Below are 72,089 nucleotides of genomic sequence, written 5' to 3' on the forward strand. Positions count from 1 at the left end.
TATATATATTTATACAAATACACATTCTTTTATTGGTATTTTGTTTATTTATTTTGATACTAGTTTACATTATTTTATCTGTATTTTGTATACATTTTTTATACGTATTTACTTCATTTTATGTGTATTTTGTATATATATTTTTATAGAAATCTACCTTATTTCATGTGTATTCGTACATATATTTTGAAACAAATTTACATTGTTTATATGTATTTTGCATATCTATTTTTGTGTATTCTGTATTTATTTTTGTTATACATATAATAATGTAAAATCGTATCAAAATCAGTACTCAGAATATCATTAAAATAATTTAAATTTGTATGAAAATAAAGATGCAAAATACCCATAAAATAAAGCATATTTTTTTTAAAAATACATTTACAAAAATACACATAGAATAATTAAATTTGTATTAAAATTAATATACAAAATGCACATACAATAAGGTAAGTTTGTATTGAAAAAAAAAAAACGTAAAATACACAGAAAACAGTGTAAATTTGTTTCAAAATATATATACGAATACACATAAAATAACGTTGATTTCTATAGGAATATATATACAAAATACACATGAAATGATGTAAATACGTATAAAAATATATATACAAAATACACATTAAATACTGTAAATTCGCGTCAAAATAAATAAACAAAATATCAATAAAAGAATGTGTATTTGTATGAAAATAGATATACAAATTACTTATAAAATAACCTAAATTTGTATCAAACTATATACAAAAATACACAAAAATATTTTAAATTTGTATGAAAATAAATATACAAAATACACATAAAATTAGGTAAATTTATATTGAAATATATATAAAAAATACACATAAAATTATGTAAATTTGAATGAAAAGACATAAACAAATACACTTAAAATAACGTAAATTTGTATAAAAAAAATATATACAAAACACAAATAGAATAATGTAAAATCGTATCAAAATAAATACACAGAATATTAATAAAATAATTTAAATTTGTATGAAAATAAAGAGGCAAAATACCCATAAAATAACGCATTTTTTTTATTTATAAAAATATATATACCAAAATACACTTAAAAGAATTAAATTTGAATTAGAATAAATATAAAAAAAACACATACAATAAGGTAAATTTGTATTGAAATAGATATGCAAAATACATATAAAACAATGTAAATTTGTTTCAAAATATATATACGAATACACATAAAATAAGGTAGATTTCTATAAAAATATATATACAAAATACACATAAAATGAAGTAAATACGTATAAAAAAATGTATACAAAATACACATAAAATAATGAAAATTCGTATCAAAATAAATATACAAAATACCAATAAAAGAATGTGTATTTGAATAAATATAAATATACAAAATACACATAAAATAACGTAAATTTATATAAAACTATATACAAAAATACACAGAAGTATTTTAATTTGTATGAAAATAGATATACAAAATAAGGTAAATTCGTTTCAAATTCAATAAACAAAATTCAGATAAAAGAACGTATATTTGTAGAAAAAATAAATATAAAAAATGCACATAAAATAACGAAAATTTGTATAAAAATATATAAAAAAATAAACAAAAATAATTTCAGTTTGTATGAAAATAAATATACAAAATACACATGTATTTTGTATGTGTATTTTCACAGAAATTTAATTACTTTTGTGTATTTTTGCATATAGTTTTATATAAATTTACGTTATTTTATTTGTATTTTGTATATTTATATTTTTAGAATACACATTCTTTTATTAGTATTTTGTTTATTTATTTTGATACGAGTTTACATTATTTTATGTATTTTGTATACATTTTTTTATACGTATTTACTTCATTTTATGTGTATTTTGTATATTTATTTTCATAGAAATCTACGTTATTTTAAGTGTATTCGTATATATATTTTGAAAAAAATTTACATGGTTTTATATGTATTTTGCATATCTATTTCAATACAAATTTACCTTATTGTATGTGCATTTTGTATATTTATTTTAATACAAATTCAAATATTTTATGTGTGTCTTGGTATAAATATTTTTATAAAAAATGCGTTATTTTATGGGTATTTTGCATCTTAATTTTCATAGAAATTTACATTATTTTATTAATATTCTGTGTATTTATTTTGATACGATTTTATATTATTCTATTTGTTTTGTATATATTTTTATATACATATTTACATTATTTAATGTGTATTTTTTAAATATATTTTATACAAATTTACGTTATTTTAAGTGTATTTGTTTATATATTTTCATTCAAATTTACATTATTTTATGTGTATTTTGTAAATGTATCTCCATACAAATTTACCTAATTTTATGTGTATTTTGTATATTTATTTTCATACAAATTAAAATTATTCTTGTGTATTTTTGTATATAGTTTAATACAAATTTAGGTGATTTTATGTGTATATTGTATATCTATTTTCATACAAATACACATTCTTTTATTGATATTTTGTTTATTTATTTTGATGCGAATTTACATTATTTAATGTGTATTTTATATATATATTTTTATACGTGTTTACGTCATTTGATGTGTATTTTGTATATATATATTTCTATAGAAATCTACGTTGATTTATGAGTATTCGTATATAGATTTTGAAATAAATTTACACTGTTTTATGTGTATTTTGCTTATTTTTTCAACACAAATTTACCTTATTGTATATGCATTTTGTATATTAATTTTAATACAAATTTAATTATGCTATGTGTATTTTTGTATATGTATTTTGATAAAAATATGCTTTATTTTATGGGTATTTTGCATTTTTATTTTCATACAAATTTACATTATTTTATTTATATTCAGTTTATTTTTTTTAAACAACTTTACATTATTCTATGTGTATTTTGTATATCTATTTTTATACGTATTTACTTAATTTTATGCGTATTTTGTATATATATTTTTATAGAAATCTACGTTATTTTATGTGTATTCGTATATATATTTTGAAACAAATTTACATTGTTTTATATGTATTTTTGCATATCTCTTTCAATACAAATTTACCTTATTGTATGTGCATTTTGTATATTTATTTCAATACAAATTTAAATATTTTATGTGTATTTTGGTATATATATTTTTATAAGAAATGCGCTATTTGAAGGGAATTTTGCATCATTATTTTCATACAAATTTACATTATTTTATTAATATTCGGTGTATTTATTTTGATACGATTTCACATTATTCTTTTTGTTTTTTGTATATATTTTTTTTATACATATTTACATTATTTAGTGTGTATCTTGCATATATATTTCATACAAATTTATTATCTATTATTTATTTTCATGCAAATACACATTCTTTTCATGATATTTTGTTTATTTATTTTGACACGAATTTACCTAGATATGTATTTTGTATATATATTTTTATACGTATTTACATAATTTCATGTGTATTTTGTATATATATTTCTATAGAAATCTACGTTATTTTATGTGTATTCGTATATATATTTTGAAACAAATTTACTTTGTTTTATATGTATTTTTGAATATCTCTTTCAATGCATATTTACCTTACTGTATATGCATTTTGTATATTTATTTCAATACAAATTTAAAATTTTTATGTGTATTTTGGTATATATATTTTTATAAAAAATGCGCTATTTTATGGGAATTTTGCATCTTTCTTTTAATCCAAATTTACATTATTTTATTGATATTCTGTGTATTTATATTGATAGGATTTTACATTATTCTATTTCTTTTTATTATATATTTTTTTATACACATTTACATTATTCAATGTGTATCTTGCATATATATTTTATACAAATTTACGTTATTTTAAGTGTATTTGTTTATATATTCTCATTCAAATTTAATTTATTCTATGCGTATTTTGTATATGTATTTCAATACAAATTTACCTAATTTTATGTGTATTTTGTATATTTCTTTTCATACAAATTTTAAATATTTTTGTTTATTTTTGTATATAGATTTATACAAATTTAGGTTATTTTATGTACGCATTTACATTATTTAATGTGTGTTTTGTATATATATTTTTATGCAAATTTACTTTATATTATGTGCATTTTTGTACATATATTTTTTTAGAAATTTGCGTTATTTTATGTGTACTTTGAATATATTTTTTTCATACAAATTTACATTATTTTATTGCTATTTTGTTTATTTATTTTGATACGAATGAAAATAGATATACAAAATATACATAAAATAAACTAAATTTGTATTGAAATATATATACAAAATACATAAAATAATGTAAATTTGTATCAAAATATTTTAACAGATGCGCATAAAATAACGTAAATTTGTTTTAAAATATACAAAATGCACATTAAATAATGTAAATATGTATAAAAAAATATATACAAAACACAATTAGAATAATGTAAAATCGTATCAAAATAAATACACAGAATATTAATAAAACAATTTAAATTTGTATGAAAATAAAGATGCAAAATACCCATTCAATAACGCTTTTTTTAATAAAAATATATATACCAAAATACACATGAAAAAATTAATTTGTATTAAAATAAATATACAAAATACACATACAATAAGGTAAATCTGTTTTGAAATAGATATGCAAAATACATATAAAACCATGTAAATTTTTTTCAAAATATATATACGAATACACATAAAATAACGTAGATTTGTATAAAAATATATATACAAAATACACATAAAATGAAGTAAATACGTATAAGAAAATGTATACAAAATACACATTAAATAATGTAAACTCGAATCAAAATAAATAAACAAAATACCAATAAAAGAATGTGTATTTGTATAAATATAAAGATACAAAATACACATAAAATAACGTAAATTTGTATAAAACTATATACAAAAATACACAGAAGTAATTAAATTCGTATGAAAATAGATATACAAAATACAGATAAAAATAAGCTAAATTTGAATTGAAATGTATATACAAAATACTTAAAATAATGTAGATTTGTATCAAAATATTTATAAAAATAAACATAAAATAACGCATTTTTTTTATTTATAAAAATATATATACCAAAATACACATCAAAAAATTAAATTTGTATTAAAATAAATATAGAAAAAACACATACAATAAGGTAAATTTGTATTGAAATAGATATGCAAAATACATATAAAACAATGTAAATTTGTTTCAAAATATATATACGAATACACATAAAATAACGTAGATTTCTAAAAAAAAATATATATATATATATATATATATACAAAATACACATAAAATGAAGTAAATATGTATAAAAAATGTATACAAAACACACATAAAATAATGTAAATTCGTATCAAAATAAATAAACAAAATACCAATAAAAGAATGTGTATTTGTATAAATATAAATATACAAAATACACATAAAATAACGTAAATTTAAATAAAACTATATACAAAAATACAAAGAAGTAATTAAATTCGTATGAAAATAGATATACAAAATACAGATAAAATAAGCTAAATTTGAATTGAAATGTATATACAAAATACATAAAATAATGTAGATTTGTATCAAAATATTTATAAAAATACATATAATAACGTAAATTTTGATACGATTTTACATTATTCTATTTGTGTTTTGTATATATTTTTTTATACATATTTACATTATTTAATGTGTATTTTGTATATATATTTCATACAAATTTACGTTATTATATGTGTATTTGTTTATATATTTTCTTTCAAATTTACATTACTTTATGTGTATTTTGTATATGTATTTCAATACAAATTAACATAATTTTATGTGTATTTTGTATATTTCTTTTCATACAAATTTAAATTATTTTTGTGTATTTTTGTATATAGTTTTATACAAATTTAGGTTATTTTATGTACGCATTTACATTATTTATTGTGTGTTTTGTATATATATTTTTATCATTTTTGGACATATATTTATATAGAAATTAGCGTTATTTTATATGTATTTGTATATGTTTTCTCATACAAATTTACATTATTTTATTGATATTTTGTTTATTTAGTTTGATACGAATTAAATGATTATATGTGTATTTTGTACAAATTTTTTGTACGTATTTACATTACTTAATGTGTATTTTGTTTATATATTTTTAAACAAATTTACGTTATTATATGTATTTTTATAAATATTTTGATACAAATTTACATTATTTTATGTATTTTGTATATACATTTCAATTCAAATTTAGCTTATTTTATCTGTATTTTGTATATATATTTTCATACGAATTTAATTACTTTTGTGTATTTTTGTATATAGTTTTATATAAATTTACGTTATTTTATGTGTATTTTGTATATTTATATTTATACAAATACACATTCTTTTATTTTATTTTGTTTATTTATTTTGATACGAATTTACATTATTTTATGTGTATTTTGTATACATTTTTTTATACGTATTTACTTCATTTTATGTGTATTTTGTATATATATTTTTATAGAAATCTACGTTATTTTATGTGTATTCGTATATATATTTTGAAACAAATTTACATTGTTTTATATGTATTTTGCATATCTATTTCAATACAAATTTACCTTATTGTATGTGTTTTTTGTATATTTATTTTGATACAAATTAAATTTTTTGATGTGTATTTTGGTATATATATTTTTATAAATAAAAAAAATGCGTTATTTTATGGGTATTTTGCTTCTTTATTTTCATACAAATTTACATTATTTTATTAATATTCTGTGTATTTATTTTGATACGATTTTACATTATTCTATTTGTGTTTTGTACATATTTTTTTATTAATATTCTGTGTATTTATTTTGATACGATTTTATATTATTCTATTTGTGTTTTGTATATATATTTTTTATACATATTTACATTATTTAATGTGTATTTTTTATATATATTTTATACAAAGTTACGTTATTTTAGGTGTATTTGTTTATATATTTTCATTCAAATTTACATTATTTTATGTGTATTTTGTAAATGTATTTCAAGACAAATTTACCTAATTTTAAGTGTGTTTTGTATATTTATTTTCATACAAATTAAAATTATTTTTGTGTATTTTTGTATATAGTTTTATACAAATTTTGGTGATTTTATGTGTATATTGTATATCTATTTTCATACAAATACACATTCTTTTATTGATATTTTGTTTATTTATTTTGACGCGAAATTACATTATTTAATGTGTATTTTATATATATATATTTTTATACGTGTTTACATCATTTGATGTGTATTTTGTATATGTATTTCTATAGAAATCTACGTTGATTTATGAGTATTCGTATATAGATTTTGAAATAAATTTACACTGTTTTCTGTGTATTTTGCATATTTTTCAATACAAATTTACCTTATTATATGCATTTTGTATATAATATAATGTAAATTTGTATCAAAATATTTTAACAGATGCGCATAAAATAACGTAAATTTGTTTTAAAATATACAAAATACACATTAAATAATGTAAATATGTATAAAAAAATATATACAAAACACAAATAGAATAATGTAGGTCGTATCAAAATAAATACACAGAATATTAATAAAACAATGTAAATTTGTATGAAAATAAAGATGCAAAATACCCATTAAATAACGCATTTTTTTAAAAAATATATATACCAAAATACACATGAAAAATTAATTTGTATTAAAATAAATATACAAAATGCACATACAATTAAATCTATATTGAAATATATATGCAAAATACATATAAATCAATGTAAATTTGTTTCAAAATATATACGAATACACATAAAATAACGTAGATTTGTATAAAATATATATACAAAATACATGTGCATTTTGTATATCAATTTTAACACAAATTTGATTAATCTTGATGTATATGTATTTTTATAAAAATATGCTTTATTTTATGGGTATTTTGCATCTTTATTTTCATACAAATTTACATTATTTTATTGATATTCTGTGTATTTATTTTGATATGATTTTACATTATTCTATGTGTATTTTGTATATATATTTTATATATAATGTATTTGTTTTCATTTCATACAAATCTACATTATTTTATGTGTTTTTTGTACATGTATTTAAATACAAATTTAACTAGTTATATGTGTATTTTATATATCTATTTTGTATGTATATTTTCATAAAAATTTACTCTATTTTATGAGTATTCGTATATATATTTTGATACAAATTTACATTAAAATGTGTATTTTGCATATCTATTTCAATACAAATTTACTTTATTGTACGTGCATTTTGTATATTTATTTTAATACAAATTTAATTATTTTATATGTATTTTGTATATATATTTTTATGCAAATATGTGTTATTATATGGATATTTTGCATCTTTATTTTCATACAAATTTACATTATTTTATTGATATACTCTTTATTTATTTTGATACGATTTAACATTATTCTATGTGTTTTTTGTATATATTTTTTTATATATATATTTACATTATTTAATGTTCATTTTGTATTTATATTTTATCCAAATTTTCATTATTTTATGTGTATTTGTTTATATATTTTCATACATATTTACATTATTTTATGTGTTTTTTGTATAGATATTTTTCTACGTATTTAAATTATTTTAGGTGTATTTTGTATATACATATTCATAAAAAAAATTACGTTATCTTATTGTGTGTATAAGTATATATTTTGATACAAATTTTATACAAATTCATGTTATTTAATGTGTATTTGTATATATATTTTCATACAAATTTATATTATTTTATGTGTATTTTTTCATATATTTCATTACAAATTTACCTTATTTTATGTTTATTTTGTATATTTATTTCATTCAATTTTAAATTATTTTATGTGTATATTTGTATTTGTATTTAAGTTATTTTATGTGTTTTTTGTATATATATTTTCATCCAAAATTACATTATTTTATTGGTATTTCTTAATTTAATTCGATACGAATTTAGATTATTTCATAGGTATTTTGTATACACATTTTTATACTCATTTACATTATCTAATGTGTGTTTTGTATATATTTTTATGCAAATTTATTTAAAGTTCAATTTTGTACATATATTTTTATAGTAATTTGCGTTATTTTATGTATATAGTTTTATAAAAATTTACGCTATTTTATGTGCATTTTGTAGATTTATATTTATACAAATACACATTCTTTTATTGGTATATTGTTTATTTACATTTATACGAATTTACATTATTTTATGTGTATTTTGTATACATTTTTTATACGTATTTATTTAATTTTATGTGTATTTAGTATATGTATTTTATTGAAATCTACGTTATTTTATGTGTATTCGTATATATATTTTGAAACAAATTTACATTATTTTATATGTATTTTGCATATCTATTTCAATACAAATTTACCTTATTGTATGTGCATTTTGTATATTTATTTTAAAACAAGTTCAAATATTTTATATGTATTTTGGTATCAATAATTTTATAAAATATGCGTTATTTTATAGATATTTTGCATCTTAATTTTCATTTTATATGTACTTTGTATATATATTTTTATAATCTATTACATTATTTAATATTTATTTTGAATATATATTTTATACAAATTCATGGTATTTTATGTGTATTGTATATATATTTTCATATAAATTTACATTATTTTATGTGTATTTTGTACATATATTTTATTACAAATCTACCTTATTTTATGTTTATTTTGTATGTGTATTTTGTATATTTATATTTATCCAAATACACATTCTTTTATTGGTATTTTGTTTATTTATTTTAATTCGAATTTACATTATTTTATGTGTATTTTGTATACATTTTTTTATACGTATTTACTTAATTTTATGTGTATTTTGTATATATATTTTTATAGAAATGCGATAATTTTTGGGAATTTTCCATCTTTATTTTCATACAAATTTACATTATTTTATTGATATTTTTTTATACACATTTACATTATTTAATGTGTATCTTGCATATATATTTTATACAAATTTACGTTATTTTAAGTGTATTTGTTTATATATTTTCATTCATATTTACATTTATTTTAATTAGAAATTACATTATTTTATGTGTATTTTGTATACATTTTTTTATACGTATTTACTTAATTTTATGTGTATTTTGTATATATATTTTTATAGAAATCTACGTTTTTTCATTTGTATTCGTATATATATTTTGAAACAAATTTACATTGTTTTATATGTATTTTTGCATATCTCTTTCAATACAAATTTACCTTATTGTATGTGCATTTTGTATATTTATTTCAATGCAAATTTAAATATTTTATGTGTATGTTGGTATATATATTTTTATAAGAAATGCGCTATTTTATGGGAATTTTGCATCTTTATTTTCATACAAATTTACATTATTTTATTAATATTCGGTGTATTTATTTTGATACGATGTTACATTATTCTTTTTTTTTGTATATACTTTTTTATACATATTTACATTATTTAATGTGTATCTTGCATATATATTTTATACAAATTTATTATCTATTATCTATTTTCATACAAATACACATTTTTTTTCATGATATTTTGTTTATTTATTTTGACACGAATTTACATTATTTGATATGTATTTTGTATATATATTTTTATACGTATTTACATAATTTCATATGTATTTTGTAAATATATTTCTATAGAAATCTACTTTATTTTATGTGTATTCGTATATATATTTTGAAACAAATTTACATTGTTTTATATGTATTTTTGAATATCTCTTTCAATACAAATTTACCTTACTGTATATGCATTTTGTATATTTATTTTAATACAAATTTAAATATTTTATGTGTATTTTGGTAAATATATTTTTATAAAAAATGCGATAATTTTTGGGAATTTTGCATCTTTATTTTCATACAAATTTACATTATTTTATTGATATTCTGTGTATTTATTTTGATACGATTTTACATTATTCTATTTGTTTTTTGTATATATTTTTTATTCACATTTACATTATTTAATGTGTATCTTGCATATATATTTTATAGAAATTTACGTTATTATAAGTGTATTTGTTTATATATTTTTATTCAAATTTACATTACTTGATGTGTATTTTGTATATGTATTTCAATACAAATTTACCTAATTTTATGAGTATTTTGTATATTTCTTTTCAAACAAATTTAAATTATTTTTGTGTATTTTTGTATATATTTTTATACAAATTTAGGTTATTTTATGTACGCATTTACATTATTTAGTGTCTGTTTTGTATGTATATTTTTTATGCAAATTTACTTTATTTTATGTGCATATTTGTACATATATTTTTATGTACATATTTTTTATACATATTTACATTACTTAATGTGTATTTTGTTTATATATTTTTAAACAAATCTATGTTATTATATGTATTTGTATAAATATTTTGATACAGATTTACATTATGTATTTTGTATGTACATTTCAATTCAAATTTAGCTTATTTTAGCTGTATTTTGTATATATATTTTCATACAAATTTAATTACTTCTGTGTATTTTTGTATATAGTTTTATACAAATTTACGATATTTTTTGTGTATTTTGTATATTTATATTTATACAAATACACATTCTTTTACTGGTATTTTGTTTATTTATTTTGATACGATTTTTATGTGTATTTTGTATTAATTTTTTTATACGTATTTACTTCATTTTATGTGTATTTTGTAAATATTTTTATAGAAATCTACGTTATTTTATGTGTATTCGTATATATATTTTGAAACAAATTTATATTGTTTTATATGTATTTTTGAATATCTCTTTCAATACAAGTTTACCTTACCATATATACCAAAATACACATAAAAAAATTAAATTTGTATTAAAATAAATATATTTAAAACACATACAATAAGGTAAATTTGTATTGAAATAGATATGCAAAATACATATAAAACAATGTAAATTTATTTCAAAATATATATACGAATACACATAAAGTAACGTAGATTTCCATAAAAATATATATACAAAATACACATAAAATTAAGTAAATACGTATAAAAAAATGTATACAAAATACACATAAAATAATGTAAATTCGCATCAAAATAAATATACAAAATTCCAATAAAAGAATGTGTATTTGTATAAATATAAATATACAAAATACACATAAAATAACTAAAATTTATAAAAACTATATACAAAAATACACAGAAGTATTTTAATTTGTATGAAAATAGATGTACAAAATAAGGTAAATTCGTTTCAAATTCAATAAACAAAATTCAGATAAAAGAACGTGTATTTGTAGAAAAAAATATATACAAAATACACATAAAATAACGAAAATTTGTATGAAAATATATAAAAAAATAAACAAAAATGATTTCAATTCGTATGAAAATAAATAAAATTAGGTTAATTTGTATTGAAATACATATACAAAATACACATAAAATAATGTAAATTTGAAAGAAAATATATAAACAAATACACATATAATAACGTAAATTTGTATGAAATATATGTACAAAATACACATTAAATAATGTAAATATGTATAAAAAAATATATACAAAACACAAATAGAATAATGTAAAATCATATCAAAATATATACACAGAATATTAATAAAATAATGCAACTTTGTATGAAAATTAAGATGCAAAATTCCTATAAAATAACGCATTTTTTATAAAATTATTGATACCAAAATACACTTTGTATGCTTATACAGTAAGGTAAATTTGTATTGAAAGAGATATTAAAAAATACATATAAAACAATGTAAATTTGTTTCAAAATATATATACGAATACACATAAAATAAAGTAGATTTCTATAGAAATATATTTACAAAATACATATGAAATCATGTAAATACGTATAAAAATATATATACAAAATACATATCAAATAATGTAAATTCGTGTCAAAATAAATAAACAAAATATCATGAAAAAAATGTGTATTTGTATGAAAATAGATAATAGATAATAAATTTGTATAAAATATATATGCAAGATACACATTAAATAATGTAAATATGTATAAAAAAGTATATACAAAAAAAAAAGAATAATGTAACATCGTATCAAAATAAATACACCGAATATTAATAAAATAATGTAAATTTGTATGAAAATAAAGATGCAAAATTCCCATAAAATAGCGCATTTCTTATAAAAATATATATATACCAACATACACATAAAATATTTAAATTTGCATTGAAATAAATATACAAAATGCACATACAATAAGGTAAATTTGTATTGAAAGAGATATGCAAAAATACATATAAAACAATGTAAATTTGTTTCAAAATAAATATACGAATACAAATAAAAAAACTTAGATTTCTATAAAATATATATACAAAATACACATAAAATTAAGTAAATACGTATAAAAAAATGTATACAAAATACACATAAAATAATGTAAATTCGAATTAAAATAAATAAACAAAATACCAATAAAAGAATGTGTATTTGGATAAATATCAATATACAAAATACATATACAAAATAAACATAAAATAAGGTAGATTTGTAATAAAATATATGTACAAAATACACATAAAATAATGTAAATTTATATGAAAAAATATATACAAATACACATAAAATACCATGAATTTGTATAAAAATATATTCAAAATAAATATTAAATAATGTAAGCGTATAAAATATATATACAAAGTACATATAAAATGAAAATTAAGATGCAAAATACTCATAAAATAACGCATTTTTATAAAATTATTGATACCAAAATACACATAAAATATTTGAACTTGTATTAAAATAAATATACAAAATGCACATATAATAAGGTAAATTTGTATTGAAATAGATATGCAAAATACATATAAAATAATGTAAATTTGTTTCAAAATATATATACGAATACACATAAAATAACGTAGATTTCTATAAAAATACATATACAAAATACACATACAATTAAGTAAATACGTATAAAATAATGTATACAAAATACACATAAAATAATATAAATTCGTATAAATGTAAAAAAACAATATACCAATAAAAGAAAGTGTATTTGTATAAATATAAATATACAAAATGCACATAAAATAACGTAAATTTATATAAAACTATATACATAAAATAACGCAAATTTCTATAAAAATATATGTACAAAAATTAACATTAAATAAATTTGCATAAAATATATATACAAAACACATTAGATAATGTAAATGAGTATAAAAATATGTATACAAAATACCTATGAAATAATCAAAATTCGTATCGAATTAAATTAAGAAATACCAATAAAATAATGTAATTTTGGATGAAAATATATATACAAAATACACATAAAATAACCTAAATACAAATACAAATATACACATAATATAATTTAAAATTGAATGAAATAAATATACAAAATAAACATAAAATAAGGTAAATTTGTAATGAAATATATGAAAAAATACACATAAAATAATAAAATTTGTATGAAAATATATACAAATACACATTAAATAACATGAATCTGTATAAAATTTGTATCAAAATATATACTTATACACACAATAAAATAACGTAATTTTTTTTATGAAAATGTATATACAAAATACACATAAAATAATTTAAATACGTAGAAAAACATATATACAAAAAACACATAAAATAATGTAAATATGTATGAAAATATATAAACACACTTAAAATAATGTAAATTTGGATAAAATATATATACAAAATGAACATTAACTAATGTAAATATGTATAAAAAAATATATACAAAAAACACATAGAATAATGTTAAATCGTATCAAAATAAATAAAGAGAATATCAATAAAATAATGTAAATTTGTATGAAAATTATTTTATGGGTATTTTGCATCTTTATTTTCATACAAATTTACGTTATTTTATTCATATTCTGCTCATTCATTTTGATACGATTTGACATTATTCTATGTGTATTTTGTATATATTTTTCATACAAATTTACGTTATTTATGTGTATTTGTTTATATATTTTAACACAAATTTACAATATTTTATGGGTACTTTGTATATATATTTCTAAAGAAATTTACCTAGTTTTATGTGTATTTTGAATATCTATTTTCATACAAACTCAAATTATTTATATGTATTTTTGTATATATTTCAATACAAATTTTAGATAGGTTATATGTATTTTGTAAATCTATTTTCATTCAAATATATATTATTTTATTGGTATTTTGTTGATTTATATTAATACGAATTTACATTATTTTATATGTACTTTTTATATATATTTTTATACGCATTGACATTATTTAATATTTATTTTGAATATATAATTTTATACAAATTCATGGTTTTTTATGTGTATTTGTATATATATTTTCATATAAATTTACATTGTTTTATGTATATATTGTACATATATTTCACTACAAATTTACCTTATTTTATGTTTATTTTGTATGTGTATTTTGTACATTTATATTTATACACGTTTACTCATACAAATTTATATTATTTTATTAATATTTTGTTTATTTATTTTGATACGAATTACATGATTATGACCTGAATCACCTCGCACGGACTGACTGACCGGCCCACGGAAAGCTGGGCACCACATTCCCTCACAGAATACGCTACAGTCAAAACAAAAAAAAAAAAAAAATAACAGGAAAAAAAACGTCTTTTGCTCAACGTTTTTTTTTTTTTATATATATATAAATTTGAAGGTAAAGCAAAAACGGATCATAACAACTGTGTATGAATATAAAGATGCAAAATACCCATAAGATAAAGCATATTTTTTTTCTAAAAATACATATACAAAAATACACATAGAATAATTAAATTTGTATTAAAATTAATATACAAAATGCACACATACAATAAGGTAAATTTGTATTGAAAAAAAACGCAAAAAACAAATAAAACTGTGTAAATTTGTTTCAAAATATATATACGAATACACATAAAATAACGTAGATTTCTATAGAAATATATATACAAAATACACATGAAATTATGTAAATACGTATAAAAAAATATATATAAAATACATATTAAGTAATGTAAATTCGTGTCAAAATAAATAAACAAAATATCATGAAAAGAATGTGTATTTGTATGAAAATAAATAATAGATAATAAATTTGTATGAAATATATATGCAAGATACACATTAATAATGTAACTATGTATAAAAAAAATATATATATACATAAAACAAATAAAATAATGTAAAATCGTATCAAAATAAATACACCGAATGTTAATAAAATAATGTAAATTTGTATGAAAATAAAGATGCAAAATTCCCATCAAATAGCGCATTTCTTATAAAAATATATACCTAAATACACATAAAATATTTAAATTTGTATTGAAATAAACATACAAAATGAACATACAATAAGGTAAACTTCTATTGAAAGAGATATGCAAAAATACATATAAAACAATGTAAATTTGTTTCAAAATATATATACGAATACACATAAAATAACGTAGATTTCTATAAAAAATATATATACAAAATACACATAAAATCAGGTAAATACGTATAAAAAAATGTAAAGAAAATACACATTAAATAATATAAATTCGAAACAAAATAAATAAACAAAATACCAATAAAAGAATGTGTATTTGTATAAATATAAATGTACAAAATACACATACAAAATAAACATAAAATAAGGAAAATAATGAAATATATGTACAAAATACACATAAAATAATGTAAATTTATATAAAAATATATATACAAATACACATAAAATTCCATGAATTTGTATAAAATTATATATTCAAAATAAATATTAAATAATGTAAATGCGTAATAAAATATATATACAAAGTACATATAAAATAATGTAAATTCGTATCAATATAAATCAACAAAATACCAATAAAATAATATATATTTGAATGAAAATAGATTTACAAAATACACATAACATAACTAAAATTTGTATTAAAATATATACAAAAATACATAGAAATAATTTGAGTTTGTATGAAAATAAATATACAAAATACACATAAAACTAGGTAAATTTCTTTTGAAATGTATATACAAAATACCCATAAAATATTGTAAATTTGTGTCAAAATATATAAACAAATACACATAAAATAACGTAAATTTGTATGAAAAATATATACAAAACACACATAGAATAATGTCAATTCGTATCAAAATGAATGAGCAGAATATCAATAAAATAATGTAAATTTGTATGAAAATAAAGATGCAAAATACCCAAAAAATAAAGCATATGTTTATAAAAATACAGGTAAAAAAATACACATCGAATAATTAAATTTGTATTAAAATTAATATTCAAAATGCGTATATAATAAGGTAAATTTGTAATGAAAAAATATGCAACATACACGTTTACTCACACAAATTTATATTATTTTATTGGTATTTTGTTTATTTATTTTGATACGAATTACATGATTATATGTGTATTTTGTACATATTTTTTACGTATTTACATTATTTAATGTATTTTGTTTATATATTTTCATTCAAATTTACGTTATTATATCTGTATTTGTATAAATATTTTGATACAAATTTACTTTATTTCATGTATTTTGTATATATATTTCGATTCAAATTTAGCTTATTTTGTGTGTATTTTGTATATATTTTCATTCAAATTTAATTACTTCTGTGTATTTTTGTATATAGTTTTATATAGATTTACGTTATTTTATGTGTATTTTGTATATTTATATTTATACAAATACACATTCTTTTATTATTATTTTGTTTATTTATTTTGATACGAATTTACATGATTTTATGTGTATTTTGTATACATTTTTTTATACGTATTTACTTCATTTTATGTGTATTTTGTATATATATATATATTATACTATTTGTGTTTTGTATATATTTTTTTATACATATTTTCATTATTTAATGTGTATTTTTTATATATATTTTATACAAATTAACGTTATTTTAAGTGTATTTGTTTATATATTTTCATTCAGATTTACATTATTTTAAGTGTATTTTGTATATGTATTTCAATACAAATTTACCTAAATTTATGTGTATTTTGAATATTTATTTTCATACAAATTTAAATTATTTTTGTGTTTTTTTGTATAAACATATAGAGTAAATTTCTATGAAAATATATATTCAAAATACATATAAAATTATGTAAATAAGTATAAAAATATATATATCAAATACACCTAAAAAATGAAAATTCGTATCAAAATAAATAAACAAAATTCCGATAAAAGAACGTATATTTGTAGGAAAATAAATATACAAAATACATATAAAATTACGAAAATTTGAATAAAAATATATACAAAAAAACAAAAAAATAAATTTCAATTTGTATGAAAATAGATATACAAAATACACATATAATTAGTTAAATTTGTATTTAAATACATGTACAAAATACACATAAAATAATGTAAATTTGTATGAAATGAAAACAAATTCACATAAAATAACGTACATTTGTATAAAATAGATATACAAAATATACATAGAATAATGTAAAATCGTATCAAAATAAACACACAGAATATCAATAAAATGATGTAATTTTGTATGAAAAAAAGGTGCAAAATACCCATAAAATAAAACATATTTTTTAAAAAATACATATACAAAAATACACATAGAATAATTAAATTTGTGTTAAAATTAATATACAAAATGCATATACAATAAGGTAAATTTGTATTGAAAAAATATACAAAATGCACATAAAAGTGTAAATTTGTTTAAAAATCTATATACGAATACACATAATATAACGTAGATTTCTATAGAAATATATATACAAAATACACATGAAATGATGTAAATACGTATAAAAATATATATTCAAAATACACATTAAATAATTTAAATTCTCGTCAAAATCAATAAACAAAATATCAATAAAAGAATGTGTATTTGTTTGAAAATAGATATACAAAATACTCATAAAATAACCTGTTTGTATAAAACTATATACAAAAATACACAAAAATAATTTAAATTTGTATGAAAATAAATATACAAAATACACATAAAATTAGGTAAATTTGTATTTAAATACATATACAAAATACACCTAAAATAATGGAAGTTTGAATGAAAATATGTAAACATATACACTTAAAATAACGTAAATTTATATCAAATATATATACAAAATACTAATTAAATAATGTAAATATGTATAAAAAATATATACAAAACACAAATAGAATAATGTAAAATCGTATCAAAATAAATACACAGAATATTAATAAAATAATGTAAATTTGTATGAAAATAAAGATGCAAAATAGCCATAAAATAACGCATTTTTTATAAAAATATATATACCAAAATACACATAAAATATTAAAATTTGTATTAAAATAAATACAAAAAATGCACATACTGTAAGGTAAATTTGGATTGAAATAGATATGCAAAATACATATAAAACAATGTAAATTTGTTTCAAAATATATATACGAATACACATAAAATAACGTTGATTTCTACAAAAATATATACAAAATACACATAAAATGAAGTAAATACGTATAAAAAATGAATACAAAATACACATAAAAATCGTATCAAAATAAATAAACAAAATACCAGTAAAAGAAAGTGTATTTGTATATATATAAATATACAAAATGCACATAAAATATCGTAAATTTGTATAAAACTATATATAAAAATACACAGAAGTTATTAAATTTGTATGAAAATATATATACAAAATACAGCTAAAATAAGCTAAATTTGAATTGAAATGTACATACAAAATACATAAAATAATGTAAATCTGTATCAAAATATTTATACAAATACATATAATAAGGTAGATTTGTTTAAAAATATATAAACAAAATACACATTAAGTAATGTAAATACGTATAAAAAATATGTACAAAATACACATATAATCATGTAATTCGTATCAAAATAAATAAACAAAATAGCAATAAAATAATGTAAATTTGTATGAGAAAACATATTCAAATAACGCAGATTTCTATAAAAATATATGTACAAAAATACACATAAAATAAAGTAAATTTGCATAAAAATATATATACAAAACACACACTAAATAATGTAAATGCGTACATAAAATAACCTAAATTTGTATAAAACTATATACAAAAATACACAAAAATAATTTAAATTTGTTTGAAAAGAAATATACATAATACACATAAAATTAGGTAAATTTGTATTGAAATACATATACAAAATACACAGCAAATAATGTAAATTTGAATGAAAATATATAAACAAATACACTTAAAATAACGTAAATTTGTATAAAATATATATGCAAGATACACATTAAATAATGTAAATGTGTAGAAAAAAATATATACAAAAAACAAATAGAATAATGTAAAATCGTATCAAAATAAATACACAGAATATCAATAAAATAATGTAAATTTGTTTGAAAATAAAGATGCAAAATTCCCAAAAATTATCGCATTTTTTATAAATATATATATACCAAAATACACATAAAATATTTAAATTTGTATTGAAATAAATATACAAAATGCATATACAGTAAGGTAAATTTATATTGAAAGAGATATTCAAAAATACATATAAAACAATGTAAATTTGTTTCAAAATATATATACGAATACACATAAAATAAAGTAGATTTCTATAGAAATATATATACAAAATACATATGAAATTATGTAAATACGAATAAAAAGATAAATACAAAATACATATCAAATAATGTAAATTCGTGTCAAAATAAATAAACAAAATATCATGAAAAGAATGTGTATTTGTATGAAAATAGATAATAGATAATAAATTTGTACAAAATATATGTGCAAGATTTAAATAATGTAAATATGTATAAAAAAGTATATACAAAACACAAATAGAATAATGTAAAATCGTATCAAAATAAATACACCGAATATTAATAAAATAATGTAAATTTGTATGAAAATAAAGATGCAAAATTCCCATAAAATAGCATATTTCTTATAAAAATATATATACCAAAATACACATAAAATATTTAAATTTGTATTGAAATAAATATACAAAATGCACATACAATAAGGTAAATTTGTATTGAAAGAGATATGCAAAAATACATATAAAACAATGTAAATTTGTTTCTAAATATATATACGAATACAAATAAAAAAACGTAGATTTCTATAAAAATATATATATACAAAATACACAAAATTAAGTAAATACGTATAAAAAATGTATACAAAATACACATAAAATAATGTAAATTCGAATTAAAATAAAAAACAAAATACCAATAAAAGAATGTGTATTTGGATAAATATAAATATACTAAATACACATACAAAATAAACATAAAATAAGGTAGATTTGTAATAAAATATATGTACAAAATACACATAAAATAATGTAAATTTATATGAAAATATATATATACAAATACACGTAAAATACCATGAATTTGTATAAAAATATATATTCAAAGTATATATTAAATAATGTAAAAGCGTATAAAAATATATATACAAAGTACATATAAAATAAAAATTAATATGCAAAATACCTATAAAATAACACATTTTTTATAAAATTATTGATAACAAAATACTCATAAAATATTTGAACTTGTATTAAAATAAATATACAAAATGCACATACAATAAGGTAAATTTGTATTGAAATATATGTGCGAAATACATATAAAATAATGTAAACTTGTTTCAAAATATATATACGAATACACATAAAATAACGTAGATTTCTATAAAAATACATATACAAAATACACATAAAATTAAGTAAATACGTATAAAAAAGATGTATACAAAATACACATAAAATAATGTAAATTCGTATAAATGTAAATAAACAATATACCAATAAAAGAATGTGTATTTGTATAAATACAAATATACAAAATGCACATAAAATAACGTAAATATATATAAAACTATATACATAAAATAACGCAAATTTCTATAAAAATATATGTATAAAAATGAACATTAAATAAATTTGCATAAAAATATATATACAACACACACATTAGATAAAGTAAATGAGTATAAAAATATGTATACAAAATACCTATGAAATAATCTAAATTCGTATCGAATTAAATTAAGAAATACCAATAAAATAATGTAATTTTGGATGAAAATATATATACAAAATGCACATAAAATAACCTAAATACAAATACAAATATACACATTAAATAATTTAAAATTGAATGAAATAAATATACAAAATAAACATAAAATAAGGTAAATTTGTAATGAAATATATGAAAAAATACATAAAATAATATAAATTTGTATGAAAATATATATACAAATACACATTAAATAACATGAATTTGTATAAAATTTGTATCAAAATATATACTTATACACACAATAAAATAACGTAATTTTTTTATGAAAATGTATATACAAAATACACATAAAATAGTTTAAATACGTAGAAAAATATATATACAAAAACACATAAAATAATGTAAATATGTATGAAAATATATAAACAAATACACATAAAATAATGTAAATTTGGATAAAATATATATACAAAATGAACATTAAATAATGTAAATATGTATAAAAAGAATATATACAAAAAAAAACATAGAATAATGTTAAATCGTATCAAAATAAATAAAGAGAATATCAATAAAATAATGTAAATTTTTATGAAAATAAAGATGCAAAATATCTATATAATAACGCATATTTGCATAAAAAATATATATACAAAAATACATATAAAATAATTAAATTTGTATTAAAATAAATATACAAAATGCACGTACAATAAAGTAAAGTTGTATTGAAATAGATATGCAAAATACACATTAATAATGTAAATTTGTATCAAAATATATATACGAATACTCATAAAATAGAGTAAATTTCTATGAAAATATACATACAAAATAGATATACTAAATACACATATAACTAGTTAAATTTGTATTTAAATATATGTACAAAAAACACATAAAATAATGTAGATTTGTATGAAATGAAAACAAATACATTTTATATAAAATATATATACAAAATACACATAGAATAATGTAAAATCATATCAAAATAAATACACAAAATATCAATAAAATAATGTAAATTTGTATGAAAATAAAGATGCAAAATACCCATAAAATAAAGCATATTTTTATAAAAATACGTATACAAAAATACACATAGATTAATCAAATTTGTATTAAAATTAATATAGAAAATGCACATACAATAAGGTAAATTTGTATCGAAAAAACATGCAAAATACACATAAAACAATGTAAATTTGTTTCAAAATATATATACGAATACACATAAAATAACGCAGATTTCTATAGAAAGATATATACAAAATACACTTGAAATAATGAAAATACGTATAAAAATATATATACAAAATACACATTAAATAATGTTAATTCGTGTCAAAATAAATAAACAAAATATCATGAAAAGAATGTGTATTTGTATAAAAATAGATATACAAAATACACATAAAATAACCTAAATTTGTATAAAACTATAAACAAAAATACACAAAAATACTTTAAACTTGTATGAAAATAAATATACAAAAAACATATAAAATTAGGTAAATTTGTATTGAAATACATATACAAAATACACATAAAATAATGTAAATTTGAATGAAAATATATAAACATATAGACTTAAAATAACGTAAATTTGTATCAAATATATATAGAAAAAACACATTAAATAATGTAAATATGTATAAAAAATATATATACAAAACACACATAAAATAATGTAAAATCGTATCAAAATAAATACAGAAAATATTAATAAAATAATGTAAATTTGTATGAAAATTAAGATGCAAAATACCCATAAAATAACGCTTTTTTTATAATAATATATATACGAAAAAACATAAAATATTTGATTTTGTATTAAAATAAATAGATATACAAAATACACATAAAATAAGCTAAATTTGAATGAAATATATATACAAAATACATAAAATAATGTAAATTTGTATCAAAATACTTATACAAATACACATATAATAACGTAAATTTGTATAAAAATATATAAACAAAATACACATTAAATAATGTAAATACGTATAAAAAAATGTAGAAAATACACAAATAATCATGTAATTCGTATCAAAATAAATAGACAAAATACCAATAAAATAATGTAAATTTCTATGAGAAAACATATACAAAATACACATAAATAACGCAAATATCAATAAAAATATATATAATATAATATATTTTTATACATATTTAAAATATTTAATGTATATTTAGTATATATATTTTATCCAAATTTACGTTATTTTATATGTATTTGTTTATATATTTTCATACAAATTTACATTATTTTATGTGAGTTTTGTATATGTATTTCAATACAAATTTGCCTAACTTTATGTGTATTTTGCATATCTATTTTCAAACAAATTATTTTTGAGGATTTTTGTATATATTATTATACAAATTTTAGTTATTTTATTTGTTTTTTGTATATATATTTTCCTACAAATATACATTCTTTTATTGGAATTTTGTGTATTTAATTTTTCACGAATTTACATTATTTTATGTGTATTTTGTATATATATTTTTCTACGTATTTAAATTATTTTATGTGTATTTTATATAAATTTTCATAAAAATTTACGTTATTTTATTGTGTGTATTCGTATATATTTTGATACTAATTTTATACAAATTTATGTTATTTTATGTGTATTTGTATATATATTTTCATACAAATTCATATTATTTCATGTGTATTCTTACATATATTTTATTACAAATTTACCTTATTTTATGTTTATTTTGTATATTTATTTCATTCAATTTTGAATTATTTAATGTGTATATTTGTATTTGTATTTAGGTTATTTTATATGTGTTTTCTATATATATTTTCATCCAAAATTACATTATTTTATTGTTATTTTCTTAATTTAACTCGATACGAATTTAGATTATTTCATAGGTATTTTGTATACATATTTTTATACTTATTTACATTATCTAATGTGTGTTTTTTATATATTTTTTTATGCAAACTAATTTTATGTGCATTTTTGTACATATATTTTTATAGAAACTTAAAACGTTCTTTGATGTGTATTTTGTATATGTTTTCTCATACAAATTTACATTATTTAATTAGTTTTTTGTTTATTTATTTTGATACGAATGACTTGATTATTTGTGTATTTTGTAAATATTTTTTTATACGTATTTACATTACTTAATGTGTATTTTGTTTATATATTTTTTTACAAATTTACGTTATTATATGTGTATTTGTTAAAAATATTTTGAAACGAATTTACTTTATTTTATGTATTTTGTATATATATTTCAATTCAAATTTAGCTTATTTTGTATGTATTTTGTATATCTATTTTCATACAAATTTAATTACTTCTGTGTATTTTTGTATATAGTTTTATTCAAATTTACGTTATTTTATGTGCATTTTGTATATTTATATTTATACAAATACACATTCTCTTATTGGTATTTTGTTTATTTATATTTATACGAATTTACATTATTTTATGTGTATTTTGTATACATTTTTGATTAGTATTTACTTAATTTTATTTGTATTTTGTATATATATATTTATAGAAATCTACGTTATTTTATGTGTATTCGTATATATATTTTGAAACAAATTTACATTGTTTTATATGTATTTTGCATATCTATTTCAATAGAAATTTACCTTATTGTATGTGCATTTTGTATATTTATTTAAATACAAATTCAAATATTTTATGTGTATTTTGGTATATATAATTTTATAAAAAATGCGTTATTTTATAGGTATTTTGCATCTTAGTTTTCATACAAATGTACATTATTTTATTAATATTCTGTGTATATATTTTGATACGATTTTATATTATACTATTTGTGTTTTGTATATTTTTTTTTATACATATTTTCATTATTTAATGTGTACTTTTATATATATTTTATACAAATTAACGTTATTTTAAGTGTATTTGTTTATATAATTTCATTCAAATTTACATTATTTTAAGTGTATTTTGTATATGTATTTAAATACAAATTTACCTAATTTTATGTGTATTTTGTATATTTATTTTCATACAAATTTAAATTATTTTTGTGTTTTTTTGTATATACATATAGAGTAAATTTCTATGAAAATATATATTCAAAATACATATAAAATTATGTAAATAAGTATAAAAATATATATATCAAATACACCTAAAAAAATGAAAATTCGTATCAAAATAAATAAACAAAATTCCGTTAAAAGAACGTATATTTGTAGGAAAATAAATATACAAAATACACATAAAATTACGAAAATTTGAATAAAAATATATTCAAAAAAACAAAAAAATAAATTTCAATTTGTATGAAAATAGATATACAAAATACATATATAATTAGTTAAATTTGTATTTAAATACATGTACAAAATACACATAAAATACTGTAAATTTGTACGTTCTTTTATCGGAATTTTGTTTATTGATTTTGATACGAATTTTCATTATTTTAGGTGTATTTGATATATATATATATATATATATATATATATATATATATATATATATATATATATATATATATATATATATATATATATATATATATATATATATATATATATATATATATATATATATATATATATATATATATATATATATATATATATATATATATATATATATATATATATATATATATATATATATATATATATATATATATATATATATATATATATATATATATATATATATATATATATATATATATATATATATATATATATATATATATATATATATATATATATATATATATATATATATAGATATTTATTGTATGTGCCTTTTGTATATTTATTTTGATACAAATTTAATTATTTTATGTGTATTTTTGTATATATATTTTTAAACAAATATGCGTAATTATATGGGTATTTTGCATCTTTATTTTCATACAAATTTACATTATTTTATTGATAGTCTGTTTATTTATTTTGATACGATTTTACGTAATTCTGTGTATTTTGTATACATATTTTTAGACATATTTACATTATTTAAAGTAAATTTTGTACATATATTTTATGGAAATTTACGTTATCTTATGTGTATTTGTTTATATAGTTTCATACAAATTTACATAATATTATATGAAATTTGTATATGTATTTCAATAAAAAATTGCAACATGTCATGTGTATTTTGCATATCTATTTTCAAACAAATTTAAATTATTTTGTGTATTTTGTATATTTTTATACAAATTTTTGTTATTTTATTTGTTTTTTGTATATATATTTTCCTACAAATATACATTCTTTTAGAGGAAATTTTGTTTATTTATTTTGATACAAATTTACATTATTTTATGTGTATTTTGTATATATATTTTTCTATGTATTTACATTATTTAATGTGTATTTTGTATATATATTTTCATATATGTACATATAAAATAATACAAATTTAATTATTCTATGTGTATTTTTGTATATGTATTTTCATAAAAAAATGCTTTTTATGAGTATTTTGCATCTTTATTTTCATACAAATTTACATTATTTTATTGATATTGTGTATTTATTTTGATACGATTTTACATTATTCTATGTATATTTTGTATATATATTTCATACAAATGAACGTTATTTTATGTGAATTTGTTTTCATTTCATACAAATTTACATTATTTTATGTGTATTTTGTACATGTATTTAAATGCAAATTTAACTAATTATATGTATATTATGTATATCTATTTTCATACAAATCGAAATTAATTTTGTGTATTTTAGTATATATTTTTATTCAAATTTTCGTAATTTTATGTGTATTTTGTATATTTATTTTCCTACAAATATACGTTCTTTTATCGGAGTTTTGTTTATTTATTTTGAGACGAATTTTCATTATTTTAGGTGTTTTTGATATATATATTTTTATACTTATTTACATAATTTTATATGTATTTTGAATATTTATTTTCATAGGAATTTACTCTATATGTATATACAAAAAAACAGTAAAATTATTTAAATTTGTATGAAAATAAATATACAAAATACACATAAAATTAGGTAAATTTGTAATAAAATACATATACAAAATACACTTAAAATAATGTAAATTTGAATGAAATTATATAAACAAATACACTTAAAATAACGTTAATTTGTATAAAATATATATATAAAAATACACATTAAATAATGAAAATATGTATAAAAAAATATATACAAAACACAAATAGTATAATATAAAATCGTATCAAAATATATACACAGAATATTAATAAAATAATGTACATTTGTATGAAAACTAAGATGCAAAATACCTATAAAATAACGCATTTTTTTTTTAAATTATATATACCAAAATACACATAAAATATTTGAATTTGTATTAAAATAAATATACAAAATGCACATACAATAAGGTAAATTTGTATTGAAATAGATATGCAAAATACATATAAAACAATGTAAATTTGTTTCAAAATATATATACGAATACACATAAAATAACGTGGATTTCTATAAATATATATATACAAAATACAAATAAAATTAAGTAAATACGAATCAAAAATGTATACAAAATACACATAAAATAATGTAAATTCGTATAAATATAAATAAACAAAATACCAATAAGAGAATGTGTATTTGTATAAATATAAATATACAAAATCCACATAAAATAACGTAAATTTGTATAAAACTATATACAAAAATACACAGAAGTATTTAAATTTGTATGAAAATAGATATACAAAATACACACAAAATAAGCTAAATTTGAATTGAAATATATATACAAAATACATAAAATAAAGTAAATTCGTTTCAAAATATTTTTAACAAATATTCATATAATAACGTAAATTTGTAAAAAAATATATAAACAAAATACACATTAAGTAATGTAAAAACGTATAAAAAAATATTTACAAAATACACAAATAATCAAGTCATTCGTATCAAAATAAATAAACAAAAAACTAATTAAATAATGTAAGTTTGTATGAGAAAACATATACAAAATACACATAAAATAACGTTTTAAGTTTCTATAAAAATATATGTACAAAAATGCACATAAAAATTTACATTATTTTATATGTATTTTGTACATGTATTTAAAGACAAATTTAACTAATTATATGTGTATTTTGTATATCTATTTTCAAACAAATTGAAATTATTTTTTTTGTGGGGGTATAAATTTTTATACAAATTTTCGTTATTTTATGTATATTTTGTATTTTTATTTTCCTACAATTATACGTTCTTTCATCGGAATTTTTTTTATTTATTTTGATACGAATTTACTTTATTTTAGGTGTATTTGGTATATATTTTTTTTACTATTTACATAAGTTGATGTGTATTTTGTATGTATATTTTCATAGAAATTTACTCTATTTTATGTGTATTCGTATATATATTTTGATACAAATTTACATTATTGATGTGTATTTTACATATCTATTTCAATACAAATTTACTTTATTGTATATTTATTTCAATATAAATTTAATTATTTCATGTGTATTTTTGTATATATATTTTTATGCAAATATGCGTTATTATATGGGTATTTTGCATCTTTATTTTCATACAAATTTACATTATTTAATTGATATTCTCTTTATTTATTTTGATACGATTTAACATTATTCTATGTGTATTTTGTATAAATATTTTTATACATATTTACATTATTTAATGTATATTTTGTATATATATTTTATTCAAATTTACGTTATTTTATGTGTATTTGTTTATATATTTTCATACAAATTTACATAGTTTTATACAAATTTACGTTATTTTATGTGTATTTTGTATATGTATTTTCATACAAATACACATTCTTTTATTGATATTTTGTTTATTTATTTTGACACGAATTTACATTATTTAATGTCTATTTTGTATATATATTTTTATACGTATTTACAGCATCTCAAGTGCATTTTGTATATATATTTCTATAGAAATCTACGTTATTTTATGTGTATTCGTATATATATTTTGAAACAAATTTACATTGTCTTATGTGTATTTTGCATATTTAAAAAAAATAATTACCTTATTGTATGTGCATTTTGTATATTACTTTTAATACAAATTTAATTATTGAATGTGTATTTTTGTATATATATTTTTTATAAAAATATGCTTAATTTTATATGTATTTTGCACCTTTATTTTCATACAAATTTACGTTATTTTATTGATATTCTGTGTATTTATTTTGAAACGATTTTACATTATTCTATGTGTATTTTTTATATATATTTTATACAAATGTACGTTATTTTATGTGTATTTGTTTTAATTTCTAACAAATTTACATTATTTTATGTGTATTTTGTACATGTATTTAAAGACAAATTTAACTAATTATATGTGTATTTTGAATATCTATTTTCATACAAATTGAAATTATTTTTGTTTATTTTTTATATATTTTCATACAAATTCTCGTTATTTTATGTGTATTTTGTATATTTATTTTTCTAATAATATACGTTCTTTTATCTGAATTTTGTTTATTGAGTTTGATACGAGTTTACCGTATTATGTATATCTATTTTCATGCAAATTTAATTACTTCTGTGTATTTTTGTATATAGTTTTATATAAATTTACGTTATTTTATGTGTATTTTGTATATTTATATTTATACAAATACACATACTTTTATTGGTATTTTTTTATACGGATTTACATTATTTTATGTGTATTTTGTATACATTTTTTTATACGTATTTACTTCATTTTATGTGTATTTTGTATATATATTTTTATAGAAATCTACGTTATTTTATGTGTATTCGTATACATATTTTAAAACAAATTTACATTGTTTTATATGTATTTTGCATATCTATTTCGATACAAATTTACCTTATTGTATGTGTTTTTATATATTTATTTTAATACAAATTTAATTTTTTTATGTGTATTTTGGTATACATATTTAATAAATAAAAAAATGCGTTATTTTATGGGTATTTTGCCTCTTTATTTTCATACAAATTTACATTATTTTATTAATATTCTGTGTATTTATTTTGATACGATTTTACATTACTCTATTTGTGTTTTGTATATATTTTTTTGCACAAATTTACGTTATTTTAAGTGTATTTATTTATGTATTTTCATTCAAATTTAATAAAATTATTATTTTATGTGTATTTTGTATATGTATTTCAATACAAATTTACCTAATTTTATGTGTATTTTGTATATTTATTTTCATACAAATTTAAAATATTTTTGTGTATTTTTGTATATAGTTTGATACAAATTTAGGTTATTTTATGTGTATTTTGAATATCTATTTTCATACAAATACACATTCTTTTATTGATATTTTGTTTATTTATTTTGACGCGAATTTACATTATTTAATGTGTATTTTGTATATATATTTTTATACGTATTTACATCATCTCATGTGTATTTTGTATATATATTACTATAGAAATCAACGTTATTTTATGTGTATTCGTATATATTTTCTGAAACAAATTTACACTGTTTTATGTGTATTTTGCGTATTTTTTCAATACAAATTAACCTTATTGTGTGTGCATTTTGTATATTAATTTTAACACAAATTTAATTATTCTATGTGTATTTTTGTATATGTATTTTTTTTTAAATATGCTTTATTTTATGGGTATTTTGCATCTTTGTTTTCATACAAATTTAAATTATTTTATTGATGTTCTGTGTACTTATTTTGATACGGTTTTACATTATTCTATGTGTTTTTTGTATATATATTTTATACAAATGTACGTTATTTTATGTGTATTTGTTTTCATTTCATACAAATTTACATAATTTTATGTATTTTGTACATGTATTAAAATACAAATTTAACTAATTATGTGTATTACAAATACAGATTCTTTTATTGGTATTTTGTTTATTTATTTTGATAAGAATTTATATTATTTTACGTGTATTTTGTATGCATTTTTTTATACGTATTTACTTCATTTTATGTGTATTTTGTATATATATTTTTTATAGAAATCTACGTTATTTTATGTGTATTCGTATATATATTTTGAAACAAATTTACATTGTTTTATATGTATTTTGCATATCTATTTCAATACAAATTTACCTTATTGTATGGGTTTTTTATATATTTATTTTAATACAAATTTAATTTTTTTATGTGTATTTTGGTATATATATTTTTATAAATAAAAAAAAATGCGTTATTTTATCGGTATTTTGCCTCTTTATTTTCATACAAATTTACATTATTTTTTTAATATTCTGTGTATTTATTTTGATACGATTTTACATTATTCTATTTGTGTTTTGTATATATATTTATACAAATTTACGTTATTTTAAGTGTATTTGTTTATGTATTTTCATTCAAATTTACATTATTTTATGTGTATTTTGTATATGTATTTCAATACAAATTTACCTAATTTTATGTGTATTTTGTATATTTATTTTCATACAAATTTTTAAAAAAATTTGTGTATTTCTGTATATAGTTTGATGCAAATTTAGGTTATTTTATGTGTATTTTGTATATCTATTTTCATACAAATACACTTTCTTTTATTGATATTTTGTTTATTTATTTTGACGCGAATTTACATTATTTAATGTGTATTTTGTATATATATTTTTATACGTATTTACATCATCTCATGTGTATTTTGTATATATATTCCTATAAATATCAACGTTATTTTATGTGTATTCGTATATATTTTCTGAAACAAATTTACACTGTTTTATGTGTATTTTGCGTATTTTTTCAATACAAATTAACCTTATTGAATATGCATTTTGTATATTAATTTTAATACAAATTTAATCATTCTATGTGTATTTTTGTATATGTATTTAAAAAAAATGCTTTATTTTATGGGTATTTTTCATCTTTATTTTCATACAAATTTAAATTATTTTATTGATATTCTGTGTACTTATTTTGATACGATTTTACATTATTCTATGTGTATTTAGTATATATATTTTATACAAATGTACGTTATTTGATGTGTATTTGTTTTCATTTCATACAAATTTACATAATTTTACGTGTATTTTGTACATGTATTTAAATACAAATTTAACTAATTATATATGTATTTTGTATATCTATTTTCACACAAATTGATATTATTATTTTTTTGTATATATTTTTATACAAATTTTCGTTATTTTATGTGGATTTTCGGTATTTATTTTCCTACAAATATACGTTTTTTATCGGAATTTTGTTTATTTATTTTGATACAAATTTTGATACAAATACACATTAAATAACATGAATTTGTATAAAATTTGTATCAAAATATATACTTATACACACAATAAAATAACGTAATTTTTTTATGAAAATGTATATACAAAATACACATGAAATAATTTAAATACGTAGAAAAATATATATACAAAAAACACATAAAATAGTATAAATTTGTATGAAAATATATAAACAAATACACATAAAATAATGTAAATTTGGATAAAATATATATACAAAATGAACATTAAATATTGTAAATATGTATAAAAAATATATATACAAAATACACATAGAATAATGCTAAATCGTATCAAAATAAATAAAGAGAATATCAATAAAATAATATAAATTTGTATGAAAATAAAGATGCAAAATATCCATATAATAACGCATATTTGCATATAAATATATTATAAAAAATACATATAAAATAATTAAATTTGTTTTAAAATAAATATACAAAATGCACATACAATAAAGTAAATTTGTATTGAAATAGATATGCAAAATACACATCAATAATGTAAATTTGTATCAAAATATATATACGAATACTCATAAAATAGAGTAAATTTCTATAAAAATATACATACAAAATAGATATACAAAATACACATATAACTAGTTAAATTTATATTTAAATACATTGACAAAAAACACATAAAATAATGTAGATTTGTATGAAATGAAAACAAATACATTTTATATAAAATATATATACAAAATACACATAGAATAATGTAAAATCATATCAAAATAAATACACAGAATATCAAAAAAATAATGTAAATTTGTATGAAAATAAAGACAAAATACCCATAAAATAAAGCATATTTTATAAAATACATATACAAAATACATATAGATTAATCAAATTTGTATTAAAATTAATATACAAAATGCACATACAATAAGGTAAATTTGTATTGAAAAAATATGCAAAATACACATAAAACAATGTAAATTTGTTTTGTACATATTTTTTTATACGTATTTACATTATTTAATGTGTATTTTGTTTATATATTTTCATACAAATTTACGTTATTATATGTGTATTTGCATAAATATTTTGATACAAATTTACTTTATTTCATGTATTTTGTATATATATTTCAATTCAAATTTAGCTTATTTTGTGTGTATTTTGTATATATTTTCATACAAATTTAATTACTTGTGTGTATTTTGAATATATTTTATTTAAATTTATGCTATTTTATGTGTATTTTGTATATTTATATTTATACAAATACACATTCTTTTATTGGTATTTTGTTTATTTATTTTGATACGAATTTACATTATTTTATGTGTATTTTGCATACATTTTTTATACGTATTTACTTCATTTTATGTGTATTTTGTATATATATTTTTATAGAAATCTACGTTATTTTATGTGTATTCGTATATATATTTTGAAACAAATTTACATTGTTATATATGTATTTTGCATATCTATTTCAATACAAATTTACCTTATTGTATGTGTTTTTTGTTTATTTATTTTAACACAAATTTAATTTTTTGATGTGTATTTTGGTATATATATTTTTATAAATAAAAAAAAATCGTTATTTTATGGGTATTTTGCTTCTTTATTTTCATACAAATTTACATTATTTTATTAATATTCTGTGTATTTATTTTGATACGATTTACATTATTCTATTTGTGTTTTGTACATATTTTTTTATACAAATTTACGTTATTTTAAATGTATTTGTTTATGCATTTTCATTAAAATTTACATTATTTTATGTGTATATTGTGTATGTATTTCAATACAAATTTACCTAATTTTATGTGTATTTTGTATATTTATTATCATACAAATTTAAAATATTTTTATGTATTTTTGTATATAGTTTGATACAAATTTAGGTTATTTTATGTGTATTTTGTATATCTATTTTCATACAAGTACACATTCTTTTACTGATATTTTGTTTATTGATTTTGACGCGAGTTTACATTATTTAATGTGTATTTTGTATATATATTTTTATACGTATTTACATCATTTCATGTGTATTTTGTATAGTTTTAAACAAATTTATATTATTTAATGTGTATTTTGTATATATATATATATATTTATACAAATACACATTCTTTTATTGGTATTTTGTTTATTTATTTTGATACTAATTTACACTATTTTATGTGTATTTTGTATACATTTTTTATAGGTATTTACTTAATTTTATGTGTATTTTGTATATATATTTTTATAGAAATCTACCTTATTTCATGTGTATTCGTATATATATTTTGAAACAAATTTACATTGTTTATATGTATTTTGCATAACTACTTTTGTGTATTCTGTATTTATTTTTGTTATACATAGAATAATGTAAAATCGTATCAAAATAAATACACCGAATATTAATAAAATAATGCAAATTTGTATGAAAATAAAGATGCAAAATTCCCATAATTATCGCATATTTTTTATAAAAATATATATATAAAAATACACATAAAATATTTAAATTTGTATTGAAATAAATATACAAAATGCATATACAGTAAGGTAAATTTGTATTGAAAGAGATATTCAAAAATACATATAAAACAATGTAAATTTGTTTCAAAATATATATACGAATACACATAAAATAAAGTAGATTTCTATAGAAATATATATACAAAATACATATGAAATTATGTAAATACGTATAAAAATATATATACAAAATACATATCAAATAATTTAAATTCGTGTCAAAATAAATAAACAAAATATCATGAAAAGAATGTGTATTTGTATGAAAATAGATAATAGATAATAAATTTGTATAAAATATATATGCAAGATACACATTAAATAATGTAAATATGTATAAAAAAGTATATACAAAAAACAAATAGAATAATGTAAAATCGTATCAAAATAAATACACCGAATATTAATAAAATAATGTAAATTTGTATGAAAATAAAGATGCAAAATTCCCATAAAATAGCGCATTTCTTATAAAAATATATATACGAAAATACACATTAAATATTTAAATCTGTATTGAAATAAATATACAAAATGCACATACAATAAGGTAAATTTGTATTGAAAGAGATATGCAAAAATACATATAAAACAATGTAAATTTGTTTCAAAATATATATACGAATACAAATAAAAAAACGAAGATTTCTATAAAAATATATATACAAAATACACATAAAATTAAGTAAATACGAATAAAAAAATGTATACATAATACACATAAAATAATGTAAATTCGAATTAAAATAAATAAAGAAAATACCAATAAAAGAATGTGTATTTGGATAAATATAAATATACTAAATACACATACAAAATAAATATAAAATAAGATAGATTTGTAATAAAATATATGTACAAAATACACATAAAATAATGTAAATTTATATGAAAATATATATACAAATACACATAAAATACCATGAATTTGTATAAAAATATATATTCAAAATAAATATTAAATAATGTAAAAGCGTATAAAAATATATATACAAAGTACATATAAAATGAAAATTAAGATGCAAAACACCTATAAAATAACGCATTTTTTATAAAATTATTGATACCAAAATACACATAGAATATTTGAACTTGTATTAAAATAAATATACAAAATGCACATACAGTAAGGTAAATTTGTATTGAAATAGATATGCGAAATACATATAAAATAATGTAAATTTGTTTCAAAATATATACGAATACACATAAAATAACGTAGATTTCTATAAAAATACATATACAAAATACACATAAAATTAAGTAAATACGTATAAAAAAATGTATACAAAATACACATAAAATAATGTAAATTCGTATAAATGTAAATAAACAATATACCAATAAAAGAATGTGTATTTGTATAAATATAAATATACAAAATGCACATAAAATAACGTAAATTTATATAAAACTATATACATAAAATAACGCAAATTTCTATAAAAATATATGTACAAAAATGAACATAAAATAAATTTGCATAAAAATATGAATACAAAACACACATTAGATAATGTAAATGAGTATAAAAATATGTATATAAAATACCTATGAAATAATCTAAATTCGTATCGAATTAAATTAAGAAAATACCAATAAAATAATGTAATTTTGGATGAAAATATATATAAAAATACACATAAAATAACCTAAATACAAATACAAATATACACATAAAATATTGTATTTTGTATATACATTTCAATTCAAATTTAGTTTATTTTATCTGTATTTTGTATATCTATTTTCATACGAATTTAATTACTTCTGTGTATTTTTGTATAGTTTTATACAAATTTACGTTATTTTATGTGTATTTTGTATATTTATATTTATACAAATACACATTCTTTTATTGGTATTTTGTTTATTTATTTTGATATGAATTTACATTATTTTATGTGTATTTTGTATACATTTTCTTATACGTATTTACTTCATTTTATGTGTATTTTGTATATATATTTTTATACAAATCTACGTTTTATATTTTGAAACAAATTTACATTGTTTTATATGTATTTTGCATATCTATTTCAATACAGATTTACCTTATTGTATGTGTATTTTGTATATTTATTTTAATACAAATTAATTTTTTCATGTGTATTTTGGTATATATATTTTTTTTAAAAATGCGTTATTTAATGGGTATTTTGCATCTTTATTTTCATACAAATTTACATGGTTTTATTAATATTCTGTGTATTTATTTTGATACGATTTTACATTATTCTATTTGTGTTTTGTATATATTTTTTTTATACATATTTACATTATTTAATGTGTATTTTGTATATTTTAAAACAAATTTACGTTTTTTTTATTTGCATCTGTTAAAATATTTTTATACAAATTTACATTATTTTATGTATTTTGTATATATATTTCAATACAAATTTATTTTATTTTATATATATTTTGTATATCTATTTTCATTCGTATCAAAATAAATAAACAAAATAGCAATAAAATAATGTAAATTTGTATGAGAAAACATTTACAAATACATAAATTAACGCAAATTTCTAAAAAAATATTTGCACAAAAATGCACATAAAACAAAGTAAATTTGCATAAAAATATATACAAAACACACATTAAATAATGTAAATGCGTACATAAAATAACCTAAATTTGTATAAAACTATATAGAAAAATACACAAAAATATTTAAAATTTGTATGAAAAGAAATATACAAAATACACATAAAATTAGGTAAATTTGTATTGAAATATATATACAAAATACGCATAGAATAATGTAAATTTGAATGAAAATATATAAAGAAATACACTTAAAATAACGTAAATTTTTATAAAATATATATGCAAGATATACATTAAATAATGTAAATGTGTATAAAAAAATATATACAAAAAAGAAATAGAATAATGTAAAATCCTATCAATATAAATGCACAGAATATCAATAAAATAATGTAAATTTGTATGAAAAGAAAAATGCAAAATTCCCATAAAATAGCGCATTTTTTATAAAAATATATATACCAAAATACACATAAAATATTTAAATTTGATTTGAAATAAATATACAAAATGCATATACAGTAAGGTAAATATGTATTGAAAGAGATATTCAAAACTACATATAAAACAAAGTAAATTTGTTTCAAAATATATGTACGAATACACATAAAATAACGTAGATTTCTATAGAAATGTATATACAAAATACACATGAAATTATGTAAATACGTATAAAAATATATATACAAAATACATATCTAGGTAAATTCGTGTCAAAATAAATAAACAAAATATCATGAAAAGAATGTGTATTTGTATGAAAATAAATAATAGATAATAAATTTGTATGAAATATATATGCAAGATACACATTAAATAATGTAAATATGTATAAAAAAAATATACACAAAAAACAAATAGAATAATGTGAAATCGTATCAAAATAAATACACCGAATATTACTAAAATAATGTAAATTTGTATGAAAATAAAGATGCAAAATTCCCATAAAATAGCGCATTTCTTATAAAAATATATATACCAAAATACACATAAAATATTTAAATTTGTATTGAAATAAATATACAAAATGCACATACAATAAGGTAAACTTGTATTGAAAGAGATATGCAAAAATACATATGAAACAATGTAAATTTGTTTCAAAATATATATTTGAATACACATAAAATAACGTAGATTTCTATAAAAATATATACAAAATACACATAAAATTAAGTAAATACGTATAAAAATAGATATACAAAATACACATAGAATAATGTAAAATTGTTTAAAAAAAATAAACAGAATATAAATAAAATAATGTAAATTTCTATGAAAATAAAAATGCAAAATACCCATAAAATAAAGCATATTTTTTATAAAAATACATATACAAAAATACACATAGCATAATTAAATTTGTATAAAAATTAATATACAAAATGCATATACAATAAGGTAAATTTGTATTGAAAAAATATGCAAAATACACATAAAACAGTGTAAATTTATTTCAAAATCTATATACGAATACTCATATATCAACGTAGATTTCTATAGAAATATATATACAAAATACACATCAAATGATGTAAACACGTATAAATATATATATATAAAATACACATTAAATAATGTAAAATCGCGTGAAAATAAATAAACAAAATATCAATAAAAGAATGAGTATTTGTATGAAAATAGATATACAATATACACATAAAATCTCCTAAATTTGTATAAAACTATATACAAAAATACACAAATTTTTTTTTAAATTGTATGAAAATAAATATACAAAATACACATAAAATTAGGTATTTTGTATACATATTTTTATACTCATTTACATTATCTAATGTGTGTTTTGTATATATTTTTTTATGCAAACTAATTTTATGTGCATTTTTGTACATATATTTTTATAGAAACTTAAAACGTTATTTTATGTGTATTTTGTATATGTTTTCTCATACAAATTTACATTATTTAATTAGTTTTTTATTTATTTATTTTGATACGAAGGACTTGATTATTTTGTATTTTGTAAATATTTTTTTATACGTATTTACATTACTTAATGTGTATTTTGTTTATATATTTTTTTCACAAATTTACGTTATTATAGTGGATTTGTTAAAAATATTTTGAAACGAATTTACTTTATTTTATGTATTTTGTATATATATTTCAATTCAAATTTAGCTTATTTTGTGTGTATTTTGTATATCTATTTTCATACAAATTTAATTACTTCTGTGTATTTTGTATATATTTTATACAAATTTACGTTATTTTATGCATTTTGTATATTTATATTTATACAAATACACACTCTCTTATTGGTATTTTGTTTATTTATATTTATACAATTTACATTATTTTATATGTATATTTGTATATATATATATATATATATATATATATATATATATATATATATATATATATATATATATATATATATATATATATATATATATATATATATATATATATATATATATATATATTTTGAAAAAAAAATTTCATTGTTTTATATGTATTTTGCATATCTATTTCAATACAAATTTACCTTATTGTATTTGCATTTTGTATATTTATTTTAATACAAATTCAAATATTTTATGTGTATTTTGGTATATATAATTTTATAAAAAATGCGTTATTTTATAGGTATTTTGCATCTTAGTTTTCATACAAATGTACATTATTTTATTAATATTCTGTGTATATATTTTGATACGATTTTATATTATACTATTTGTGTTTTGTATATAATTTTTTATACATATTTTCATTATTTAAAGTGTATTTTTTTTAAATATATTTTATACAAATTAACGTTATTTTAAGTGTATTTGTTTATATAATTTCATTCAAATTTACATTATTTTAAGTTTATTTTGTATATGTATTTAAATACAAATTTACCTAATTTTATGTGTATTTTGTATATTTATTTTCATACAAATTTAAATTATTTTTGTGTTTTTTTGTATAAACATATAGAGTAAATTTCTATGATAATATATATTCAAAATACATATAAAATTATGTAAATAATTATAAAAATATATATATCAAATGCACCTAAAAAAAAAAATATATGTATCAAAATAAATAAACAAAATTCCGATAAAAGAACGTATATTTGTAGGAAAATAAATATACAAAATACACATAAAATTACGAAAATTTGAATAAAAATAATACAAAAAAACAAAAAAATAAATTTCAATTTGTATGAAAATAGATATACAAAATACACATATAATTAGTTAAATTTGTATTTAAATACATGTACAAAATACACATAAAATAATGTAAATTTGTATGAAATGAAAACAAATTCACATAAAATAACGTAAATTTGTATAAAATAGATATATAAAATATACATAGAATAATGTAAAATCGTATCAAAATAAATACACAGAATATCAATAAAATAATGTATGAAAATAAAGATGCAAAATACCCATAAAACAAAGCATATTTTTTTTAAAAATACATATACAAAAATACACATAGAATAATTAAATGTGTAATAAAATTAATATACAAAATGCACGTACAATAAGGTAAATTTGTATTAAAAAAATATACAAAATGCACATAAAAGTGTAAATTTGTTTCAAAATCTATATACCAATACACATAAAATAACGTAGATTTCTATAGAAATATATATACAAAAAACATGAAATGATGTAAATACGTATAAAAATATATATATACAAAATACACATTAAATAATTTAAATTCTCGTCAAATAGATAAACAAAATATCAATAAAAGAATGTGTATATGTATGAAAATAAATACACAAAATACACATAAAATTAGGTAAATTTGTATTGAAATACATATACAAAATACACATAAAATAATGGAAATTTGAATAAAAATATATAAACATATACACTTAAAATAACGTAAATTTGTATCAAATATATATACAAAATACACATTAAATAATGTAAATATGTATAAAAAAAGTATATACAAAACACAAATAGAATAATGTAAAATCGTATCAACAATAAATACACAGAATATTAATAAAATAATGTAAATTTGTATGAAAAGAAAGATGCAAAACAGCCATAAAATAACGCATTTTTTATAAAAATATACATACCAAAATACACATAAAATATTAAAATTTGTATTAAAATAAATATAAAAAATGCACATACTATAAGGTAAATTTGTATTGAAATAGATATGCAAAATACATATAAAACAATGTAAATTTGTTTCAAAATATATACGAATACACATAAAATAACGTAGATTTTTATAAAAATATATACAAAATACACATAAAATGAAGTAAATACGCATAAAAAAATGAATACAAAATATACATAAAAATCGTATCAAAATAAATAAACAAAATACCAGTAAAAGAATGTGTATTTGTATAAATATAAATATACAAAATACACATAAAATATCGTAAATTTGTATAAAACTATATACAAAAATACACAGAAGTAATTAAATTTGTATGAAAATATATATACAAAATAGAGCTAAAATAAGCTAACTTTGAATTGAAATGTACATACAAAATACATAAAATAATGTAAATCTGTATCAAAATATTTATACAAATACATATAACAACGTAGACTTGTTTAAAAATATATAAACAAAATACACATTAAGTAATGTAAATACTTATAAAAAATATGTACAAAATACACATATAATCATGTAATTCGTATCAAAATAAATAAACAAAATAGCAATAAAATAATGTAAATTTGTATGAGAAAACATATACAAATAACGCAAATTTCTTTAAAAATATATGTACAAAAATGCACATAAAATAAAGTAAATTTACAAAAAAATATATATACAAAACACACTTTAAATAATGTAAATGCGTACATAAAATAACCTAAATTTGTATAAAACTATATACAAAAATACACAAAAATAATTTAAATTTGTTTGAAAAGAAATATACAAAATACACATAAAATTAGGTAAATTTGTATTGAAATACATATACAAAATACACATCAAATAATGTAAATTTGATTGAAAATAAATAAACAAATACACTTAAAATAACGTAAATTTGTATAAAATATATATGCAAGATACACATTAAATAATGTAAATGTGTATAAAAAATATATATACAAAAAAAAATAGAATAATGTAAAATCGTATCAAAATAAATACACAGAATATCAATAAAATAATGTAAATTTGAATAAAAATAAAGATGCAAAATTCCCAAAAATTATCGCATTTTTTATAAAAATATATTTAACCAAAATACACATAAAATATTTAAATTTGTATTGAAATAAATATACAAAATGCATATACAGTAAGGTAAATTTGTATTGAAAGAGATATTCAAAAATACATATAAAACAATGAAATTTGTTTCAAAATATATATACGAATACACATAAAATAAAATAGATTTCTATAGAAATATATATACAAAATACATATGAAATTATGTAGACACGTATAAAAATATACATACAAAATACATATCAAATAATGTAAATTCGTGTCAAAATAAATAAACAAAATATCATGAAAAGAATGTGTATTTGTATGAAAATAGATAATAGATAATAAATTTGTATAAAATATATATGCAAGATACACATTAAATAATGTAAATAAGTATAAAAAAGTATATACAAAAAACAAATAGAATAATGTAACATCGTATGAAAATAAATACACCGAATATTAATAAAATAATGTAAATTTGTATGAAAATAAAGATGCAAAATTCCCATAAAATAGCGCATTTCTTATAAAAATATATTCCAAAATACACATAAATTATTTAAATTTGCATTGAAATAAATATACAAAATGCACATACAATAAGGTAAATTTGTATTGAAAGAGATATGCAAAAATACACATAAAACAATGTAAATTTGTTTCAAAATATATATACGAATACAAATAAAAAAACGTAGATTTCTATAAAAATATATATACAAAATACACATAAAATTAAGTAAATACGTATAAAAAAATGTATACAAAATACACATAAAATAATGTAATCTCGAATTAAAATAAATGTAAATTTGAATGAAAATATATAAACAAATACACTTAAAATAACGTAAATTTGTATCAAATATATATGCAAGATACACATTAAATAATGTAAATGTGTATAAAAAAATATATACAAAAAACAAATAGAATAATGTAAAATCGTATCAAAATAAATACACAGAATATCAATAAAATAATGTAAATTTGTATGAAAATAAAGATGCAAAATTCCCCAAAATTATCGCATTTTTTATAAAAATATATATACCAAAATACACATCAAATATTTAAATTTGTATTGAAATAAATATACAAAATGCATATACAGTAAGGTAAATTTGTATTAAAAGAGATATTCAAAAATCCATATAAAACAATGTAAATTTGTTTCAAAATATATATACGAATACACATAAAATAAAGTAGATTTCTATAGAAATATATATACAAAATACATATGAAATTATGTAAATACTTATAAAAATATATATACAAAATACATATCAAATAATGTAAATTCGTGTCAAAATAAATAAAAAAAATTTCATGAAAAGAATGTGTATTTGTATGAAAATAGATAATAGATAATAAGTTTGTATAAAATATATATGCAAGATACACATTAAATAATGTAAATATGTATAAAAAAGTATATACAAAAAACAAATAGAATAATGTAAAATCGAATCAAAATAAATACACCGAATATTAATAAAAATAATGTAAATTTGTATGAAAATAAAGATGCAAAATTCCCATAAAATAGCGCATTTCTTATAAAAATATATATACCAAAATACACATAAATTTTTTAAATTTGTATTGAAATAAATATACAAAATGCACATACAATAAGGTAAATTTGTATTGAAAGAGATATGCAAAAATACATATAAAACAATGTAAATTTGTTTCAAAATATATATACGAATACAAATAAAAAAACGTAGATTTCTATAAAAATATATATACAAAATACACATAAAATTAAGTAAATACGTATAAAAAAATGTATTCAAAATTCACATATAATAATGTAAATTCGAATTAAAATAAATAAACAAAATACAAATAAAAGAATGTGTATTTGAATAATTATAAATATTCAAAATACACATACAAAAAAAACATAAAATAAGGTAGATTTGTAATAAAATATATGTACAAAATACACATACAATAATGTAAATTTATATGAAAATATATATACAAATACACATAAAATACCATGAATTTGTATAAAAATATATATTCAAAATAAATATTAAATAATGTAAGAGCGTATAAAAATATATATACAAAGTACATATAAAATGAAAATTAAGATGCAAAATACCTATAAAATAACGCATTTTTATAAAATTATTGATACCAAAATACACATAAAATATTTGAACTTGTATTAAAATAAATATACAAAATGCACATACAATAAGGTAAATTTGTATTGAAATAGATATGCAAAATACATATAAAATAATGTAAATTTGTTTCAAAATATATATACGAATACACATAAAATAACGTAGATTTCTATAAAAATACATATACAAAATACACATAAAATTAATTAAATACGTATAAAAAAATGTATACAAAATACACATAAAATAATGTAAATTCGTATAAATGTAAATAAACAATATACCAATAAAAGAATGTGTATTTGTATAAATATAAATATACAAAATACACATAAAATAACGTAAATTTATATAAACCTATATACATAAAATAACGCAAATTTCTATAAAAATATATGTGCAAAAATGAGCATTAGATAAATTTGCATAAAAATATATATACAAAACACACATTAGATAATGTAAATGAGTATAAAAATATGTATACAAAATACCTATCAAATAATCTAAATTCGTATCGAATTAAATTAAGAAATACCAATAAAATAATGTAATTTTGGATGAAAATATATATACAAAATACACATAAAATAACCTAAATACAAATACAAATATACACTTAAAATAATTTAAAATTGAATGAAATAAATATACAAAATAAACATAAAATAAGGTAAATTTGTAATGAAATATATGAAAAAATACACATAAAATAATATAAATTTGTATGAAAATATATATACAAATACACATTAAATAACTTGAATTTGTATAAAATTTGTATCAAAATATATACTTATACACACAATAAAATAACGTAATTTTTTTATGAAAATGTATATACAAAATACACATAAAATAGTTTAAATAAGTAGAAAAATATATATACAAAAAACACATAAAATAATGTAGATATGTATGAAAATATATAAACAAATACACATAAAATAGTGTAAATTAGGATAACATATATATACAATAAATATATATATATATATATATATATATATATATATATATATATATATATATATATATATATATATATATATATATATATATATATATATATATATATATATATATATATATATATATATATATATATATATATATATATATATATATACAAAAAACACATAGAATAATGTTAAATCGTATCAAAATAAATAGAGAGAATATCAATAAACTAATGTAAATTTGTATGAAAATAAAGATGCAAAATATCCATATAATAACGCATATTTGCATAAAAATATATATACAAAAATACATATAAAATAATTAAATTTGTATTAAAATAAATATACAAAATGCACGTACAATAAAGTAAATTTGTATTGAAATAAATATGCAAAATACTCATTAATAATGTAAATTTGTATCAAAATATATATACGAATACTCATAAAATAGAGGAAATTTCTATGAAAATATACATTCAAAATAGATATACAAAATACAAATGTAACTAGTTAAATTTGTATTTAAATACATGAACAAAAAACACATAAAATAATGTAGATTTGTATGAAATGAAAACAAATACATTTTATATAAAATATAAATACAAAATACACATAGAATAATGTAAAATCATATCAAAATAAATACACAGAATATCAATAAAATAATGTAAATTTGTATGAAAATAAAGATGCAAAATACCCATAAAATAAAGCATATTTTTATAAAAATACATATACAAAAATACACATAGATTAATCAAATTTGTATTAAAATTAATATACAAAATGCACATACAATAAGGTAAATTTGTATTGAAAAAATATGCAAAATACACATTAAACAATGTAAATTTTTTTCAAAATATATATACGTATACACATAAAATAACGCAGATTTCTATAAAAAATATATATACAAAATACACTTGAAATAATGTAAATACGTATAAAAATATATATACAAAATACACATTAAATAATGTTAATTCGTGTCAAAATAAATAAACAAAATATCATGAAAAGAATGTGTATTTGTATGAAAATAGATATTTTATTGACTTTCTGCTCATTCATTTTGATACGATTTGACATTATTCTATGTGTATTTTGTATACATTTTTCATACAAATTTAAGTTATTTTATGTGTATTTGTTTATATATTTTGTCACAAATTTACAATATTTTATGGGTATTTTGTATATATATTTCAAAAGAAATTTAACTAGTTTTATGTGTATTTTGAATATCTATTTTCATACAAACTCAAATTATTTCTATGTATTTTTGTATATATTTCAATACAAATTTTAGTTATGTTATGTGTATTTTGTAAATCTATTTTAATTCAAATATATATTATTTTATTGGTATTTTGTTGATTTATATTGATACGAATTTACATTATTTTATATGTACTTTTTATATATATTTTTATACGCATTTACATTATTTAATATTTATTTTGAATATATAATTTTATACAAATTCATGGTATTTTATGTGTATTTGTATATATATTTTCATATAAATTTACCTTATTTTATGTGTATTTTGTACATATATTTCATTACAAATTTACCTTATTTTATGTTTATTTTGTATGTGTATTTTGTACATTTATATTTATACAAATACACATTCTTTTATTGGTATTTTGTTTATTTATTTTGTTTCGAATTTATATTATTTTATGTGTATTTTGTTTACATTTTTTTATACGTTTTTACCTAATTTTATGTGTATTTTGTATATATATTTTTATAGAAATCTACGTTATTTTATGTGTATTCGTATATATATTTTGAAACAAATTTACATTGTTTTATATGTATTTTTGCATATCTCTTTCAATAGAAGTTTACCTTATTGTATGTGCATTTTGTATATTTATTTCAATACAAATTTAAATATTTTATGTGTATTTTGGTATATATATTTTTATAAGAAATGCGCTATTTGATGGGAATTTTGCATCTTTATTTTCATACAAATTTACATTATTTTATTAATATTCGGTGTATTTATTTTGATACGATTTTGCATTATTCTATTTGTTTTTTGTATATATATATTTTTTATACATATTTACATTATTTAATGTGTATCTTGCATATATATTTCATACAAATTTATTATCTATTATTTATTTTCATACAAATACACATTCTTTTCATGATATTTTGTATATTTATTTTGACACGAATTTACATTACTTAATATGTATTTTATATATATATTTTTATACATATTTACATAATTTCATGTGTATTTTGTATAGTTTCAAACAAATTTATATTATTTAATGTGTATTTTGTATATATATATTTATACAAATACACATTCTTTTATTGGTATTTTGTTTATTTATTTTGATACTAATTTACATTATTTTAAGTGTATTTTGTATACATTTTTTATACGTATTTACTTAATTTTATGTGTATTTTGTATATATATTTTTATAGAAATCTACCTTATTTCATGTGAATTGTATGTATATTTTTTAGGTAAATTTTTTAGGTAAATTTGTATTGTAATACATACACAAAATACACATAAAATAACCTAAATTTGTATCAAACTATATACAAAAATATTTTAAATTTGTATGAAAATAAATATACAAAATACACATAAAATTAGGTAAATTTGTATTGAAATACATTCACAAAATACACATAAAATAATGTAAATTTGAATGAAAATACATAAACAAATACACTTAAAATAACGTAAATTTGTATAAAAAAAATATGTACAAAACACAAATAGAATAATGTAAGATCGTATCAAAATAAATACACAGAATATTTATAAAATAATGTAAATTTGTATGAAAATAAAGAAGCAAAATACCCATAAAATTACGCATTTTTTTTATTTATAAAAATATATATACCAAAATTCACATCAAAAAATTAAATTTGTATTAAAATAAATATACAAAAAACACATACAATAAAGTAAATTTGTATTGAAATAGATATGCAAAATACATATAAAACAATGTAAATTTGTTTCAAAATATATATACGAATACAAATAAACTAACGTAGATTTCTATAAAAAAATATATACAAAATACACATAAAATGAAGTAAATACGTATAAAAAAATGTATACAAAATACACATAAAATAATGTAAATTCGTATCAAAATAAATAAACAAAATACCAATAAAAGAATGTGTATTTGTATAAATATAAATATACAAAATACACATAAAATAACGTAAATTTATATAAAACTATATACAAAAATAGACAGAGGTAATTAAATTTGTATGAAAATATACAAAATACACACAAAAGCTAAATTTGAATTGAAATATATATACAAAATACATGAAATAAAGTAAATTTGTATCAAAATATTTATACAAAAACACATATAATAACGTAAATTTGTATGAAAATATATAAACAAAATACACATTAATGTAAATACATATAAAAAAATATGTACAAAATACACATATAATCATGTAATTCTTATCAAAATAAATAAACAAAATACAAATAAAATAATATAAATTTGTATGAGTAAACGTGTATGTTGCATAATTTTTCAATACAAATTTACCTTATTATATACGCATTTTGTATATTAATTTTAATACAAATTTAATTATTCGATGTGTATTTTTGTATCTGTATTTTTATAAACATATGCTTTATTTTTTGGGCATTTTGCATCTTTATTTTCATTCAAATTTACAATATTTTTATGATATTCTGCTCATTCATTTTGATACGAATTGACATTATTCTATGTGTATTTTGTATATATTTTTCATACAAATTTACGTTATTTTATGTGTATTTGTTTATATATTTTGACACAAATTTACAATATTTTATGCTTATTTTGTATATACATTTCAAAAGAAATTTACCTAGTTTTATGTGTATTTTGTATATCTATTTTCATACAAACTCAAATTATTTCTATGTATTTTTGTATATATTTTAATACAAATTTTAGTTATGTTATGTGTATTTTGTAAATTTATTTTCATTCAAATATATATTATTTTATTGGTGTTTTGTTGATTTATATTGATACGAATTTACATTATTTTGTATGTACTTTGTATATATATTTTCATACGCTTTTACATTATTAAATATTTATTTTGAATATATATTTTTATAAGAATTCATGGTATTTTATGTGTATGTGTATGTATATTTTCATATAAATTCACATTATTTTATGTATATTTTGTACATATATTTTATTACAAATCTACCTTATTTTATGTTTATTTTGTATGTGTATTTTGTATATTTATATTTATCCAAATACACATTTTTTTATTGGTATTTTGTTTATTTATTTTAAATCGAATGTACATTATTTCATGTGTATTTTGTATACATTTTTTTATACGTATTTACTTAATTTTATGTGTATTTTGTATATATATTTTTATAGAAATCTACGTTTTTTTATTTGTTTTCGTATATATATTTTTTAACAAATTTACATTGTTTTATATGTATTTTTGCATATCTCTTTCAATACAAATTTACCTTATTGTATGTGCATTTTGTATATTTATTTCAATGCAAATTTAAATATTTTATGTGTATTTTGGTATATATATTTTTATAAGAAATGCCTATTTTATGGGAATTTTGCATCTTTATTTTCATACAAATTTACATTATTTTATTAATATTCGGTGTATTTATTTGATACGTTGTTTCATTATTCTATTTGTTTTTTGTATATACTTTTTTATACATATTTACATTATTTAATGTGTATCTTGCATATATATTTTATACAAATTTATTATCTATTATCTATTTTCATACAAATACACATTCTTTTCATGATATTTTGTTTATTTATTTTGACACGAATTTACATTATTTGATATGTATTTTGTATATATATTTTTATACGTATTTACATAATTTCATATGTATTTTGTATATATATTTCTATAGAAATCTACTTTATTTTATGTGTATTCGTATATATATTTTGAAACAAATTTACATTGTTTTATATGTATTTTTGAATATCTCTTTCAATACAAATTTACCTTACTGTATATGCATTTTGTATATTTATTTCAATACAAATTTAAATATTTTATGTGTATTTTGGTAAATATATTTTTATAAAAAATGCGATAATTTTTGGGAATTTTGCATCTTTATTTTCATGGAAATTTACATTATTTTATTGATATTCTGTGTATTTATTTTGATACGATTTTAAATTATTTTATTTGTTTTTTGTATATATATTTTTTATACACATTTACATTATTTAATGTGTATCTTGCATATATATTTTATACAAATTTACGTTATTTTAAGTGTATTTGTTTATATATTTTCATTCAAATTTACATTATTTGATGTGTATTTTGTATATGTATTTCAATACAAATCTACCTAATTTTATGTGTATTTTGTATATTTCTTTTCAAACAAATTTAAATTATTTTTGTGTATTTTTGTATATAGTTTTATACAAATTCAGGTTATTTTATGTACGCATTTACATTATTTAGTGTGTGTTTTGTATATATATTTTTTTGCAAATTTACTTTATTTTATGTGCATTTTTGTACATATATTTTTGTAGAAATTTGCGTTATTTGTATATGTTTTCTCATACAAATTTACATTATTTTATTGCTATTTTGTTTATTTATTTTGATACGAAATACAAGATTATATGTGTATTTTGTACATATTTTTTATACGTATTTACATTACTTAATGTGTATTTTGTTTATATATTTTTAAACTAATCTACGTTATTATATGTATTTCTATAAATATTTTGATACAGATTTACATTATTTTATGTATTTTGTGTGTACATTTCACTTCAAATTTAGCTTATTTTAGCTATATTTTGTATATATATTTTCATACAAATTTAATTACTTCTGTGTATTTTTGTACATAGTTTTATACAAATTTACGATATTTTATGTGTATTTTGTATATTTATATTTATACAAATACACATTCTTTTACTGGTATTTTGTTTATTTATTTTGATACGATTTTTATGTATATTTTGTATTCATTTTTTTTATACGTATTTACTTCATTTTATGTGTATTTTGAATATTAATAAAATAATGTAAATTTGTATGAAAATAAAGAGGCAAAATACCCATAAAATAACGCATTATTTTTTATTTATATAAATATATATACCAAAATACACATAAAAAAATTAAATTTGAATTAAAATAAATATATAAAAAACACATACAATAAGGTAAATTTGTATTGAAATAGATATGCAAAATACATATAAAACAATGTAAATTTGTTTCAAAATATATATACGAATACACATAAAATGACGTAGATTTCTATAAAAATATATATACAAAATACACAAAAAATGAAGTAAATACGTATAAAAAAATGTATACAAAATACACATAAAATAATGTAAATTCGTATCAAACGAAATATTCAAAATACCAATAAAAGAATGTGTATTTGTATACATATAAATATACAAAATACACATAAAATAACGTCAATTTATATAAAACTATATACAAAAATACAAAGAAGTATTTTAATTTGTATGAAAATAGATATACAAAATAAGGTAAATTCGTTTGAAATTCAATAAACAAAATTCAGATAAAAGAACGTATATTTGTAGAAAAAATAAATATACAAAATACACATAAAATAACGAAAATTTGTATGAAAATATATAAAAAAATAAACAAAAATAATTTCAATTTGTATGAAAATATATATACAAAATACACATGTATTTTGTATATCTATTTTCACACAAATTTAATTACGTTTGTGTATTTTTGCATATAGTTTTATATAAATTTACGTTATTTTATTTGTATTTTGTATATTTATATTTATACAATACACATTCTTTTATTAGTATTTTGTTTATTTATTTTGATACGATTTTACATTATTTTATGTGTATTTTGTATACCTTTTTTTATACGTATTTACTTTATTTTATGTGTTTTTTGTATATTTATTTTCATAGAAATCTACGTTATTTTATGTGTATTCGTATATATATTTTGAAAAAAATTTACATGGTTTTATATGTATTTTGCATATCTATTTCAATGCAAATTTACCTTATTGTATGTGTATTTTGTATATTTATTTTAATACAATTTCAAATATTTTATGTGTGTCTTGGTATAAATATTTTTATAAAAAATGCGTTATTTTATGGGTATTTTGCATCTTAATTTTCATACAAATTTACATTATTTTATTAATATTCTGTGTATTTATTTTGATACGATTTTATATTATTCTTTTTGTGTTTTGTATATATTTTTTTATACATATTTACATTATTTAATGTGTATTTTTTAAATATGTTTTATACAAATTTACGTTATTTTAAGTGTATTTGTTTATATATTTTCATTCAAATTTACATTATTTTATGTGTATTTTGTAAATGTATTTCAATACAAATTTACCTAATTTTATGTGTATTTTGTGTATTTATTTTCATACAATTTAAAATTATTTTTGTGTATTTTTGTATATAGTTTTATACAAATTTAGGTGATTTTATGTGTATATTGTATATATATTTTCATACAAATACACATTCTTTTATTGATATTTTGTTTATTTATTTTCACGCGATTTTACATTATTTAATGTGTATTTTATATATATATTTTTATACGTGTTTACATCATTTGATGTGTATTTTGTATATATATTTCTATAGAAATCTACGTTGATTTATGAGTATTCAAATATAGATTTTGAAATAAATTTACACTGTTTTATGTGTATTTTGCATATTTTTTCAATACAAATTTACCTTATTGTATATGCATTTTGTATATTAATTTTAATACAAATTTAATTATGCTATGTGTATTTTTTTATATGTATTTTTATAAAAAAATATGCTTTATTTTATGGGTATTTTGCATTTTTATTTTCATACAAATTTACATTATTTTATTTATATTCTGTTTATTTTTTTTAAACAATTTTACATTATTCTATGTGTATTTTGTATATCTATTTTTATACGTATTTACTTAATTTTATGTGTATTTTGTATATATATTTTTATAGAAATCTACGTTATTTTATATGTATTCAAATATATATTTTGAAACAAATTTACATTGTATTATATGTATTTTTGCATATCTCTTTCAATACAAGTTTACCTTATTGTATGTGCATTTTGTATATTTATTTCAATACAAATTTAAATATTTTATGTGTATTTTGGTATATATATTTTTATAAGAAATGCGCTATTTTATGGGAATTTTGCATCTCTATTTTCATACAAATTTACATTATTTTAGTAATATTCGGTGTATTTATTTTGATACGATTTCACATTATTCTATTTGTTTTTTGTGTATATTTTTTTTATACATATTTACATTATTTAATGTGTATCTTGCATATATGTTTCATACAAATTTATTATCTATTATTTATTTTCATACAAATACACATTCTTTTCATGATATTTTGTTTATTTATTTTGACACGAATTTACCTAGATATGTATTTTGTATATATATTTTTATACGTATTTACATAATTTCATGTGTATTTTGTATATACATTTCTATAGAAATCTACGTTATTTTATGTGTATTCATACATATATTTTGAAACAAATTTACTTTGTTTTATATGTATTTTTGAATATCTCTTTCAATACATATTTACCTTACTGTATATGCATTTTGTATATTTATTTCAATACAAATTTAAATATTTTATGTGTATTTTGGTATATATATTTTTATAAAAAAATGTGCTATTTTATGAGAATTTTGCATCTTTCTTTTCATACAAATTTACATTATTTTATTGATATTCTGTGTATTTATATTGATAGGATTTTACATTATTCTATTTCTTTTTTGTATATATTTTTTTATACACATTTACATTATTTAATGTGTATCTTGCATATATATTTTATAAAAATTTACGTTATTTTAAGTGTATTTCTTTATATATTTTCATTCAAATTTACATTATTCTATGCGTATTTTGTATATGTATTTCAATACAAATTTACCTAATTTTATGTGTATTTTGTATATTTCTTTTCATACAAATTTTAAATATTTTTGTGTATTTTTGTATATAGTTTTATACAAATTTAGGTTATTTTATGTACGCATTTACATTATTTAATGTGTGTTTTGTATATATATTTTTATGCAAATTTACTTTATTTTATGTGCATTTTTGTACATATATTTTTTTAGAAATTTGCGTTAATTTATGTATTTGTAAATGTTTTCTCATACAAATTTACATTATTTTATTGCTATTTTGATTATTTATTTTGATACGAATGAAAATAGATATACAAAATATACATAAAATAAACTTAATTTGTATTGAAATATATATACAAAATACATAAAATAATGTAAATTTGTATAAAAATATTTTAACAGATGCACATAAAAAAACGTAAATTTGTTTTAAAATATACAAAATACACATTAAATAATGTAAATATGTATAAAAAAATATATACAAAACACAAATAGAATAATGTAAAATCGTATCAAAATAAATACACAGAATATTAATAAAACAATGTAAATTTGTATGAAAATAAAGATGCAAAATACCCACTAAATAACGCATTTTTAAAAAAAATATATATACCAAAATACACATGAAAAAATTAATTTGTATTAAAATAAATATACAAAATACACATACAATAAGGTAAATCTGTATTGAAATAGATATGCAAAATACATATAAAACAATGTAAATTTGTTTCAATATATATATACGAATACACATAAAAAACCGTAGATTTGTATAAAAATATATATACAAAATACACATAAAATGAAGTAAATACGTATAAGAAAATGTATACAAAATACACATAAAATAATGTAAATTCATATCAAAATAAATAAACAAAATACCAATAAAAGAATGTGTATTTGTATAAATATAAATATACAAAATACACATAAAATAACGTAAATTTGTATAAAACTATACAAAAATACACAGAAGTAATTAAATTCGTATGAAAATAGATATACAAAATACAGATAAAATAAACTAAATTTGAATTGAAATGTATATACAAAATACAATATTTTATGTGTATATTTGTATTTGTATTTAGGTTATTTTATGTGTATTTTGTGTATATATTTTCATCCAAAATTACATTATTTTATTGCTATTTTCTTAATTTAATTCGATACGAATTTAGATTATTTCATAGGTATTTTATATACATATTTTTATAATCTGTGTTTTGTATTCATATTTTTATGCAAATTTATTTTATGTTTATTTTTGTACATATATTTTTATAGAAATTTGCGTTATTTTATGTATATAGTTTTATATAAATTTACGTTATTTTATGTGCATTTTGTATATTTATATTTATACAAATACACATTCTTTTATTGGTATAATTATTTTATGTGTATTTTGTATACATTTTTTATACGTATTTACTTAATTTTATGTGTATTTTGTATATGTATTTTTATAGAAATCTACGTTATTTTATGTGTATTCGTATATATTTTGAAACAAATTTACATTATTTTATATGTATTTTGCATATCTATTTCAATACAAATTTACCTTATTGTATGTGCATTTTGTATATTTATTTTAATACAAGTTCAAATATTTTATGTGTATTTTGGTATCATCAATTTTATAAAAAATGCGTTATTTTATAGGTATTTTGCATCTTAATTTTCATTTTATATGTACTTTGTATATATATTTTTATACGCTTTTACATTATTTAATATTTATTTTGAATATATATTTTTATACAAATTCATGGTATTTTATGTGTATTTGTATATATATTTTCATATAAATTTACATTATTTTATGTGTATTTTGTACATATATTTTATTACAAATCTACCTTATTTTATATTTATTTTGTATGTGTATTTAGTATATTTATATTTATCCAAATACACATTCTTTTATTGGTATTTTCTTTATTTATTTTAATTCGAATTTACATTATTTTATGTGTATTTTGTATACATTTTTTTATACGTATTTACTTAATTTTATGTGTATTTTGTATATATATTTTTATAGAAATCTTCGTTTTTTTATTTGTATTCGTATATATATTTTGAAACAAATTTACATTGTTTTATATGTATTTTTGCATATCTCTTTCAATACAAATTTACCTTATTGTATGTGCATTTTGTATATTTATTTCAATACAAATTTAAATATTTTATGTGTATTTTGGTATATATATTTTTATAAGAAATGCGCTATTTTATGGGAATTTTGCCTCTTTATTTTCATACAAATTTACATTATTTTATTAATATTCGGTGTATTTATTTTGATACGATTTTACATTATTCTATTTGTTTTTTGTATATACTTTTTTATACATATATACATTATTTAATGTGTATCTTGCATATATATTTTATACAAATTTATTATCTATTATCTATTTTCATACAAATACACATTCTTTTCATGATATTTTGTTTATTTATTTTGACACGAATTTATATTATTTGATATGTATTTTGTATATATATTTTTATACGTATTTACATAATTTCATATGTATTTTGTATATATATTTCTATAGAAATCTACTTTATTTTATGTGTATTCGTATATATATTTTGAAACAAATTTACATTGTTTTATATGTATTTTTGAATATCTCTTTCAATACAAATTTACCTTACTGTATATGCATTTTGTATATTTATTTCAATACAAATTAAAATATTTTATGTGTATTTTGGTATATATATTTTTATAAATTTTATAAATTTATTGTATGTGCATTTTGTATATTTATTTCAATACAAATTTAAATATTTTATGGTTATTTTGGTATATATATTTTTATAAGAAATGCGCTATTTTATGGGAATTTTGCATCTTTATTTTCATACAAATTTACATTATTTTATTAATATTCGGTGTATTTATTTTGATACGATTTTACATTATTCTATTTGTTTTTTGTATATACTTTTTTATACATATTTACTTTATTTAATGTGTATCTTGCATATATATTTTATACAAATTTATTATCTATTATCTATTTTCATACAAATACACATTCTTTTCATGATATTTTGTTTATTTATTTTGACACGAATTTACATTATTTGATATGTATTTTGAATATATATTTTTATACGTATTTACATAATTTCATATGTATATTGTATATATATTTCTATAGAAATCTACTTTATTTTATGTGTATTCGTATATATATTTTGAAACAAATCTACTTTGTTTTATATGTATTTTTGAATATCTCTTTCAATACAAATTTACCTTCCTGTGTATGCATTTTGTATATTTATTTCAATACAAATTTAAATATTTTATGTGTATTTTGGTATATATATTTTTATAAAAAAATCCGATAACTTTAGTGAATTTTGCATCTTTATTTTCATACAAATTTACATTATTTTATTGATATTCTGTGTATTTATTTTGATACGATTTTACATTATTCTATTTGTTTTTTGTATATATATTTTTTATACACATTTACATTATTTAATGTGTATCTTGCATATATATTTTATAAAAATCTGCATTATTTTAAGTGTATTTGTTTATATATTTTCTTTCAAATTTACATTATTTGATGTGTATTTTGTATATGTATTTCAATACAAATTTACCTAATTTTGTGTGTATTTTGTATATTTCTTTTCAAACAAATTTAAATTATTTTTGTGTATTTTTGTATATAGTTTTATACAAATTTATGGTATTTTATGTACGCATTTACATTATTTAGTGAGTGTTTTGTATATATATTTTTTTACAAATTTACTTTATTTTATGTGCATTTTTGCACATATATTTTTATAGAAATTTGCGTTATTTGTATATGTTTTCTCATACAAATTTGCATTATTTTATTGCTATTTTGTTTATTTATTTTGATACGAATTACATGATTATATGTGTATTTTGTACATATTTTTTATACGTATCTACATTACTTAATGTGTATTTTGTTTATATATTTTTAAACAAATCTACGTTATTATATGTATTTGTATAAATATTTTGATACAGATTTACATTATTTTATGTATTTTGTATGTACATTTCAATTCAAATTTAGCTTATTTTAACTGTATTTTGTATATATATTTTCATACAAATTTAATTACTTTTGTGTATTTTTGTATATAGTTTAATAAAATTTACGATATTTTATGTGTATTATGTATATTTATATTTATACAAATACACATTATTTTACTGGTATTTTGTTTATCTATTTTGATACGATTTTTATGTATATTTTGTATTCATTTTTTAATACGTATTTACTTCATTTTATGTGTATTTTGTATATATTTTTATAGAAATCAACGTTATTTTATGTGTATTCGTATATATATTTTGAAACAAATTTACATTGTTTTATATGTATTTTGCATATCTATTTCAATACAAATTTACCTTATAGTATGTACATTTTTTATATTTATTTTAATTCAAATTTTAATATTTTATGTGTATTTTGGTATATATATTTTTATAAAAAAAATGCGTTATTTTATGGCTATTTTGCATCTTTATTTTCATACAAATTTACATTATTTTATTAATATTCTGTGTATTTATTGTTGATACGATTTTACATTATTCTATTTGTGTTTTGTATATATTTTTTTATACATATTTACATTATTTAATTAGTATTTTGTATATATATTTGATACAAATTTACGTTATTTTAAGTGCGTATGTTTATATATTTTCATTCAAATTTCCATTATCTTATGTGTATTTTGTATATATATTTCAATACAAATTTACCTAATTTTATGTGTATTTTGTATATATATTTGCATACAAATACTCATTCTTTTATTGATATTTTGTTTATTGATTTTGACGAGAATTTAAATTATTTAATGTGTATTTTGTATATATATTTCTATAGAAATCTACGTTATATTATGTGTATTCGTATATAGATTTTTAAACAAATTTACACTTTTATATGTCTTTTGCATATTTTTTCAATACAAATTTACCTTATTGTATATGCATTTTGTATATTAGTTTTAATACAAATTTAATTATTCTATGTGTATTTTTGTATATGTATTTTTATAAAAATATGCTTTATTTTATGGGTATTTTGCATCTTTATTTTCATACAAATTTACGTTATTTTATTGATATTCTGCTCATTCATTTTGATACGATTTGACATTATTCTATGTGTATTTTGTATATATTTTTCATACAAATTTACGTTATTTTATGTGTATTTGTTTATATATTTTGACACAAATTTACAATATTTTATGGTTATTTTGTATATATATTTCAAAAGAAATTTACCTAGTTTTATGTGTATTTTGAATATCTATTTTCGTACAAACTCAAATTATTTCTATGTATTTTTGTATATATTTCAATACAAATTTTAGTTATGTTATGTGTATTTTGTAAATCTATTTTCATTCAAATATATATTACTTTATTGTTATTTTGTTGATTTATATTGATACGAATTTACATTATTTTATATGTACTTTTTATATATATATTTTTATACGCATTTACATTATTTAATATTTATTTTGAATATATAATTTTATACAAATTCATAGTATTTTATGTGTATTTGTATATATATTTTCATATAAATTTACATTATTTTATGTGTATTTTGTACATATATTTCATTACAAATTTACCTTATTTTATGTTTATTTTGTATGAGTATTTTGTACATTTATATTTATACAAATACACATTCTTTTATTCATATTGTGTTTATTTATTTTGTTTCGAATTTATATTATTTTATGTGTATTTTTTTTACATTTTTTTATACGTATTTACCTAATTTTGTGTATTTTGTATATATATTTTTATAGAAATCTACGTTATTTTATGTGTATTCGTATATATATTTTTAAACAAATTTACATTGTTTTATATGAATTTTTGCATATCTCTTTCAATAGTTTACCTTATTGTATGTGCATTTTGTATATTTATTTCAATACAAATTTAAATATTTTATGTGTATTTTGGTATATATATTTTTATAAGAAATGCGCTATTTGATGGGAATTTTGCATCTTTATTTTCATTCAAATTTACATTATTTTATTATTTTTCGGTGTATATATTTTGATACGATTTTACATTATTTTATTTGTTTTTTGTATATATTTTTTTATACAAATTTACATTATTTAATGTGTATCTTGCATAATTATTTCATACAAATTTATTATCTATTATTTATTTTTATACAAATACACATTCTTTTCATGATATTTTGTTTATTTATTTTGACACGAGTTTACATTACTTAATATGTATTTTATATATATATTTTTATACGTATTTACATAATTTCATGTGTATTTTGTATATATATTTCTATAGAAATCTACGTTATTTTATGTGTATTCGTATATATATTTTGAAACAAATTTACACTGTTTTATTTGTATTTTACGTTTTTTTTCAATACAAATTTACCTTATTGTTTGTGTGCATTTTGCATATTAATTTTAATACAAATTTAATTATTCTATGTGTATTTTTGTATATGTATTTTTTTTTAAAAATATGCTTTATCTTATGGGTATTTTGCATCTTTATTTTCATACAAATTTAAATTATTTTATTGATATCCTGTGTACTTATTTTGATACGATTTTACATTATTCTATGTATAACAAAAAAAAAATACAGAATACACAAAAATAGATATGCAAAATACATATAAACAATGTAAATTTGTTTCAAAATATGTATACGAATACACATGAAATAAGGTATATTTCTATAAAAAATATATACAAAATACACATAAAATTAAGTAAATACGTATAAAAAATGTATACAAAATACACATAAAATAATGTAAACTAGTATAAAAATAAATAAACAATACCAATAAAAGAATGTGTATTTGTATGAATATATATATACAAAATACACATTAAATAATATAAATTTGTTTAAAACTATACAAAATACACAAGAAATGATGTAAATACGTATAAAAATATATATAAAAAATACACATTAAATAATGTAAATTCGCGTCAAAATAAATAAACAAAATATCAATAAAATAATGTGTATTTGTATGAAAATAGATATACAAAATACACATAAAATAACCTAAATTTGTATCAAACTATGTACAAAAAAACACAAAAATATTTGAAATTTGTATGAAAATAAATATACAAAATACACATAAAATTAGGTAAATTTGTATTGAAATACATACACAAAATACACATAAAATAATGTAAATTTGAATGAAAATACATAAACAAATACACTTAAAATAACGTAAATTTGTATAAAAATATATGAACAAAACACAAATAGAATAATGTAAAATCGTATCAAAATAAATACACAGAATATTAATAAAATAATGTAAATTTGTATGAAAATAAAGAAGCAAAATACCCATAAAATAACGCATTTTTTCTATTTATAAAAATATATATACCAAAATACACATCAAAAAATTAAATTTGTATTAAAATAAATATACAAAAAACACATACAATAAGGTAAATTTGTATTGAAATAGATATGCAAAATACATATAAAACAATGTAAATTTGTTTCAAAATATATATACGAATGCACATAAAATAACGTAGATTTCTATAAAAATATATATACAAAATACACATAAAAAGAAGTAAATACGTATAAAAAAAAGTATAGAGTAAATTTCTATGAAAATATATATTCAAAATACATATAAAATTATGTAAATAAGTATAAAAATATATATATCAAATACACCTAAAAAAATGAAAATTCGTATCAAAATAAATAAACAAAACTCCGATAAAAGAACGTATATTTGTAGGAAAATAAATATACAAAATACACATAAAATTACGAAAATTTGAATAAAAATATATACAGAAAAACAAAAAAATAAATTTCAATTTGTATGAAAATAGATATACAAAATACACATATAATTAGTTAAATTTCTATTTAAATACATGTACAAAATACACATAAAATAATGTAAATTTGTATGAAATGAAAAAAAATTCACATAAAATAACGTAACTTTGTATAAAATAGATATATAAAATATACATAGAATAATGTAAAATCGTACCAAAATAAATACACAGAATATCAATAAAATAATGTAATTTTGTATGAAAATAAAGATGCAAAATACCCATATAATAAAGAATATTTTTTTAAAAATACATAGACAAAAATACACATAGAATAATTAAATTTGTATTAAAATTAATATACAAAATGCAGGTACAATAAGGTAAATTTGTATTAAAAAAATATACAAAATGCACATAAAAGTGTAAATTTTTTTAAAAATCTATATACGAATATACATAAAATAACGTAGATTTCTATAGAAATATATATACAAAATACACTTGAAATGATGTAAATACGTATAAAAATATATATATATATATATATACAAAATACACATTAAATAATTTAAATTCTCGTCAAAATAAATATATATACAAAATATATATACAAAATACACTTGAAATGATGTAAATATGTATAAAAAATATATATATACAAAATACACATTAAATAATTTAAATTCTCGTCAAAATAAATGAACAAAATATCAATAAAAAAATGTGTATTTGTATGAAAAAAGATATACAAAATACTCATAAAATAACCTAAGTGTGTATAAAACTATATACAAAAATACACAAAAATAATTTAAATTTGTATGAAAATAAATATACAAAATACACATGAAATTAGGTAAATTTGTATTGAAATACATATACAAAATACACATAAAATAATGCAAATTTGAATGAAAATATATAAACATATACATTTAAAATAACGTAAATTTGTATCAAATATATATACAAAATACACATTAAATAATGTAAATATGTATAAAAAAATATATTCAAAACACAAATAGAATAATGTAAAATCGTATCAAAAATAAATACACAGAATATTAATAAAATAATGTAAATTTGTATGAATACACATAAAATAACGTTGATTTCTATAAAAATATATACAAAATACACATAAAATGAAGTGAATACGTATAAAAAAATAAATACAAAATACACATAAATTAATGTAAAATCGTATCAAAATAAATAAACAAAATACCAATAAAAGAATGAGAATTTGTATAAATATAAATATACAAAATACACATAAAATATCGTAAATTTGTATAAAACTATATACAAAAATACACAGAAGTAATTAAAGTTGTTGGAAAATAGATATATAAAATACAGCTAAAATAAACTAAATTTGAATTGAAATATATATACAAAATACATAAAATAATGTAAATTTATATCAAAATATTTATACAAATACATATAATAACGTAGATTTGTTTAAAAATATATAAACAAAATGCACATTAAGTAATGTAAATACGTATAAAAAATATGAACAAAATACACATATAATCATGTAATTCGTATCAAAATAAATAAACAAAATAACAATAAAATGATGTAAATTTGTATGAGAAAACATATACAAATAACGCAAATTTCTATAAAAATATATGTACAAAAATGCAATTAAGATAAAGTAAATTTGCATAAAAATATATATACAAAACACACATTAAATAATGTAGATGAGTACATAAAATAGCCTAAATTTTTATAAAACTATATACAAAAAAACAGAAAAATAATTTAAATTTGTATGAAAAGAAATATACAAAATACACGTAAAATTTGGGAAATTTGTATTGAAATACATACACAAAATACACATCAAATAATGTAAATTTGAGTGAAAATATATAAACAAACACACTTAAAATAACGTAAACTTGTATAAAATATATATGCAAGATACACATTAAATAAAGTTAATGTGTATAAAAAAATATATACAAAAAACAAATAGAATAATGTAAAATCGTATCAAAATAAATACACAGAATATCAATAAAATAATGTAAATTTGCATGAAAATAAAGATGCAAAATTCCCAAAAATTATCGCATTTTTTATAAAAATATATTTACCAAAATACACATAAAATATTTAAATTTGTATTGAAATAAATATACAAAATGCATATACAGTAAGGTAAATTACTATTGAAAGAGATATTCAAAAATACATATAAAACAATGTAAATTTGTTTCAAAATATATATACGAATACACATAAAACAAAGTAGATTTCTATAGAAATATATATACAAAATACATATGAAATTATGTAAATACGTATAAAAAAAAAATATATATATTATATATATATATATATATATATATATATATATATATATATATATATATATATATATATATATATATATATATATATATATATACAAAATACATATCAAGTAAAGTAAATTCGTGTCAAAATAAATAAACAAAATATCATGAAAAGAATGTGTATTTGTATGAAAATAGATAATAGATAATAAATTTGTATAAAATGTATATGCAAGATACACATTAAATAATGTAAATATGTATAAAAAGGTATATACAAAAAACAAATAGAATAATGTAACATCGTATCAAAATAAATACACCGAATATTAATAAAATAATGTCAATTTGTATGAAAATAAAGATGCAAAACTCCCATAAAATAGCGCATTTCTTATAAAAATATATATACCAAAATACACATAAAATATTTAAATTTGTATTGAAATAAATATACAAAATGCACATACAATAAGGTATATTTGTATTGAAAGAGATATGCAAAAATACATATAAAACAATGTAAATTTGTTTCAAAATATATATACGAATACAAATAAAAAAACGTAGATTTCTATTAAATATATATACAAAATACACATAAAATTAAGTAAATACGTATAAAAAAATGTATACAAAATACACATAAAATAATGTAAATTCGATTTAAAATAAATAAACAAAATACCAATAAAAGAATGTGTATTTGGATAAATATAAATATACAAAATACATATACAAAATAAACATAAAATAAGGTAGATTTGTAATAAAATATATGTACAAAATACACATGAAATAATGTAAATTTATATGAAAATATATATACAAATACACATAAAATACCATGAATTTCTATAAAAATATATATTCAAAATAAATATTAAATAATGTAAAAGCGTATAAAAATATATATACAAAGTACATATAAAATAATGTAAATTCGTATCAATATAACACCAATAAAATAATATATATATATATATATATATATATATATATATATATATATATATATATATATATATATATATATATATATAGATATATATATATATATATATATATATATATATATATATATATATATATATATATATATGAATGAAAATAAATTTACAAAATACACATAACATAACTAAAATTTGTATTAAAATATATACAAAAATACATAGAAATAATTTGAGTTTGTATGAAAATAGATATACAAAATACACATAAAACTAGGTAAATTTCTTTTGAAATGTATATACAAAATAGACATAAAATATTGTAAATTTGTGTCAAAATATATAAACAAATACATATAAAATAACGTAAATTTGTATGAAAAATATATACAAAATACACATAGAATAATGTCAATTCGTATCAAAATGAATGAGCAGAATATCATGAAAATAATGTAAATTTGTATGAAAATAAAGATGCAAAATACCAAAAAAATAAAGCATATGTTTATAAAAATACAGATACAAAAATACACATCGAATAATTAAATTTGTATTAAAATTAATATACAAAATGCATATATAATAATATAAATTTGTATAAAAAATATGCAACATACACGTTTACTCATAAAAATTTATATTATTTTATTGGTATATTGTTTATTTATTTTCATACGAATTACATGATTATATGTGTATTTTGTACACATTTTTTTATACGTATTTACATTATTTAATGTGTATTTTGTTTACATATTTTCATACAAATCTACGTTATTATATGTGTATTTGTATAAACATTTTGATACAAATTTACTTTATTTCATGTATTTTGTATATATATTTCAATTCAAATTTAGCTTATTTTGTGTGTATTTTGTATATATTTTCATACAAATTTAATTACTTCTGTGTATTTTTGTATATAGTTTTATATAAATTTACGTTATTTTATGTGTATTTTGTATATTTATATTTATACAAATACACATTCTTTTATTGGTATTTTGTTTATTTGTTTTGATACGAATTTACATTATTTTATGTGTATTTTGTATACATTTTTTTATACGTATTTACTTCATTTTATATGTATTTTGTATATATATTTATAGAAATCTACGTTATTTTATGTGTATTCGTATACATATTTTGAAACAAATTTACATTGCTTTATATGTATTTTGCATATCTATTTCAATACAAATTAACCTTATTATATGTGTTATTTATATATTTATTTTAATACAAATCTAAATTTTTTATGTGTATTTTGGTATATATATTTTTATAAATAAAAAAAATGCGTTATTTTATGGTTATTTTGCCTCTTTATTTTCATACAAATTTACATTATTTTATTAATATTCTGTGTATTTATTTTGATACGATTTTACATTATTCTATTTGTGTTTTGTATATATTTTTTTATACAAATTTACGTTATTTTAAGTGTATTTGTTTATGTATTTTCATTCAAATTTACATTATTTTATGTGAATTTTGTAAATGTATTTCCATACAAATTTACCTAATTTTATGTGTATTTTATATATTTATTTTCATACAAATATAAAATAGTTTTGTGTATTTTTGTATATAGTTTGATACAAATTTAGGTTATCTTGTGTGTATTTTGAATATCTATTAAATATATATATATATATATATATATATATATATATATATATATATATATATATATATATATATATATATATATATATATATATATATATATATATATATATATAGATATATATATATATATATATATATATATATATATATATATATATATATATATATATATATATATACAAAATACATATGAAATTATGTAAATACGTATAAAAATATATATACAAAATACATATCAAGTAATATAAATTCGTGTCAAAATAAATAAACAAAATATCATGAAAAGAATGTGTATTTGTATGAAAATAGATAATAGATAATAAATTTGTATAAAATATATATGCAAGATACACATTAAATAATGTAAATATGTATAAAAAAGTATATACAAAAAACAAATAGAATAATGTAAAATCGTATCAAAATAAATGCACCGAATATTAATAAAATAATGTAAATTTGTATGAAAATAAAGATGCAAAATTCCCATAAAATAGCGCATTTCTTATAAAAATATATATACCAAAATACACATAAAATTTTTAAATTTGTATTGATATAAATATACAAAATGCACATACAATAAGGTAAATTTGTATTGAAAGAAATATGCAAAAATACATATAAAACAATGTAAATTTGTTTCAAAATATATATACGAATACAAATAAAAAACCGTAGATTTCTATAAAAATATATATACAAAATACACATAAAATTAAGTAAATACGTATAAAAAAATGTATACAAAATACACCTAAAATAATGTAAATTCGAATTAAAATAAATAAACAAAATACCAATAAAAGAATGTGAATTTGGATAAATATATATATACAAAATACACATACAAAATGAACATAAAATAAGGTAGATTTGTTATACAATATATGTACAAAATACACATACAATAATGTAAATTTATATGAAAATATATATACAAATACACATAAAATACCATGAATTTGTATAAAAATATATATTCAAAATAAATATTAAATAATGTAAAAGCGTATAAAAATATATATACAGAGTACATATAAAATGAAAATTAGGATGCAAAATACCTATAAAATAACGCATTTTTTTAAAATTATTGATACCAAAATACACATAAAATATTTGAACTTGTATTAAAATAAATATACAAAATGCACATACAATAAGGTAAATTTGTATTGAAATAGATATGCAAAATACATATAAAATAATGTAAATTTGTTTCAAAATATATATACGAATACACATAAAATAACGTAGATTTCTATAAAAATACATATACAAAATACACATAAAATTAAGTAAATACGTATAAAAAAATGTATACAAAATACACATAAAATAATGTAAATTCGTATATATGTAAATAAACAATTTACCAATAAAAGAATGTGTATTTATAAATATAAATATACAAAATGCACATAAAATAACGTAAATTCAAATAAAACTATATACATAAAATAACGCAAATTTCTATAAAAATATATGTAGAAAAATGAACATTAGATAAATTTGCATAAAAATATATATACAAAACACACATTAAATAATGTAAATGAGTATAAAAATATGTATACAAAATACCTATGAAATAATCTAAATTCGTATCGAATTAAATTAAGAAATACCAATAAAATAATGTAATTTTGGATGAAAATATATATACAAAATACACATAAAATAACCTAAATACAAATACAAATATACACATAAAATAATTTAAAATTGAATTAAATAAATATACAAAATAAACATAAAATAAGGTAAATTTGTAATGAAATATATGAAAAAATACACATAAAATAATATAAATTTGTATGAAAATATATATACAAATACACATTAAATAACATGAATTTGTATAAAATTTGTATCAAAATATATACTTATACACACAATAAAATAACGTAGTTTTTTTATGAAAATGTATATACAAAATACACATAAAATAATTTAAATACGTAGAAAAATATATATACAAAAAACACATAAAATAATGTAAATATGTATGAAAATATATAAACAAATACACATAAAATAATGTAAATTTGGATGAAATATATATACAAAATGAACATTAAATAATGTAAATATATATATAAAAAAATATATACAAAAAACACATAGAATAATGTTAAATCGTATCAAAATAAATAAAGAGAATATCAATAAAATAATGTAAATTTGTATGAAAATAAAGATGCAAAATATCCATATAATAACGAATATTTGCATAAAAATATATATACAAAAATACATATAAAATAATTAAATTTGTATTAAAATAAATATACAAAATGCACGTACAATAAAGTAAATTTGTATTGAAATAGATATGCAAAATACACATTAATAATGTAAATTTGTATCAAAATATATATACGAATACTCATAAAATAGAGTAGATTTCTATGAAAATATACATTCAATATAGATATACAAAATACACATATAACTAGTTAAATTTGTATTTAAATACATGTACAAAAAACACATAAAATATTGTAGATTTGTATGAAATGAAAACAAATACATTTTATATAAAATATATATACAAAATACACATAGAATAATGTAAAATCATATCAAAATAAATACACAAAATATCAATAAAATAATGTAAATTTGTATGAAAATAAAGATGCAAAATACCCATAAAATAAAGCATATTTTTTTAAAAATACATATACAAAAATATACATAGATTAATCAAATTTGTATTTAAATTAATATACAAAATGCACATACAATAAGGTAAATTTGTATTAAAAAAATATGCAAAATACACATAAAACAATGGAAATTTGTTTCAAAATATATATACGAATACACATAAAATAACGCAGATATCTATAGAAATATATATACAAAATACACTTGAAATAATGTAAATACGTATAAAAATATATATACAAAATACACATTAAATAAAGTTAATTCGTGTCAAAAGAAATAAACAAAATATCATGAAAAGAATGTGTATTTGTATGAAAATAGATATACAAAATACACATAAAATAACCTAAATTTGTATAAAATTATATACAAAAATACACAAAATAATTTAAACTTTTATGAAAATAAATATATAAAAAACATAAAATTAGGTAAATTTGTATTGAAATACACATAAAATAATGTAAATTTGAATGAAAATATATACACATATAGACTTAAAATAACGTAAATTTCCATCAAATATATATACAAAAAACACATTAAATAATATAAATATGTATAAAAAAATATATACAAAACACAAATAAAATAATGTAAAATCGTATAAAATAAATACAGAAAATATTAATAAAATTATTTAAATTTTTATGAAAATTAAAATGCAAAATACCCATAAAATAACGCATTTTTTATAAAAATATATATACGAAAAAATAT

Source organism: Eriocheir sinensis, unplaced genomic scaffold (genome assembly GCF_024679095.1).
Source record: "Eriocheir sinensis breed Jianghai 21 unplaced genomic scaffold, ASM2467909v1 Scaffold21, whole genome shotgun sequence".
In the NCBI taxonomy this organism is placed as follows: domain Eukaryota; kingdom Metazoa; phylum Arthropoda; class Malacostraca; order Decapoda; family Varunidae; genus Eriocheir; species Eriocheir sinensis.